General features: G+C 35.8%; 1 protein-coding gene across 1 annotated transcript; it reads left to right on the top strand.

Annotated features, from left to right (window-relative positions):
• Window positions 1–12,246: 12,246 nt before the first annotated feature.
• Window positions 12,247–71,210, top strand: MICU3 (mitochondrial calcium uptake 3). The gene is made up of 15 exons (XM_087814129.1): window positions 12,247–12,642; window positions 26,585–26,738; window positions 29,340–29,371; window positions 35,432–35,510; window positions 37,784–37,831; window positions 40,522–40,604; window positions 43,059–43,130; window positions 46,597–46,635; window positions 54,379–54,474; window positions 58,886–58,986; window positions 59,636–59,807; window positions 63,832–63,940; window positions 65,945–66,102; window positions 67,160–67,228; window positions 68,870–71,210. The coding sequence occupies exons 1-14, from the start codon at window positions 12,247–12,249 to the stop codon at window positions 67,226–67,228; spliced, it is 1,608 nt and encodes a 535-aa protein (XP_087670255.1). The 3' UTR covers window positions 68,870–71,210.
• Window positions 71,211–72,089: the final 879 nt, after the last annotated feature.

Below are 72,089 nucleotides of genomic sequence, written 5' to 3'. Positions count from 1 at the left end.
TGCTGTTCTACAAATATGCGGTACAATTTCTACTTCCACAAATGTAGTTACAGTTTTCCAGACCATAGAATTTCCTCACAGCTTTTCAGCAAGCATATTGTCGTGAATCTTTATTTTACACATAAAAAAAGATGCTTTTTGATACTTCCACGTGTGTTTTAACTTGAGAAAAAGAGCTGACTTAAAAGTCATGACTTATATCCCCTCATAAAATAAAAGCACATTTGCCCACATTATTTTTATTTGTAATTACAAAATATTGGCAAAACATATAGTTCCATACATAGGAAACTGACTGAGTACATTATGATATAGTCACAGAGTGGAGCATTATACAGCTGGAAAAAAATGACAAAGATCTATCAAAATTAATATGGACTATTTCCAGGATATATTAGTAAGTGAAAAGAGCAAAGCTTCAGCATACTTTATGTATAGTGTGTTATCTTTTTTGTAAGAAAGAAAAATAATAAAATTCTACATGTGTGTACTTATTTTTCCCCAAAAAAATAAACATAGGATGGCTAAACCAGAAACTAACTGGTTAATCGACTACCTGGGAGAAGAGAAAGGAGAGTGACAATTCTTTGAGAACAACTTTCTATAGGGTTTTTATGGACTTTTTAAGAAATGTAAATGTTCTAGATTTTTAAAAGTAAAATAAACAAGACTGAGGGGAAATGGAATGAAACCAAAAACAAATGAGCCTAACTGAATTCAAATGTATAACATAACCACACAGAAAGGAATAATATATTTTTTTAAAACTAAGTAAGTTTCAAATACAGTTCTTTGACTATATAATTAAGGTCTAAAGACCAAAACAAACATAAACAAATACTGAACTTCAGTCACAAAGACTGCTTTTCTCAGTGGTAGGGGACAGTCTAGTGTATTGTAAGATTGACCAAGCGAATAGATGTACTGACAGCAATGGGAAGCTAGGAGTTTCACTGTGAGAGAATGGAGGTACAGACTGATGGTCAGAGTGAATCCTGTAGTACTGAGTTGAAACCGCAGTTATCAGTATGAACACGTGTGTGTGTGTGTGTGTGTGTGTATCTTAGCTCTGTCTACTAAAGGGGCCTAGCAGCAGGGATACACCAAAGACAACTGAGCACACCTACTGCCTAGATCTTTAGTTTCTCAATTCAGTCTGCCACTAAAATGGCCCACAATTCCTGGAAAATATCTGGTTTCGGGGCTGGGGCATCTTTTTAACATTATTTTTTAGAGCAGTTTTAGGTTCAAAACAAATAAGAGGATACACACTTGCATAGCCTTCGGCATTATCAACATCCCCTACCAGGGTGATACGTTCATCACAATTCATGAACCTACGTTGATACATCATTACCCGAAGTCCATAGTTTACATTAGGGTTGACTCTTAGTGTTGTACATCCTAGGGGTTGTGACAAATATATAAGGACATGTGTCCATCATTATAGTATCGTACAGAGTATTTTCACTGCCCTAAAAATCCTCTGTGCTCTGCCACTCACCCTTCCCCCCACCCAACTCATGGCACCACTCATCTCTTTACTGTCTCCATAGTTTTGCCTTTTTAGGAATGTCGCATAGTTGAAATAATACAGTACATTTCCTTCTCAGTTTGCCTTCTTTCACTTAGCAATATGCATTTAAGATTTCTCCATGCTTCTTCATGGCTTGGTAGCGTATTACTTTTTAGCACTGAATACTATTCTATGTGTCCGGATGTACCACAGTTTATTTATTCACCTACTGAAGGACATGTTGGTTGCTTCCAAGTTTTAGTGATTATGAATAAAACTGCTATAAATATCCATGTGTAGGTTACTGTATGGGCATAGTTTCCAGCTCCTTTCGATAAATACCAAGCAGTGTGATTGCTGGAATGTATGGTAAGAGTATGTTTAGTTTTGTAAGAAACTAACAATTGTTTTCCAAAGTGGCTGTACCATTTTGCATTCCCACCAGCAATGAATGAGGGTTCCCATAGCTCTACGTCCTCACCGGCGTTCGGTGCTGTGGATTTTGATGGTGTGATGTTTTGGATTTTGATCATGCTAATATGTGTGGAGTAGTATCCAATTGTTTTAATGTGTGATTCCCTAATGACATACAATGTGGAACATCTTTTCATATGCTTATTTGCCATCTAGATATCTTCTTTGGTGAGGTGTCTGTAAAGACATTTGGCACATTTTTTAATCTGGTTGTTCGCTTTCTCTTTGTTGACTTTTGAGTTCTTTGTATATTTTGGATAACAATCCTCTATCAGATGTGTGTTTTGGAAATATATTTTCCCAGTCTGTGGCTTCTCATTCTCCCAACATTGTCTTTCGCAGAGCAGAAGGTTTTAATATTAATGGATTCTAGCTTAGCAAATTGTATACAGGGTAAGGCAAAAGTAGGCTTACACTTGTGAGTATGCAAAACAGAGAGTTTATTCTTGTATTATTTATTATTGTATTATTTTTCCATATGAACTGTAAGCCTACTTTTGCCCCACCCTGTATTTCATGCATCATGTCTTTGGTGCTATATCCGAGAAGTCATCACCATACCCAAATCCATCTCGGTTTTCTCCTATGTTATTTTCTAGGAGTTTTATAGTTTTGCATCTCATTTAGGTGTATGTTCCATTTTAAGCTAATTTTTGTGATGACATAAGATCTGTGTCTAGATTCATTTATTTTGCACATGGATATCCTATTGTTCCAGCACCATTTATTGAAAAGGTATCCTGTTTTTGCTCCATTGACCTGTGATCCTTTGTCAATGATCAGTTGACTATGTGGATCTATGTCTAGGATCTCTGTTCTCTTCCATTAATCTGTTTGTTTATTCTTTCACCAATTCCACAGTGTCTTGATGCTGTAGCTTTACAGTAAGTCTTGTGGTCAAGTACTGTCAGTCCTCCAACTTTGGTCTTCTTCAGTATTGTGTTGGCTAGTCTGGGTCTTTCACCTCTCCATATACGTTTCAGACTCAGTTTCTCCATTGCCATAAGTAACTTTCATCAATATAAATAACAATAGGAGCAAGATATTCATAGATTAAAATAATAATCTATGAGTGCAGCTGTTCAAATAAATAACCAAACAAACAAACAAATTAAAAAAAATGGAGAAGGGAACATTTCCCTTATGGTAGAATACCTACTGAAAAATACCAAAAGAATGCTGGAATTAGAAAATGACAATTTGGCATCCATCATAGGATCATTGCTAACCCAGCAAAGTCATCAATACATGCTAAAACTAAAAGGCCAATATATATATATATATAAAACTAGTGGGTAAAAGTTTGATGAAGAAGACTCTATTTACAATCTTCAATATCCCCTCACAAGTTGTTTCTTAATCACCAAGGGAAAGCTGTAACTTTACAGTAGATTAAATCTAGTAAACACTATCTTAACCAAATCATAAAGTAAACAACCATAATGGGATAGACCATATGCCTCTTGGTGCCCTAGGAAGGATGCAATGTCACTTTTTGGGGGGGTTCCTGTCTAAAATGCATAATCTGAATCTAATCACGAAAAAACATCAGCAAACCCCAATTGAGGGAAATTCTTCAAAACAACTTGCCCATACTCTTCCAAACTGTCAAAAACTAAATGTGATGCATAATCCTGGTAGGAAGCCTAAACCAGAAAAATATAAACCATAAGAGACATTATTGAAACAAGTGGCAAAGTTTTAATATGGACTGTGAATTAAATCACAGTATTGTATCTATGTTAAATTTCCTAATTTTGACCATTTACCATGAATAGATCAGGAAAAGTCTTAAGAAATACAAAATAAAACTTTTTGGATCAAGAGGCATAATGTCTGCAGAATTATTCTCAAATGGTTCAGGAAAAAACGTACACCCAGCTATAAACAGACAAAGAGGATGGATGATAAAGCAGAAAGGGTGAAATGTTAACACTGAAGAATGTGATAGAAGAATATGTGAAGTTCTCTGTACTGTTCTTGTACCTTTTCTATAAGTATAAAATTATATCAAAATAAAAGTTTTTAATGTACAACTTGAAAGATCACAACTTAGATATTAGAAGCACTTTAATTACAGGCGAGAACATCTGAATTCAACAGTTATTATGTAAGGTAATTGAGATAAATCAGAATTCCTGAATTTGAACTATGCATTTGCATGGGACAGTTCTAGTCTGCACAAAACCTCAAAGCTGGACCAGAACAGGCTGCACATTCTCTGTGGATGGTATTGAACATACATGGAAAAATGAGTATTAATTGACCATGAAGACATATAAACTGGGGGACCAAAGTCAAGCAGAATGAAAACTTGACACAAACTGAGCATTGCTGTGATTGCCTCCTTATTTGAGGAATGTCAGCTACTCTAATGCGTCCCTCCTCCTCACTTACCCACCACCAAGAGCAAGGAGAGTAATAACACAGTTTTATTGCCTTGTATTGTTTCCTTTTCTTATGCACCTTACTAGACACAAGCAAGGCATTGCCACACCATAGTTAAGAGGCCTTGGGGAAATTACGTTACCTCCCTGGAGCTCAGTTTTTTCCTGTATAATACTGGGATAATGAATTATGTTGTATACAACCTGCCAAAGTGTTATAGGAATCATATGAATAAATGAATATGGAAATCCATTAGTGCTATACCATCTGAGATATTATTTCAGTGACAATAATTATTACAATTTCCCCTAGGTTTAAGGCCACTTAAAATTCCACTCACTCTGGAGTGAGAAATGTTAGTTCATGGAAGCCACGTAATGCATTTGTGAGTACCAGCTTGGGGCTGGAGCCAGCTATGCAAGGGACTTATTTCCCGTCACCTGCAACCTTCCCCGAAGGCAGCTTAGAGAAGACAAACATCAACCACGTGTTCAGTGGAAGAGTCCCGGGTTTGATTCCAGTCAAGGGCACTTACTTCAGTTGCAGGCTCCATTCCCGGCTGGGCTGTGGTCCAGGAGCATGTGGAAGGCAACCAATCGGTGTGTCTCTCTCACATTGATGTTTCTCTCTCTCTCCCTTCCACTCTCTCTGAAAAGCAATGAAAAAAGTATCCTCAGGTGAGGATTAAAAATAACAATAATAAAGCATATCTTAAAAAAAAGAATGGTGTCAAGAATACAGGTCATAATAGCGTTACTGAAATAACGCACGTACAGTAGCCTGGCGGGAGCATTATCCTAAGGAGAAACAAGCTCATCGGTGTAGTCCTCATACTAGCCTGCATGCTCCACGAGGGCAGGGATCTTTGTCTATTTTGTTCATTAATGTGTATCAAGCACCGACAACAGTGCCTGGCATATTTTTATACTTGATAAATATTGTTGGTTGACTGGCATACACTTAAAAGATGTTTTCAGAAGCCTGAAGTACTTGCTTTGATTTTTGACTTTATTTTTATGTTTCCTCTAAGAATGGTTCTGAGTCATAGAATGTATATTCAAAGACTACAGTTTCATTTGACTGTTAGAAAACACATGCATGCTAGGAAAAATATCCTTCAACTTAAAAAATAAGAACCCCTGGGCATAGAAGCCACTCGCTGAGAGAAGGGACAGTGATGGGGCCAGCCGCTAGAGGACAGTGTGGGCACACATGCTGCCAGACCCCTGAGGAAGCCAAGAGGGACCTTGATAGACAGGGAGGAATGCTGCCAAGTTTCACTTCTCCAGCTTCTAGTCATTGGTAAATTCCTCGTGCAAGTTTCACTTCCAAAACCGAAAACAGAGTAACAGCCCAATGATAATGCGTAGGTCACTGGCAAAGATGAAAGTCAGGAAAGCTGTGAAGATGTCAATAACCTCAGGAGGAACGAAATGCAGCTCAGCAGATTTTGTGCAGCTGTCAGGACACCCTGAAAGTGTTGACGCTGAAAATACTTGACTCCAGCTATTCCTGCGAACTAGGCGATAAGTTTCTAGCTGGCAATGAAGTTGTGAAATGAGTTCAAGGACAAGAAGCTGAGTCAAGTACGTGAAATAGCGAGGAACTGGAGTCGGAGGAGTCTGCTGTCATACAAAACAAATAAAAAGAGCAACTCTTTGAGAACTGCATCACCCATAAAATGGCGTGGACCACCAGATTCTGCAACAAAAAGACACGATCACAACAGCAAATAACCTCTCTGTGGATTTTTTAAAATAAGAGAAGTAAGTTTCAGACAGTAACCTTTTATGAGTGAGTTCAGTAAACTCAGATCCACTATTATTTCCTCAAAGTTATCTATATAATACATTATAAATATTTCTAATGAGCTAAAACTATTGAAAATTATTTTTTCCAGGCAAGCATTTTAACCTAGCAGCTTCTTGGCTTGGGTTTCTGAATTTTGAACAGTAATTCAATTCATATCTTTACTATTCTGAAGAAAGAACATCTACCCATGTTAAATTCGCATGGGTTCTCAGTCATTTTGTAAAAACAAATATTTGTCTTTTGTTCAAAAAACATGCAAGTGCTCACTCTATAACAGGTACTGTACTGTGTTTGTTAAAAGGCAAAACACTGTATCTTCCTGCCGCTTACAGCCTAGTTGGCGGATACAAACGAGTAAAGGAGAACATTACAGGGGTGGTGCTATGATGGGGAAGTTCAGAGTAATTTGTTGAAAGCAGATAGCAGGGTAGACGAAACTAGCCTTGGGATGGTGTGAGCATTTTGGAAGAAGCTCCGTCTAAGCAGAGCCCTGATAGGGACTGCCGGGGAAGGGAGGAAAAGCAGACCATTGCCGGAACGGGAAATGTCTCCTGGGAAGACACCATCCATTCAGTTTGCTCTTCTCCAGGATACAGGCCTTAGACTCCATTATCTCTATGGTCCCATTCAACCTAATATTTTATGATCTTCTATCTAGATTTCAAGGTAAAATTTAATTGGAAAATAGAATTCAGTAGCTTTGTTCCATAGACTAATTTTCACAAACCTCTGTCTTCAAATTATTTAAATTCTACTTCCCTTAAAATCAGAGCTTTAATGAAGATAAGGAAGGTTCTAATTATGACACTCAAATATTGATATTTTATCGAAGCAATTATGTAAATAAAGACGTTTATATATACATGAGCTTCTAATGGCTAATGTTCTCTTAAACATAACACAAGTATTTCTGTGAATGTACCTGCAAGTTCCCATTATTATGTAAATGTATATAATTTATAATTTTTTACTCTAACATAATCTACTTATAGCATATGTAAACTGTCTTTCAAAGTAGGGTGTTTGTTACTAATTTCACCTAAAAGCTCAAATGAATTTCAACATAAAGCCACGTAGTGGTCACTTCCCTACCACCTTTCACCTCTCTCCCAGAGCTCTAGTTTCACATCTCTGCCTAGTGACCTCTTCTAGTTGAATGTCATATCAGTACTTCTTAATTATCAGAGAAAGATTAAAAGGAAATTTAATTTTCATCTACAGACTGGAAATAAGAACAAAGGCACATTCACGCCGTGTTCTGAAATTCATTTCTCATTCGTTTCCACGTTTTAAAGACTTAAAATGATGAATTACTCTATTTAACATTTAGCTCCTCCTCCTTCATTTGGCTTATTTTCAGTTTGAGTGACCACCTGGTTTGGATAATGATCTTGAGTTTCATTTATTAGTTTCATCATTGTTCGATGTTCCTCTTTATTTAAAAAATCACTCTAGGGCTACAAACTCTTCATAGGCACATAGGTGTTTAATAAGTAAGCCCATGTGCTATATTTAGCCATAGCCAGGAGTTCAGTAATTAATTCTAGATATCATAGAACTCAAACCTCCAGTACGTAGATTTTGATCACACGGTCTGAAACAAATACTACACACAATAAAATCCTAATCAGACATGGTTTCCTTGTATAGCACTGTAGGGATGAAGGAACAGACCTCCTTATTTGGGAATAGTTTGTTTGAGGAGACCCATGCACCTGCATGATGATGTTAGAGCAGCTCACTTAGTGGTTTTTTATAAAATCTTATCATCAGTGAAAGGTTCACTTCATTCCCCTTGATGTGGTGAACTGAGGTTTACAGGTTCCTGGACATAAGATTTGAGACAATCCTGAAAGAAGTACAATCACTTCCAAAGTGCAGACGAGTTTTGATATGCTTCAGTTGCCAAGGAATTTATGAAAACCCGTACTTTCAGACTTTTTGTTTTTAGATCAATCTCTAGTGTTTGAGGCAAACTGATTTATTTTAACAGAAAAAGGCATTGCATAGTGATCTAAATTACTTGATTTATTACTTTGCCTTAAGAATGACTACCTTTCTGTGGACAAAATATAAATTTTAAGTGTAATAAATTTAAGTACTGTTTAGATGTATTATATAACTGTATTGTAAATTTGAAATAATATATTCTAATCAAACTTAAAAATCAACACTAGCATAAAGCAACACTTAATTACCTAGCAATATCAAATGAGAGCTGGGCGCTACTGGTTATCAGCTGGTAAACGTACAGCTTTTTAACTGGCTCACTGCAGACTCAGCTCAAGAATCTCCACCTGGATCTGGATAGTTATTTCTGTCCAAGTCTAAGATGATATTTTAAGCTCTAAGTCTTTGGAAAAACAAATATAATTATTTGGAAAGAAGAAAAGTAATTTCATAGTAATATCTGTATATAGGTTGACTGAAACCAATTAACAACCCCAGGAAAGGAAGGGGGGGTGTTAAACTCCTTGACTAAAAGATAGGTATGTTTTTTGCCATTTGTGGCTAAAGATTTCTTTTGACAGTTTCCACTAGGAACTCCCCATCACCCCACCAAAAAAAACCCACAAAAAAACAAACACCTTTAAAAGGTTAAAAAAAAATTCAGCCTAAGCTATCTCTAAATTCTTTTCTATTTTTATAAGGTAAATACAAAATATTCACATGCATATTACAGAAGCATTTGATCTTTTTAAAATGTATCTGTTCCTGCAGTTATTTGCACTGTCTTTCCTAATTGAAGAGTTGCAAATAAAAACACACACAAAACAAACAAACAAAAACTATGGTGGTTCTACAACACAGCGAAGCCCAATCTGAAAGCCTGCTCTCAGCAGACATACCCATCCACCAAGGCACTCTTTCCTATGAATTCTGGACTCTATCTGAAAATTTTGCTCATCACAGTGTTCTGGGTAACCAATACCAATCAATTGGAGTTGACAAGAAGTGAAACTAGTTTGCCGTCCTGCTAAGCTTCTGCATGTCTGTACACTGACTTACCTTATGCTATGCTTGATTTCTCTAATGGCTCCCTCTCGGTGCTGAGCTTCCCATCTGTTCTGAAGGCTGCCCTTCTGTTTGGTTATCTGCCCTTAAAGCAATTTCCCATCCAACACCTGACAATCTGGGGTTAGAGCCAGACACAAGGGTATATACGGGTTGCACTAGGCCTTACTACCAGGTACCTCCTGGGTCTATCCATATGGACAGTTCACAGGAGAAAGTACTACAAGTGAAAGATGGTAAAACACTAGGTGGGTTGCTTAAAATACCAAGTTCCTTTTGGGTTTTCCCTAGTAAGTAAGGAAAATAGCTAATGAGCATCTTCTTAAGGGTTTTCAGGTACCAAAAGACTTTTATTAAGATGCTCCTTTGTTAAATCTCTCAAGGCTATATCAAGAGTATCTACCTTTTCCGTGAGTTTCCAGCTCTTCCATTTTTCGCTCTTATCTAAACTCTTCACAAGTTCTATACATTCCTTCTAAGTTGAACAGTTTGAAACTGACCAAGTCCTCTAGTAATGCTCTTATTTGTATAAGAGCATTAGGAAGAAAATCCATTATTTAATTTTATAAGATTTTTATTGAAGTATTACATACATTAACCCTTTGCGGTGGTTTGTCTACTCTCAGCCACCAAAGCTTTTTTTACCGTTCCGGTCATATGTCTGCTCTCAGCCACTACAGCAAGGAACCGTACAAATCTTAACTCCATTCATGTATCAGTTCATAAATCTTGTTTATCCTTCATAATCTTGCATGTTATGTATCACTGCTCTTTCAATGGAAATTAATTCCGACCAGTACGACACCCATGTCCAAATTTAATACGACCGCAAAGGGTTAAAAGGAACTGTGACTTTTCCCAGAGTGAATACACTTGCCTAATGGGCACCCAGATCAAGAAACAGAACATGCACAGAACTCCAAACCCCGTTTCTCCCTCTCTCAGTCACTGCCCTCTACCCCCAAACCTACATTTATGAACATAAATATATATATATGTGGTTTTGATATTTAAAATATCAATAGTACAGTTGGTTCTTTTGTGTTTGCTTTCTTTGACTGATTTTCTGCTTGTGAAATTTACCCACAACTGCATGTAGTTGCACTTCAGTAATTTTCAGTGCCACATAGCATTCAACCATATGAATGTACCACACTTTAAAAAAAAACAACCCGTACCACTGTTGATGGACACGTGAATACTTTCTAGTTTTGGGCCAATTACAAATGTGTCACAAAGTGATCATTTTTGATGAGTGTTTCACCTAGGAGTGAAATTGATGAGTCACAGGGTATGCTTATGTTCAGCTCCAGCAGTTACATTTTAAGAAAGATTGTTTTGCTACCCTCGTGCCATTCTTGCATAACAGATGATCATTATATTACTCTGAGGCTGCATCCCCTGGAAAACAGCTTTTAATGGGCATAGGCACTTGAGTCGCTATCAGGCATGAAAAAAAAGGGTAGGACAGCTGAGAAAGGGCTCGCTAGTTTGTAGACAGGAAGCGCTGCTAGGAGCAAGTCTGAGCTGCTATTCCCTGTTTCTCAAATATGTAAGATCAGAAGTTCCTGCCACTAAATGCGGGACAGAGACGGCAAGAATTAAACAGGGAGCCACTGTCGGCAAGGGCCCTGGACATTATAGAAAAATAATAATAAAATAATAAAATAAAATAAATTGTCCAAGTCAGACCCAACAGATGTGATGGTCAAAGAAACTGCTACCGGTCTGGAAGTCAGAGAGTTAAATGTGCACAACTGGCAGCTTGGTGGCTGTCAAGGTCAAGCCGGCGAGGGCTGGCGTTTGGCCGGGATCCCGCCGGCCTTCCCGCTGCGTCCAGGCGCTCGGTGCGAGGAGCGCCGCCGCCGGGCACCAGAGGCGAGGCCGGCCCGAGCCACAGGCCCGCAGCGTGCCCCGCTCCCCGGCTCCCGCGCTCTGGCCCGACCTCCCCGCCGGCCCCTGGCTTCCCCGCGCAGGGTGCTGCTGGGCGCGTCCTCCTTCCGCGTCCGACCGGGCGCTTCACACTCGTTTCTCTCCTCACCTGCCGTTGCTATCTTGCCCACCCCACCCCCATAATAAGAAATCCCCTTCTTCACGGACTGCGCCTGTGCTGAGGCCCTACCACGTGCCCGGAGCTGACACTAAAGAGCAATGACTTCTCGGCGCTCACACACAGCTTGGTTTGCCCCGGGCAAGGGGCAGGGTGCAGACCGCTGAGGGTCTTTCTCTGGGAGTGGGAGGCAGAAAAAAAACCCCAAACCCGGACCCTCGGTGCCCTAGTCACTCGGTCCCCGCAGCTCTGGGCCCCGGGAATCCAGTGCCAGGCCCCGCGTCTGTCCACTTTCGTGTCACCAGCCGGCGAGCGCGACAACAGACGACACAACACGCTCATCGGTGGTTTATTTTATATTTCAACCAACAGCGTCCCTCCAGAACGAAGGGTATTTTTCAAGACCGCTCTGATTTGTGAAATATTAACGGCAACTGAAAAACAGCATTAGCGCCCCCCCCCCCGCCCCCATCAAAAGTCCAGGCGCTTTCACCGCGCCGTCCGAACGCCCTTCGACTGCTCTGGCCACTTTTATGACTTGAGCCTAATGTTTGCACCTCGTTTCTGTTGGGACTCGGGCGCCACTGCAAGTTACTCACGGCCGCGCTTCAGAAGAGCAGGAGGCCGTCAGGGGAGGCGGGTTTCCCACAGGGGCGCCGCCGGGACGCGGGGCTCGCGCGGGCTGCGCCGCCCCGGCCGCGGCGCGGGGCCGGCCTCGCGTCAGGTGTCGCCGGGGGCGCGCGCGGCTCTTCACCTCCGCGGAGCCGCGCGGCGAGCGCGGGACCCCGGGCGGCCGCCGGCTCCTCCTCCGGCTTCTCCCTGACGGAGCCGCGGGTCCCCGCGCCTGCCAGCGGCCCAGGGGGTCCCCCGGGCCGCCCGTTCGCAGGGGTCGCTCTCGCAACGCAGCGAACTCGGCGCCCCGACTTCTCGCGAGGTTTCGCCCCCACCCCACCCCCCGCCCCCTCCGAGCTCCGGTGCGGCCGCTCCCGCTATGGCTGCGCTGCGGAGGCTCCTGTGGCCGCCGCCTCGGCTGCCGCCTCCGCCCGCCCCTCACCATCCCTTCCCGGGGCCGTGGGGGCGGCCCGTGGGGACAGCCCCGGGCGCTCCGGGCCGGCCCTTCCCCTGCCGGGAGGAGGAGGACGGCGCGGTGGCTGAGGCGGCGTGGCGGCGGCGGCGGCGCTGGGGGGAGCTGAGCATCGCGGCGGCGGCCGGCGGGGGGCTGGTGGGCCTCGTGTGCTACCAGCTGTACGGCGACCCCAGGCCCGACCCGGCGCGGGCGCCCGCCGCCGGGCGGCCCTCCGAGGGCGCGGACGCGGACGCGGAGCCGGAGGAGCCGCCGCGCGGCCGGGGGCTGCTGCCCATCCCGGTCGCCGCTGCCAAGGAGACGGTAGGTGCGCGGGCGCGTGCGCGCGGGGCGCCCGCGGTGACGTCCGCGGGCCGGGCCGCCAGGTGTCCCACCTGCGTGCGGGAGGGACGGGTGGCCGCCGTGCGCGGGGGCTGGGGCTCAGGGCCGCCGTGACCCGGGCGTGGGAGGCTGTGCGGCGTGAGCGCCGGAGCCCGGACAGGGACCGCCTGCGACCACCCGAGACCTAGGCCCGGCGGCCGGCGTGTGCACCCGGAGGCTGAGAGGGCGTAGAAGATGCTGTCGCGGACGCCCCAGGACCTCCGAGGTGGCCGCAGCTACAGACGGCCCAGCCCGGGACGGAGCCGAGCGGGACGGGAGGGAGGAGTCCGGGCACGGCGGGCAGGGAGCCGAGGGTCGCCAACGCGGGGGAAGGAGCGAGCGAGCCGGGGGGGCCGGGGCAGCGCGGGGCGAGGACCGGCTGCCGAAGCTGCAGCCTCCGTGTTATAGGTCAGGAAGACGGTGTCACCAGGTTGGAAAAGGAAAAAAAAAAAAAAGCTATTCAAAAAGAGTCAATGCCACCCACCCCACGCACCCCCAAAGGTAGAATCTCAAGTAGGGACATAAGGGAGAAGCTGGACGGACAGGACAGCAGAAGCGGGACACCGATGAGGCCACCTCCCAGAGAGGAGCTTCAGAGGAAAGTCTTCACGTGCCCTGATGTACTTGATGTCAGGCGGAGATGAGCAAGGCAGGAGTTAGTACAGGGGCGCGGTGTTTTTGTTACATCAGTGTATTCAACAGTCGTGGAAATGGCCAGGAGCATCTCCTGGAGGGATTTTCCCTGCAAGACTAGGAGGGTGTCAAGGGGGTAGATGACAGTAATTTAGAAAAGAGGCAACTGTTCTGTTTTTAACTTTAATGAGATTTATATACCCTTTATTCTTTGCCCAGATATGCTGTAGGTGTCACTTCTTTTGGTGGGGGTTGTTGATGCATTTAGGTCACAGAATCTACTTTATGGATCTTCTAGCAGCAAATCACAGATACCTAGCATAAAGCGCTTTTTACAATGAATACTTAAAATGCTAGCAAGTACCTTCAACCTTCACCCTCCAACCCCCATGCACATACATATACGTACGTTAAACGTGTGTCCTGATCGACCAAGACAGATCTGGGAACAGAATAGGAATGTAGTATTTCCTTTTCTTCTTTTTTAAAGATTAATTTTACTTTTAAAATTGAGAGACAGTATCATGCAGTGTTTAAAAGACCACACTGACTCTGAGTGATGGAGTTACTTAACCTTTACTTAACCTTTCAGAGCCTGTTTCCTCACCTGTAAAAGGTTGGTAGGGTCATCCTCATACTGTTATGAGAGCTAAATGAGATAATACATTTTTTAAAAGAATAGTATCCCTAGCATATAGTGAACATTCAGTTTGTTTAATTTTTTTGTTTTATTTATTTACTTATAGATCTGTTTATATGCTTATGTTATTATTGCTCATTGTTTATTAAAGTACCTGTACATTGTTTCAGAAGTGAAACAATGCTGAAGTCCTGTGTCTTACTCTTCCCAAGTCGCCAACTGTCCATTCTGATCATTATTGCTTTTTTATTTTACCTTTTTTCCCCTCTGAAAACTTTTATAATCTTCTCTTTATCGCCATTGTTTAAAACTTCACAACAATGAGCATTGGTGTGGACATTTTTTTCATTTATTGTGCTAGGTACTTGAGGGCCCTTTCAATATGGAAATTCACATCTTAAAGTTCTGTATACTTCTCTTGTATTATTTCTTTGACAATTTTCTCTTCTCCATTTGCTTTTTCTTTTTCTGAAACCTCTGTTAGTCTGAAGTCACATCTTCTGACAGATCCTAATCTAGTTCTAATCTTCCTTGTATTCCCACTACTTAATCTTTTTGCTGGTGTATTTCTGTGGGAGATTCATCTTTATCTCCATCTCCAGAGGTGACTTCATCCGCTAGCCTTTCTCTTGCCCAGTTTATCTCTGTTATCCTTATTTTTTAATCCAAAGAAGTACTCTGTGTTCCCTGGTGTTCATGTGTTACAGCATTCTACTTTGTTTTATGGCTGCTACATGTCTCTCTTCACTATAAGGATATGAATTATAGTTTTGTTTTTAAGTTGTCTTCCACTCCATGCATTGTGTTGTCTCTTCCAGGCTCTTTTTTAAGTTTGATTTTCCATGCTTTCACTTTTCATTTTGGAGGTTTCCCCCACATATCTGTGGCTGTTGCCCATCTATATGAGACCACTCAGAGGCTCTTTGTACAGAAGCATGGCTTTTTATTAGGTGATCTGGGCTTTTCATTAGAGTGGCATCCAAATTCCAGTATTTCATAAATCTTTTTCTCTGGTGTCATTCAGCTTCTCTAAAGAATAGAAGAGGTTAGGAGGAGCAGTAACCTGGATGCAAGGCACATGTGTGTGAAAACGTATGTTGGGGGAGCATCCAATGATGTACTTGCATATTGTTATCTGGTCTTCTGTTTTCAGCCTCACAACTTTCTTTGCCATCACAGTTCTTGTGTTCTGAAGGCCTTATCCCTTCTGGGATCTGTACCCCAAATTAGCTTACTTCCATTTGGTACAGACTTAATTGTGCCTCTATTCCTCTGGTCAATTATTACTCTTCCATCTCTTCAAGTTTATAAAAAATTGATGAATTCTCTTGAATGTTTTGGTCTCCCCTTCACTTAGTTCTTGTATGTTTATACCTTTTTTTAAAAAAAAAAACCCTTTATTGTGATTGTAATGTGGTTTTGGGAGGAAGAGGTTGAAAGAAACTCAAGATCAATCTGCCATTTTTCAGAAATATTTTAAACCTGTGTTGCCAGTTAATTTATTATGCTTATTTGATTTTCCTGAAGTGATAGAAATGATTCCTTTTGATGTTTAAAACTATAGCTAAGAACCCTTGATTTATAAAGCCTCTTTTAATTAAGCAGCATATTATATTGAACATAGCCTAGCACATAAATTACCCTCTGTGTGTTATGAGACTAATTTAACTGATGGCAATGTGCAGCAGTAACCTACAGACATGCAGTTCTTTTACCACAGCCTTGAAGATTTTTAAAGACATTGCCTCTGAATTTCCAGAAGGCCTTCCTGGACTCTATCATATACTCCCAGATGATGACTTTTTGCAATTATTTGTCAATTGTCTGTTTTCTCTGCTTGGCTTGGCCCTTTAAAGAAAGGCATTGTGTTGGTCTTGGCCACCTTTATATTATCATTGCCTGGTATGGGGCTTAGCCTTGATAGATATGCAATAAATATTTGTCAAATGAATAAGCTTATACTAAATATTTGCATGGGACATGCACATTCAAAAGGCACAACCACATTCTATGAGAATTAGAATAGTTTAATATTCAGCTAATGTAGTTATTTATAGCATTAGAATTGAGATGACTTCAGTTAAGGTCAAAATTCCAGGCTTTGGGAAACCAAATCACGTGATACTGTATTTATTTTAATTGTGTAAGTTTGGCTTGCCAAAATGTTTTCAGTAAACATGGCCTTGAACTTTATTGATATTACAAAGATATGTTGGCAAGACTCTGTTTAGAACCTGACAGTTTTAGCCTTAAAGTATAATTTTTATTAGTGGAAAAAAATTTTGTTCTGTAGGTTTTTGTTTCAGATCCAGAATTAATCTACTAGATTGCTTAATTCACTTTAATTCAGTATTTTACTTATTATACAGAACACATGATCTATTTTATGATTTGTTCATCTTAAGAAGCTTGAAGCAACTTTAGTTTTACTCTCAAGTGAAAAAGAGAACAATATTTGTATTTCTTTTGTATATTTCTATAATAATTGCCAATAATCACTCATTTTTAATTTTCTTTATATCTTTCCATCATCTTTTTAAGGTGGCACATTTTTGACATGAGGTTATACTTCTTTCCAGAATATTGAAGAATTAGCCAGATGTGTAAATATAGAAAAGTCCTAATTTTTTATAGAATGAGGGTAGTAACATGGATGTGAAATTGAAGATAGGTTAATTCTGTGTAGAATAACATCATTGGATAGGAAGTGATCCCTTCTTTTGGTTTTCTGAATCATTCTGTGACAGATAAATCCACCAGATTCTACCTGTATCACTTCTAGTGGCCCTACCATGTTGTAAATTCATATATAACAATTTGAGTGTAGACCTTTTTTTCTAATTAAATCACAGAATAAAATTTGAGTGAATTTGGAAATAATATTCCTTTTTCTAGTTATACAAAACCAGGAGTTACAGAAATGCATGGACCTTTTGTCTGGGTTGCAATGAAAAATAGTTACAGTATTTTATGGATATCCTTTTATTCAGATTCACATAGGGAATCAGGAAATTAAACTGTCATGACCTTGAACTTAAAAAAAATTCTCATCTGTAATTCTCTTCCAAGAATTAAAAATTGTCAAATAATACATATTAATCAGTTTGAATGAAGGTGTGTAACTGTTTTTTCTTGATCTATGTAATTTCCACAATAAATGTAAGTAAATAAAAACACTGAATTGTATTTTGAATTGGAATTCAGGTAATAGTATTGTGGTTTAATGTGATTTCATAGTTGATTCTCCCATTCTCACATATAATTTTGTTTATATAATTTTGGGCTAGGCTGTTTATGAGTAAAGTGTAGCTGTACTCTTATTGATTGAATATATAATTTAATAATTTTTGGGAAATGGAGGCCATTTTCTCCCTAACAATTAAAGAATACATTTGGGATTATTAAAACATTTACATTAACCCTAAATTTTTGAAGCTTCTTTGAGGGAGGTTTAATTCACGCCCCTTACAAATTCCTATTTAATGACCAAATGAATGAATTCTAAATCCAGAAATAAATTATAATATTCTTCTTACTAGAGTTCTTTAGATCTCTTGCCTTTACAAAATCATCTCAGCCATGCTTTACTAGGGAAATGGCAGGGAAGCAGTGAGAAGTTACTGATTGGAGAGAGATTCAGGAGGTAGGATCAACAGGATTATGTGTTTTTCCCCTGTTTGTTTATGTTTTTAAATTTATCTTTACTGTTGAAAGTATTACAGATGTCCCCGTTTTCCCCCATCGGTCCCCTCCCCCCTGTACTCCTCCTCTAGGCCTTCACCACACTATTGCCTGTGTCGAGGGGTTATGTGTATATGCATATAAGTTCTTAGGCTAATCTCTCCCCACTCACCCACCCATCCCTGCCTTCCCTCTTAGATTTGTCAGTCTGTTCTATGCTTCTATGTCTCTGGATCTATTTTGTTCATTAGATTCCACATATGAGTAAGATCATGTGATAATTGTCTTTCTCTGACTGGCTTATTTCACTTAACGTAATACTCAGGTCCCACCATGCTGTCTGATAGAGTAAGGGATCCTTCTTTTTTAAAGCTGCATAGTATTCCACGGTGTAAATATCTGAGAAGACGCTTGATATGATTTCAGTCTTCTTGAATTTGTAGAGACTTGTTTTGTTTCCTAACATGTGGTCTATCTTTGAGAATGTTCCATGTGCACGTGAGGAGAATGCATATTCTGCAGCTTTGGGGTGAAATGTTCTGTAAATGTCAATTAAATCCATCTGATCTAGTGTGTCATTTAGAGTCACTGTTTCCTTGTTGATTTTTTTGTCTGGAAGATCTATCCAGTAAAGTCAGTGGGGTGTTAAAGTTCCCTACTATGACTATATTGCTGTCGATCTCTCCTTTAAAGTCTCCCAGAAGTTGTTTATTTGTGTGTGTTGGTTTTTTCCCCCAGCCTTTGTGAGTCTCTTGTTCTGAGGTGGGTCTCTTGTAGACAGCATATATTTGGGTCTTATTTTCTTATCCATTCAGCTACCCTATGTCTTTTTTTTTTTTTAATATATCTTTATTGATTTCAGAGAGAGGGAGAGAGAGTGATAGAAACATCAATGATGAGAGAGTCATTGATCGACTGCCTCCTGCATACCCCTGACTGGGGATTGAGCCCACAACCTGGGTACATGCCCTCACCAGGAATCGAACCCTGATCTCCTGGATCCTAGGTCAGTGCTCAACCGCTGAGCCACACCCGGCTGGGCTACCCTATGTCTTTTGATTGGAGCATTTAATCCATTTATATTTAAGGTTATTTATAGGTACATATCTATTGCCTTTTATTTCTTTATGCCTGTGTTTCTCATTCTATTTCATCTTCTTATTACAGCAGTCCCTTTAACATTTTTTGTAATGCTGGTTTGGTGGTGATAAGCTCCTTTAGCCTTTTTTTGCCCTTTCAGTGTCATAGGAGGAAGGATGGGAGGAAACAGACAGAACACATACTTATTGGCAAGTAGTTGAAGGAGTTCTTGCCTGATGGCTTTTATTTTCCCTGTGAACTAGAAGTGATGTCATCTTCTGAGAGCAAGATAACAGAAATTTGTGGAGTAACCATGATAGAGATTTGGAGAAGAGTGGAGCGCTGAAATAGCTATTTTTTTAAAAAGTAAACTAAAAAGAACATGAAATCTTTTAATTTGCTTCTGTTTTGTATTTTCAAGATTAAATATGAGTTTTGAAATGATAAAATGAATTTTTAGCTAGCTCGTGAAATATAGTTTTTCAATGAATATTTTCACATGGCCAAACTTTTGCTTTTCTAATTCTTATGTTATCTCTCCTTTTGAGATATATAAACCTTAGTAATATGATCTGATTAGTACTTTTTTACCTATAATATAATATTTAACTTACATTGGAAACACACCAGACTTACACTATAGATTTCATTCTTTTGTGTAAACTTGATAGGCAAGTTTAAACTGGAGCATATTAGTTCTCACTGAGCTTCTGTAATTGTTGTGCCAAACACTGAGAATTTGAGTAACTTTATTTTGTGTAGTGTAAACTCTCTTGTGCTGGAGAAAAATGTGTTTGAAAAAGTCAAACCAAGTTCTATTTAGGACATTATTTATCTAGCATTAAAGAAAATGCCTAGTCACTTGTGTGCTAAATTGGATTTTCTAAATATATTACCTTTTTTACCGTCTTCTTTCTGTAATCCTTACTCCTTTATTCTCATGTGTTGATAGATCCTATAAGCTAAGTAAAATGTGGAACTTTAATGCTGTATCATTCAATTGACTAAAATAGTGAGCATTTGCTCATTAAAGAATTGTTTTTTTTCCAAATTGGGAAAGTAGAATCCATGTTTTCTGCTTTTTTTCTCCATTCTAAATTGCCTTTTAACCATTTTAATATTCAACTCCATCTCCAGAATTTAGACATAGGAATTATACATAAAAGAATTTCAAATAATTACATTTTTTCTGCTTTCTGATAAGGGTAATATCTATAAGTATTGACTAGGTGAAATATTTGGATTATCCCTTTCCCTGAAGGAATATAATGGATTATTCAAACTGCTTGCAACAATTCAAAGTGAATATTTTCTAACAGGCTTATATCATGTTGGAAAAATTCTCATAGGTTAGATCCACGTTAAACTAGCTCCAGCCTATTAGTTCTGTTCAAATAGGATCACCTAAACTTCTTCCAACCACTTTAAAGTTATTCTTACAAATCTAAAGATGGACTATGATTTATAATTTTCCATATACATACAAGCACATTCATTCATTATCCCCAGGAGACTGGAAAGGTTTTGAGATATTACTACCACAGGAGCAATGATAGAATCCTAAGGACAATAATAGGCAGCATTTGGACTAGGGTTTATGGTGAAAGATCAGTGTTACTCAAACTGTCACACAGCTTTGTTGTCACATGGCTTCCTCCAGACTGTTTCCTATTCCAAGTAAATGGATCACAGCAGGATTTTACATCCTCATGGTAAAAAATACAGTTTAATAACCTTTCAGTACAGCACTGTTCAGATGTGCTAACACACATACCTTTCATGTTCACCTCTGCTCTGTCAGCCCTGGTGAGTACCTAATTATCATAAAAGCAAGAGAAGAATTTTGATTTGAGTCTTTTACAACACAGACTTAGTCAAAGTCAAGACTTCCCATTTAGGGAGTAAGGTGAAAATCTATACTTCATACTTGGATCTAATATTCTAAATATTATTAGTAAAAGTACAAATACTGGGTGCTATTATGAACTAAATATCAAAAATGTTACACATGTATAGCACCAAGTAATAAAATTTAGAACTTATCCTGAATTATTGTAGCAGTTGTTTTCTAATTTTTATAAACCTGTAGGGTGCAGGCCAGCTTCTCAAGGTTCTTGCCACTTGCTGGCAAAGTATAGGTGAGTAGCACATCGTGTCTTTGGTCTTCTACTCACACCCCTTACCCAGCAGAATATGGAACATCGCTAAAGCTATAAATTGTGTTGAACATTGATCTTCAGTAGGATGCTGAAAATTAGAAAATTAGGAGAAGTGAACCAGAGAAGGATTATGTAAATATCATGTAAGAGCAGAAGTGACACAGGTAGTAGTGGTGTATTGAGTACAGGCAGATAAAGAAGTTCTAGAACCATCTCTTCCATTTTTTGGTGGTATGTTTTATTCAGGAATTTTTCGTAAGTGGCATTCTTAAATGTATTGTATAATAAAAGTACCTGCAGTTATGCTTTCTTAATTGTAGGAGAGCAGAGTGGCTCCCTAGGGAGTTTAATACCTTTGGAAAAACAAGGTACTAGGGGACAGAAGGATCAAAAGTACCTAACCTAGAATAATTGGTGAAGGCACTGTGGTATACCTGCTGATTCATTCACAGCACTGCATCGTAGTCCAAAAGCAATTTGATCTTCATGTAAATGTTTAGCTTATGCTTAGGAAAATATAGATCTTCCTTATGTCCTTTCTGTGATGTCCTCTCTCTACAATGATCTCCTTGCCCATATCTACTTATGACTGCCCTCTGCAACAGCTTTAAACTCAGGGATTAAACTGATTATGGAAATAACACAGTGAAATAGTGAAGCAGGGTTCAATAAAGAGCAATAGGCTTGGGGTCAGGAAAAATGAGTCAAAGTAATGACTTTGCCTTTCTTACCTGTTTCCTATATTGCTGAGTCAGCACCTTTTAATTGGTCTTCCAGGAAGTCTCAAAAAAACACTTTAATTTACATTTCACTGGCCAAACCTTAGTCAGTTGGCCCAACTTAACTGCAACAAAGCCTGAGAAATGTAACCTTTATTCTTTGTGCTACTGTGACTAGCTAAAAATTAGAGTTCTCTTTCTAAGAAAAAACTAGAGAACAGGTAATAGGTTATCTATCAGTCTTTGTTAGGTTTACATTTATATTGTGCTGAGAAAATGGCTTTTAAATGAAATGAAAATGCTCATAAATATATTATGGAATGCCCATTTAATAAAATAAATGGTTTAGGTTCCTGGTTCTAGCAATACCATTTCTGGTTCTAGTATACAGTATAATCAGTCATAAAAATATTTTAAACATCCTTTTAAATACCCTACTATACTTATAATAAATTAAGGAAAGTTGCCTGGGGCAGAAATAAAGAGGAAACTAATAATAGAACACTGTGAGCTATAGCTTAATTGGGGGAGTGATGGGTCATTATTCTAGGGACTTGGATTTTAATGCGTATGTGGGGACGCGAGACAAGATCTTGGAAAGTTGGAACTGAGCTCTACTTTCCTAAAGCCAGAGCCCTCATCAAAAGAATGGGCTAGAAAATAATCATCCACCCCATAAAGTTGATTACAAGGAAATCTGAAGATGCCTGCCTGGGCTCTAAGTAGAAAAAAGGACTGTCTTGAGAATGTGTAATTGTTACCCAAGCAAAGAAAAGCTGATTTTGATCGCAAAATGAAATACAGAACTACTTTGGAAGGAAATTCCCTGAACACTGACCATATGTAAATTTTACAAATAAGATCTACAAAAGGATAAGTTCATAGTCCAAAAATATAAAACATAAAGTTCTATGAAAAAGAGTGAGTTAATTGATTAGATTCCTAACAGCTTAATAATAGGATAACTTGGTTGAGTCTATAAATGAAATATATTCAGACGAGATCAGGCGCGTTCGGGGTGGTATGGCCGTAGACTAAATTAAGTATATTCAAAAAGATTAAATACATAATGAAGAAATAGGTAGGTTATAGTCAAGAATCAAACAGAACTTCTAGAAATGTAAAATGTGGTAATTGGAGGTTGGAAAGGTTAGGAAGGATATAAGATGTAACTGAAGAGGCAGTTAGTAATCTGGAAGGTAATTTTGAGGAAACTACAGAAAATATAAGAAATAGCAACTATTAAGGAGAGTTTATAGGACATGGAAAATAGATGGAGAAGGTCTAAATTTTATCTATTATGGGTTACAGACTAGAATAGTAGAGAGAATGAGAGAGGCACAGTATTCTAAGAGATAATGGCTGAAGAGTTCTCAAAAGGAACAAAGACATTGGGAAGTATAAACAGTCCTGAGCAAGATAAATAAAAATACATCTGTATTTAGTCAGATTATAGTGAAACTGTAAAATAAAGACAGGGCAAATTTCCATGAAGGGATAGCTGTTGGCATGATTGAAGACTAATCTGTGGCAATGGATAGAAGCCAGAGAGCAGTAGACTAGATCTTCAAAATGCTGAGAGAAAATAACTGCCAACATAGATTTCCATACCTAGGTAAATTATCATTTAGGAATGAGGACAAAATAAATTTATTTTCATAAGACTGAGAGAGTTTACCAGTCTCAGATCATCATTAAAAGAACTATGAAAGAGTGAATATCAGGAAGAAATGAACATAAAAACAAGGGTGAAATTCAAGAAGCAATAATGAATGAAGAAATTGATAAAAATGGAGTAATTTTTGAACAGTGACTACATATTACAATATTATTATTACTTTGAAAGGAGTTAAACTAAGGTGGTTCTCAAATGTTGAACAACAATAATATACAAGACAATAGGGCTTGATTAGAGTTAAAATACTGTGAGGGAAACAAAAAATTAGTTGCCTACTTCATGATATAATAATCTGAGTAGATTAGAGTTTTAAATGTGATAAGTGAAACTTTAAGATATTTAGAAGAATATATATGAAAATAAAATTTTGAACCTAAGGGGGAGGATTTTCAATACAAGACCAAAGTACAATCTAGTATGATAAATACTGCTACATTTTACTTCATTAAAACAGAAATATCTAATAAAATACAAAGAAGTCTTGGGATGGAAGAACATACATTACATAGCACTTGCAAGGGATAAGTATCCAGAATATATCATGATGATCTTCAAATCAATAAGAAAAAAGACATGATAAAAAAATGGACAAAAGGTCTAAACAGGCAATTCAAGAGAAATATATTCAAAAAGCCAATAAACACATGAAAAGATGTTCCGCATCACTAATTATAGGGAAATACTATGATAACCAGGGTAAAGCACCGTTTCTTACTAATTAGATTGGTAAAATTAAAAATATTGACAATAATGTTGGTGATATGGAACAACAAAAATTCTTATACTCTGGTGGCAGGGGTACAAATCTTTGGTGAATAGATTTGACATTATGTGTTAAATTGAAAGTTCACATGCCTTGTAACTCCGAAATTCTATGTAGGGATATACCCTTGAGAAACTGAACTGTGTGTGCGAGGACACACGTTTAACAATTGTTTTACATGTCCCTGATACCTCCATTTCTCATCCCACAATAGCTGTTCCAAAGTGTTGTGTTCCACTGTACCTGCAGCATATTCCATCTTGCCTTATCTCAAGCAAATGACCTCCATTTTGGACTTGATAGTAAATTTATAATATGTAAAACCTAGATTAGATCATCAAAGAAGTAATTATAGATTAAAATAAGAGAGGAGGTTCATAGGGCACTGTGAGTGGAGCGGCCATAGGGCACTGTGTAGTGAGAAGCACCAGCAAAAGTATCGAGAAGGAACTGCCAGAGGAGTAGGACGACAGTCAGGAAAGTGTGGCCTTGGAAACTGAGAAAAATTATTTCAAGGAAAAGAGTTATCAGCGGTGTCAGACGCTGTAAGATGAAAACTGAAACTTGACCTTTGGACTTATAAACAATGAGGCCATCGATGACCTTCACAAGCAGTGTTAGTGGAGTGGTGGAGGGGAGAATCTGCCGAGGGAGAGGAAATCAGAGACCGGAGATGTGGGCAGCTCTCGCCAGTAGCCTTGCTGCAAAGAGCAGGAGAGAAATGGTGTATGAACAACCCGGTCATGTTAGCTACTACATAGAATTGTTTCAAGTTACCTCTTTCAGGTATTATCAGCTTGTGGACACTTTAACATCATAAATGGTCACTCTTTTTTGTCTATTTTACAGCTGCTTTTTTCTATTTGATCTCAGCCAGGAAAATGGTCTTAAGCTATGTGTATTTCCATATAGATACATTTACTAAGCATCAAAACATTTCATCTAGAGTACTTTGGGATTTTCCCACACTGGGAATTTGATGTTTAACCTTTCGACCACCCAACAAGCAAAAAAAATGTTACTCCTTTTATCTTCTTAGAAGCTTTTAAATAAGCCTGAAGCCATTTGAGAAAGCAAGCATAATACTTCCATGAACATCGTTTTAGCTAGAATAAAAGTAGATGTGAATAGTCTCATGTACATCTTATAAGATTTTTGCCCAGAAAATATAAAATAAAAATCCAAATTTTAAAGATATGTCCTTTTTAATGTTTTATAAAATGTTGGTATAGTTTCCAGTATCAGGGCATAAAATTCTAAACTTTCTACATGTAATCAAGTAAACTTCCTAATCATTCTTTATTTTTAAAAATTAATATTGATTTAAGTTAATATAAAACAAATGTGTGGGGTTTTTTTAAAAGACAGTAATAAAGATAAGTAAACAATTTTGGTTAATACAAATGGTTTTTATTTTTCCTTTTTCCATTCTTCATTTTCATGTCTCTGTTTCTTGGCTGCTAAGAGGTAATGCATTATACAGTGTTTAGATAATTGATATAATTGTTTCAAGTTACCTCTTTCAGGTATTATCAGCTTGTAGGCATCAGTTTCTCTAATTGTCAAGTAGTGAATCCTTTATCTGGCATTTAATCTTGCCTGCTTGGGAAAACCAGACCTTACCACAGAGTAAATTTTCAAATTGCTGACCCGAAGTAACATGACACTGTGCCTGGGCAGTGAACCTTTGCTTTCTGTTGTTCTTAGGAGGGGTAATGATGCACTCTGTTGCCGGAAGGCCCTAGTTTTACTACCTTAAGAAGTAACATCTAAGTACAAGTTACAAAGGTCTGAGTTTGGAAATTCCAGAGAATATAGTTGCATTGACACATATTTTTATTTCCTTTGGCAAGATGAGATAATTTAAAAATGTAAATTTTTATCACTTCTACCACTTAAGCCACCGATCTTATGTCAGCATGACTTAGAGAATCCACAAAGTACCTGAAAATGATAATTTCTTTGGCAACCATCAGCTTGTTCTCTGTTTTTATGAGTCTATTTTTGTTTTGTTTTGTTTGTTCATTTTTTTAGATTATACATATAAGTGAAATTATGCAGTATTTGTCTTTCTCTGACTTACTTCACTTACATAGTACCCTCTAGGTCGATCCATATTGTCACAAATGGCAGGATTTCATTGTTTTTTATTGCTGAATAATATTTCATTACATATCTATATATACATATGTGCCGTGAGATGAAAAAGGTTGAAAAATTGCTGCTCTAGAGAAACTACTAGCTCAGAAATTTAATGTTCTCTAAGACTGAAACTGAAGATATAAATCACAGCTCCTTCAAAGTTCCAGTTTAAAATCTTCAGGTCCTTAATAATACTCATTGTAGGATCTTTGGAGTATTAATTCATTGTACTCATGTGGATAATTTGTGTATAAAATGATTAAGTTCTTTAGAAGACTATTTTCAAATTTTCATTTACTCTATTCATTTTTAACACAATTATATGCATTTATATTCTGAAAGGGAATGTTATTTTACATAGTCAAAATTTATTTGCTTTCTTAACTTTAGGTTGCTATGGGTAGAACAGACATTGAAGACTTAGACCTCTATGCTACATCTCGGGAAAGGAGATTTCGTTTGTTTGCTTCTATAGAATGTGAAGGGCAGTTATTCATGACTCCATATGACTTTATTTTGGCTGTTACAACAGATGAACCCAAACGTAAGTATATATTTTATAGTTCTTATAAACTCCTATTGGTATATCTTCTCTTTTCAGAAACTTTCAGCTGTTCCCTCTTTCTCAGTACATTAAATTTAAACACCACCTTACTCTTGATATTTTTTATAATGTAAAACTTATGTTCTGCCTAGTCAATTCCTATATCCAGCCTAAACAGAGTAATTCAGAGGACTGGCTTTGAAGTTAGGCGTAGGCAAGAATTCTGCCTATATCTCTTATATTTGTCGTGGCTCCTGCAGTGTAAATATAAGCTAATTGTTTTTCACCTTTCCTCGTGTTAGAGCAATGGTTCACAAACTTTTTGGCAATATATACGTTTTTGCAAGTCTCTTTAATGTCTGACTTAATAGAAGACAGTTGGATTCTCATATCTGCTCTTGTATTTAATTGTTGCATTATGTTGTTTTTCATGAAGTATGTGAGCAAAATCTGCCTCACAGATTTAAAAATAGGAAAAGTATATTGAAATTAGACAGACTTTTGTTTAAACCTTGGCATTTATTTAGTAGCTTTAAGAACTTGGTTAAGTTATTTAATATTTTGTTTCCTCACTTATGAAAATAAAAAGAATAACAGCCTCATGAGTTTTTTTGAGGATTGAATATATCAGTTGTGTTTACTGTAGTACCTGACACACAATAATTACCTAATAAAAGTTGGCAGCTATCCTCCTCCTCATTATTATTACTTAAATTCATAACCATAATTTAAAAAATCTTTAATATAATTTTATGGTGACATCAACAGGGAAAAAAGTATTCTGTGTAAACATGTGCTTAATGATTATAGTAGAAATAAATGTTATTGAGATATACATCTGATTGTTGATTGTAACTTTGTGTTTGAAATTGATAAAATTTCTTATTTTACCTACTTAAATAGAACCTAAAAGGTGAATTTCCCTTCTAGAACTAAAATAAGTAATTTTTTATTCTCATAGCTTAAAATATTCTAATTTTTATTTTATAAGATGTATTATTAAAAATTTTTAGATATACATAAAAATATTAAAAATAAAATGAACATCAACCTGTAGCTTTAAGAAATAAAATATATCCAATAGAATTGAAGTCCCTCTTCACCCAAGTTATATTTATATATGCAGTAACTTCACATTAAATAAATAGTTTAGAAAATCAGAAAATCCTTTGAAGAACAATCTTAATGGCTCTTTAGTCTTTATAAGAAAGAGCTAACAGTATTGAACATGGTGACATATCCGGGAGAATGAATATGTCTCTTGTGAATAATTTACCCTGGAGATCTCATAAACCCTACAGAACTCGTGTGTCTAACTGCCTCTTTTGATGAATAGCTTCTGAACATTCATCAGAGCATGTGTATTCACTTTTGTGCCCTTTATTTTTCTTATTGCTATATTTCAAAAGCAACAGAATAATAAATGTTATTTACATTGTTCATTATGAAAAGGAGGATGTCTTTAAAAGTGAATGTATATAGATCATTATTAAGGTTAAATGCTGAATTCTGCTTTATAGACCTATGACTTTAATCACTTGATTACATGTCTGTATAAACTATCTTGGGTAAAGAAAGGGTGTTGTTGCTACATGGAGAAGAAACCTATCTGCGTAGAAGTCAGTATGTTAAATTTTAAAACATACTCCCTTTTGATCTTAAGATGACATATTACTTAAGAAAGAAAAAGTTATAGAGCAAAGAAATGCCTGCCTTATAGTCTTGAATTTGATATGTTGTTTACATTAACTATGGTTAATTATACAGAAATAACCACATTGCCATGTAGGAATATTATTGGTTGTCATTACTGTAATATAGCTAAAATACTTAATATTTGCCAGTTCCTAATTCAGCTTTATGATGGGACTGCATCCCATATAAACCTGCAGATAATTCTTGGGCAATCATTAGATACTCGGTGTTCAAATCTGAGCAAAGGAAACAGCAATATGGCTCACATTTATTCCAGTATTGTAAGGTTTGTGATTTTCAAGATCTTCAGAAATGTGAAGAGGAACCAACGGGAAAGTGCTCGCTGGTGCTTTATTTGGCTGTGACAGTCTTAGGGGAGAAGGTAGGAGAGCAGGATGAGACTCTGTCTCACATTATTTGCCCTCTCATTCATCAATTTCTCTTTGGCCCCATCCTCCCATTCACCCTGCAGAGACCTGACCCTTGAATTGTAATCAGAGATACTAACGCAGCAGAGATCATTGGTAACACCTGAAAATTATAGTTCCTCTATGTTAATATTTTATATTCTAGTATAACTATTTAATAAATATCATTATCTGTGTTTTTAAGACCATAGGATGTTTAACATGAAGTAAATTAACTTTATAAATCCAGAAATCCCCGAAGTAAGATGATGATTATGGAAAATGTGTTTCCTATTGCACTTATATTATATATTATAAATAGTTTATAGTACATGGAATAAATACATACCATAAATAAAATATCTTGGATCCAAATCTTGAGTAACTTTGCCTTTTAGATATAAAAGCTTGGTGGTGTGAGTTATGGTTATTGATAGTTACTGAATTTGGATATATATGACATTAAGTATTATCTAATTATTATGTTTGTTTATTATAGTTGCTAAAACATGGAAGTCACTCTCCAAACCGGTAAGTTAAAGTGCGCGCTCTCTCTCTCTCACTCTCTCTCTGACACACACACACACACACACACACACAGTGTGGTATATATATTTTCTGGAAATTAAATTACAATCAAGAACCATTTGAAGATGTAGATCAGTGGTAACTCTCATGTGTGAATGTAAATTGGTATACCCACTTTGGAAAAGAGTTTGGCAATATCTATTAAAATTAAAGATCTACATATCCTATACCTAGCAGTCCTACTCCCAGGCTTAAGTTCTAGAACAGTGCATGCATATACCTAATAAGTTACCCCTTCCCTCTGGTAACTACCATACTGTTATGTGTGTCTGTGAGTTTCAGTTTTATATCCCACATATGAGTGAAATCAACTGACTTATTTCTCTTAGCATAATATTTTCAAGGTCCATCCATGTTGTTGCAAATAGCAGTATTTCATCCTTTCTTATGGCTGATTAGTATTCCATTACATATATATACCACATCTTCTTTATCCAATCACCTATTGAAGGACACTTGGGTTGTCTCCATGTGTTGGCCACCATAAATAATGCTGCAGTGAACATAGGGCTGCATATATCTGCGAATAAATGTTTTCAAATTTTTCAGGTAGACACCCAGAAGAGGGATTGCTGGGTCCTGTGGTAACTCTATTCTTAGTTTTTTGAGGAACTACCTGACTGTTGTCTGTAGTAGTTGTACCAGTCTACATTCCCACCCGCAGTGAATGAAGGTTCCTCTTTTCTCTACAACCTCTCCAACACTTATTATTTCTTGTCTTGTTGATAATAGCCATTCTAACAGGTGTGAGGTGGTCTCTCATTGTAGTTTTGATTTGCATTTCCCTAATAGCTAGTGAAGTTGAGCATTTTTTCATATATACGTTGGCCATTTGTATGTCTTGGGAGAAGCATCTGTTCAGGTCCTCTGCCCATTTTTTAATTGAATTGTTTGTTATTTTGTTGTTGAGTTGTATGAGTTCTTTATGTATTTGGATATCAACCCCTTGTCAGAGCTGTTTCCAAATATCTTCTCGCATTCAGCTTGTTGCCCTTTGTTTTTTTTGGCAGTTTCTTTTGTTGTACAGAAGCTTTTTAGTTTGATATAGTCCCATTCATTTATTTTAGTCTTTACTTCCCTTGCCATTGTGGTCAAATTCATAAAAATCTTCTCTAAGACCAAAGTCCATAAGTTAATACCTATATTTTCTTCTTTGTAATTTATTGTTTCAGGTCTTATATTTAGGTCTTTGGTCCATTTTTTGTTAATTTTTGTTGTATATGGGGACATACAGCAGTCTAGTTTTATTCTTTTGTATGTGGCTTTCCAGTTTCCCCAGCACCATTTATTGAAGAGGCTTTCTTTTCTCCATTGTATGTTTTTGGCTTCTTCATTGAAAATTATTTGCCCATATATATGTGGGTTTATTTCTGGGCTCTGAATTCTATTCCATTGGCCTGTGCGTCTGTTTTTCTGCCAACAATATGCTGTTTTGATTACCACCACTTCGTAGTATAATTTGAAGTCAGGGAGTGTGATACCTCTAGCTTCATTCTTTTTTCTGAGGACTGCTTTGGCTGTTCGGGGTCTTTTGTGGCTCCATGAAATCTGATGCTTTTTTATTCTATTTCTTTAAAAATGCCATTGGGATTTTGATGGGGTTTACATTAAATCTGTATATTGCTTTGTGTAATATGGACATTTTAGTTAGGTTGATTCTTAGAATCCATGAACAGGAAGTCTTTCCATTTCCTCGTATCTCTCTCATCCTCTTTTAATCATGCTTTGTAGTTTTTTGTAAATAGGCCTTTCACACCCTTTTTAAGTTTATTCCTAGGTATTTTATTCTTTTTGTTGCAATTGCAAAAGGAATTTTTTTTTCATATTATGTTTATGGATGATTTGTTTGGAAGAGTAAGGGGCCCCAAATTTTCAAAACAATTCTGAAAAATTGGGATGAGAACAGTTGGGCCTGTCTCATGTTAAGATTAATAATAGAGGTATAATGATTAATGTGGTATTGTTATTATTACAATAATTTTTTTAAAAAGTAGATCAACATAACAGACTATAGAGTCCAGGCATGTATGGGAACATCTATAAATCACTGGAGAAGGGATTGACGTTTAGGTATTGGAACAATAGTCTTTCTTACATTGGGGCAAATTTCAGGTGGATTAAGGTCTTATTTTTGACAAACAAAAATTCTGATATATTGGAAGCAAAATGAGAGGCCCCGGAGGGTTTATTAGACAAGACAGGTAAAGCAAAACTCAGAGGAAATTATTGGCAAATTTTAGTATGTTAAATATCAAGAACTGTGACATACCAAAAGATAGTGTCAACAGTGTTGAAAGATGTATGACAAATGGGAGAATATGCTTGAAACATTTTAATGGTAAAGTTTAAGTGTCTTGTAGGCATATAGAACTACTATAAATCAGTATAGAAAAGATATATATGTAAAGGAGATCAATGTCACAGTAATCAGGGATGTGCATATTAAACCAGATGTGATACTATTTCACAACCATCAGATTGTCAGCTTCCAGAAATCTAACAATACCAATAATTAGCATGGATAAGAAGAGAAGGACCAGGTGAGAATGTAAATTGGTATATTCACTTTTGAGGGAAATTTGACAGTATCTAATAAAGTTGAAAATGTACATGAAAAATTCTACTTCTAGGTATGTATACTAGAGAAACATTTGCGTGTTTATACCAGGAGTCCTGTACGTATTTCCTGCAGCATTGATTGTAATAGCAGAAAAAAATTGGAAACAATATAAATGTAGAGAAATGAATAGAACTGTAAAATAGGCATATCAGGACAAATACAGTAATACAGAGCTAAAATGAATAAATACATTAGAGCTATGTATGTCAACATGAATAGACTGAGCAAACATAAGGTTAAATAAAACAGCCAGTTCAGAATAATATAGACCAGCCATTCTTAAAATGCAGAGACCTTTTTAGGGCTCCATAAGGTCAAAACGATTTTCATAAAACACTGAGAAGGTACTTGTTTTAGTTCTCTCATCCTGTCACGCGGCCGCCTGGTGCGTGATGGCGCCATCACTCTGACAGTTAATAGAATATGTACTTGTGTATTTTTGTTTTAAAACTTTATTGTTTCTATTTCCACATGCATTAAATATTTATAGATATATCCCACATGAATAATATCTCTTTTGGGTCCATAATAATTTTTAGGAGTATAAAGAGTTATGTTTCTGAACTGCTACTATAGACAACTGCTATGTAGCTATTAAAATGAAAATGAAAAATGTTTGGCAGGAAAATATGCCCATATATTAAATGCAAAGAGTAAGTTACTAAACAATATATAGAAAATGACTTAATTATTACCACAACAATAACAAAATACTATATAAATACACCTTTAAAAGGCAACTATAATTCTAGGTAACTGAATTCAATCCAGCAAGTATTTATTTGCTACCTGTTTGCAATGCTGCAATATAATTCTGACACTAACCACCCAGAGTTATCATCAGACTCCACAGGTTTAAGGACCCAGCCCCCAACAAGACTGCCTTCATTTCAGGAGCCAGCTGCAAGTTCAAGGGTCCCCAAACCACCCATACTTCTGACAGACTGGCTGCAAATCCAGGCAGTTCCCACAGCTCACCTCAAGTTTAATAATTTGCTAGACTGACTCATAGAACTCAAGAACCTTCTACACTTAAAACTATAGTTTATAATTATTATAAGGGACACAAATAAGGACCAGCCAAATGATAACATACATAGGGCAAGGTATAGGAGGGCCACAAACACAGAGCTGCTCTGCCTTCCCCCCATGGAATCAGGTGTGTCACTCTTATGGCACATCAGCCTATTCACAAACCTGAAAGTTCCACTGAGCTTGGTGTCAAGAGTTTTTATTGGGGGTTTCATTGCACAAGTACGATTGATTGGATCATTGGCCACATGATTGAACTCAATCTCTAGTCCCTCTTCTCTCCCCTCCCCAGAGTTTTCTCTAGCTGAAAGCCCCAACACTCTAATCACATGGTGGTTCTTTCTGGTGACCAGCCCCCTTCCTGAGCCCTCTCTCCTTAGCCTAAACTCAGATGTGATCGATGATATAGAGTCTCTTCCCAGGAACCTGGGACAAAGGCTAATCAACTTCTTTATTATACAACACTACTACATATGAGAGACTAAGGTAGGTACTGGAGTGGGGAGAGAGATTCCCAGCTTGAATGGAAATACCGAGTTTAATAAAATTTAACTGTCCTTAAAGTTAACAAAAGATGAAAATGACTGTGTCAGTTGGATGATCTAGATCAGAGGAAACTAAATTATTACTGAAGTAAGCTGCTTAGAGTCAGTCAGGATCTGGCCAGCCACTTACTAGTTATGTGACCTCAGGTGAGTTACTTATGTTTTTTAAGACGCAGTAAAGTATACAAATGAGGATTGTCTTTTAGAATTAAATGAGATTTTGTAATAGCCCATCGCCAGCCACATTGAGGGCACTCAATGAAAGGTAGTTTTTTTGGTCTTAAACACTGGCTAAGTTTAAGCTGAATACATGGAAACAGTGAAAATAAAAGAGAAGTTTATATAATTGAATGGTAAAAATTAAATATATAAAACGCATTCAAAGTGTTTTTTAGTTTCTTGCTCTAACAAAAATATTTGAGTTTAGTGTTGTTTAAACAGTAAGTATCCCAGCTTCTCATCATCATTCATACCTGAATTTTTATGTCTCTGCCATTGCTACCCATTACCTGGTGGCATCTGTTACGTGCAGTGCAGAGATAACACTGTGAAGGAAATGAAAGCCAGGATTCACAGATGGGCTTCAAGGAGTCCATAAATCCCCTAAAAATACCTCTCTCGTCCTTGGCACCCAGGGAGTCCCTATTTGCATGCAAACTCCACTTTGTAATGAAAAAGACAATTTATAAATGTCACAGAACATTTTTAGGTACAACTACATCAGGAACGGTTCATCTAAAGTGTTTCTAAACTTGAATGTACGTAAGTCACCTGGACATCTTGTTAAAAATACAGATTCTGGTTCAGGAGGTCTGGGACGGGAACTGAGAGTCTGCCTTTCTAACAACCTCCCAGGTAATGATGCTGGGGCTATTGGGTAACCAGACTTTGAGTAGCAAGAATCAGGTCTGGAAATAGAAGTGGTGGTTTCTAGTGTTTTCTTCAGTATGTTACTTAGCAGACTATTTTTAAATTTCAAATTATTTAAGTTATCTCACCAAATCCTCTAATAATTTTTCTTCACATTTAACCGAACCATAATTTTCACTTATTTTCAACACAGTACATACAATAAATTCAAAATTGTTTTAGTATCTAAAGAGTAATTCAGATGTTTAAATTTTCCAAAATAGCCCCCCCCAGCTGTGATAGTTTGATTAAAAAACAACCATCACAGACTATCATAATTGAAACCTGTGTTCTTCAATGAATATTTAAGTTAAAATTAGAAAAAAAATTGAAAGTATACACAATAACTTAATGTCCTTGTCCTCCCACTTCATCTAATGTCATAATTCTTTGTGTCACTATGAAAATACTCTTCATTCCTTCCTGGTATAATCCTTTGTCTATTTACTTCTGCCATAAAGCCCCCTAAATCCAAAAGGACTACAGAGAACAGTATGTGAAGCCAGGGGATTGTCTCTGACCTTAATTAGGAAGTCAACCTTTTCCAGTGACTTCCATGAAATTGTCCTTTTCTAACTGGCTCCACTACTTAAACTCACTGTTTTATCTTAATTTGATTATCATGTATATGTTATTCTAATTATTAAATTTATTTGAAATTTTTAGTAGCTCTAATTGAGCTACCAGTTGTAACATCTTTATCATTTATTTTATGTTTGGACTATGGAAAATATTGGATTTTGTGGTTGAATGAACTATGGGTAGAGAATAGGATAAATACAGCTGTGTCTCAGGTCTTCTAAGTGAAGAATTTTTTTACATAGGCATTTAAATACTTTTTATCTTATTTATAATTAATTTACCTATTAATCAGCATTATGATACCTTATGTCATAGGAATTAAATCAGATGCTCTCAGAAACACCACCAGTTTGGAAAGGATCATCAAAGCTATTTCGAAATCTTAAAGAAAGAGGTAAGTTAACTTTAGTACTTAGGCATTTTAATATTGACACAATATCACTTATACTGTTTATATATACAGACTTCCTCATACTTAAAATAATTTTACAGCTATGTGTGTGTATATGCGTATAGAGAAAAAACTGTTGAAGAGAAAAACACAAAAATATAAATAATAGTTGTTTCTAGGTTGTGGAATTAAAGGTGGTTTTTATTTTACTTTTTATATAATTTATATCGTCGGAATTTTTTACAACAAAATTAACTATTACAGGTTAAAAAAACATTTTAAGCATATTGAGAAGTGTAGGCTATATTTATCCACAGAAAGCATTTTTTAAAAATACTGATCTCTGTATGTTTTACTTCCAGGGAATTATAGATTTTCCTAAATTTAATCAGTTTGAAAAAGTTATTGGATTTGTCATTGACCACCCAATTTGAACATGTCTTTTAAAACAACATTTACTGCAAAATTCACTTATTTCAACCTACTCTATTATCAGTATCTGTGTGTCTCATTTAACTCACTAATTCATACATACAGTCAAATTATATAGCTTTTACTGCAATTTTCTTTTGCAGTGTAATTTTTGTACACATTTATGCAAAAACTAATAAAATCTTTAAGATTAATTTAATCTTAAAAAGGAATGTTTCTTTGAAATGTAATTTTTATATTCTCAAGTATAAGAATATGTGAAATAAAAATATTAAAGAAATTATATAAAGCTACCTTTTTCTTTTTCATCAGTTTTAACCAGTACTGGTTTGAAAATGTATTTACTGTAGCATGAAGACAAATAGTTTAAAGTAGTTATAATCCATATATTTTATCTAAGTAAAATTAGAAATTAAAATTGCTTCCACCTGGTTCTTATGGAATCTGAAAGGAGGAGACACTTTTTATCTCTTATTTTAGGCTTTTCATAACATAGGGTTTTTAAATCTTTGCAAAATCTGGGCCAAGGTATCTTTAAAACTCTTAGAATTTTCTTCCTGGAAGTTGTCTTAAATATTGCCATTCAACTCTTGGGGTGGGATGGTAAGATCAGGATATATACTCCCCCAAATCATTTTGGCTGGCAGTTAGTAGAGGGGACTGTGGAGACAGAGCACCCACTCCCCCATCTCCTCCTTCCCCTGTATTGGTGCTTCCTTCTCCTTTGTTGTCTTCCTTTTGAGGGATCCCTGTGGAATCTAGGTATTGTATCTTTATACACATTGACCATTCCACAATCTTTCTCCCGTAACAGTCATGGCAGTCAACCAGAACTATGTCTATAGGTCACAATATTCTAGTATAAACAAAAGAGGGGAATGCTTTCAGGGCTCCTGCTCTTTCCCTTCATGTCTCCTGACAGACTGCCTGACAGACCCCTCTTCTCTTTGTTCTGTCACAAAGAGGTAGCCTCAGAGGACACCAGATAAAATGGAGGTTTAAAGTTCACAATCTGATTGTGTAAGGATTTTTTATACCCTTTCACCAAACATCAGGACTATCTGATATCTGGGTAAGTGTTATTGGCTTACTCCAGATTTTAATTTTCTCAGGATCCACTTGGAAAGTCAGTAAATGCATTAATTCTAGTTTTGAGTATTATAGTCCAAAAGCAAGAATTTGAGTAACAGGATGTATATTTTTATTTACGCCGAACTAACTCCTTTTAAAGTTTGTAATTCTGGGATTACAGAGAACTCAGGCTGCAATATACAAAAAGTATAAGCCATGTAATTAAAATAAAAATTTCTTAGATTACATTTAATAGAAGCATTAAGTTGATCGATGATGATGATAATTTGATGGCAGAAAAAGGATAACTATAGAGTTTTGCTCTTTGGATGCAATTCAGAAATCAAAATTCTAAGCAAGAATGTCTGAATGTTTTATTCAACTGTTACTAACACTTTAAAATGTTAACCATTTCCAAACTTTTTATTTTATGTTTGATTCATACACTGAAAACTAGCCATAAGTTTAAAAGTTATAGCTATAAGTAAACATTATAATTTTGATTTTTATTGCCAATATATCTGGAAGCATTAATGGGAATTTTATATGGGTTTCTACAGACATATGAAACAATGAAAGTAAAATTAATTTTGTTGCTTTTTTTGCTATGATTTTATAATAACAGTTTAGCCTCATTTAAAACAATACTTAGCATCTTCTTTAAAACTGTAAATTCTTTATTAATATTACTTATTGCTATTACATTTTACTTGATAAATATGTAGAAAAAGTAATTTTTTTACATAGCATAACTGGTATTCTTTTTCTTCTAGGTGTGATTTCTTACACAGAATATCTTTTTCTTTTGTGTATTTTAACAAGTAAGTGTATTCATTAAATATATTTCTGGATGCAATTTTTTTTAAATCAGAATTTTAGAAAGCAAATCTTTCTTAGATTCTCTTACTATTGAAAATCACTGTAGGCCCTGGTTAGTGTGGCTCAGTTGGTTGGGCCATGGAAGATGCTAAGCATGGCATGTCCCAAGTCAAAATATTATCATGGCTTACAGTATAGTAGTAAAATGTTCATAAATTATAAATTTGCTATCGTATATCAATCCCTGCGGTTTAATCTGCATGAAAGCCTAAAGGTCAGGTTTAATCTACATGGGAGCCTGAACGTCAGGGCTTGTAGTGATTCGTAAATTTCCTGCTACACTCATTTGAATCACATGTTCTGCAAGACTAGTGTGGAAGAATGAATCTTTTAACTAGTAGCCCTATCAGAATGCCCATCATACATCCTCAGACAGCCTCACTTTTATCTTCCTCTTATATGCAGCAATTCTTATAAACTATATGAATGGTTTACTAAGGCTTTCAGTTAAATTTCAGTGCGTTTAATGGTGGAACTGTTCTCCAGCCGCCTGACCTTTCTATTCCTTTATTCCCACCTCAGAAGTGTGCACTTTCTCCTCCCTCTGCCTTTAGTGCTTTTGCTCAAGATCCTTATGATCCTTTCTAAACTAGCTCCCTGCCCCATCTCTCCCTTTTATCCCTTTACAGGGTTTTCTTTTCTGCGTAGCACTTGGGGTGTCTGAAAGTATTTGTTTATAGGTTTACATGTTCTTGTCTATCTCACCACCTTGAGTGGAAGGTCCATAAAGGTAAAGTTTTTTCCCTTTTTTGTCCATTTTTGTATCACGAACAGTGTTTGACACATGGTAGCCTTTAAAACATAGTTGGTGACTGAGTAAAGAAAGACATGAATGAAAGAATATCGTGCCCTGGCCGGTGTGGTTGTTCAGTGGTTAGAGCGTTGGCCCGTTGACTGACGGGTCCCAGGTTCAGTTCCAGCCAAGGGCACGTACCTCGGTTGCAGGCTCGATCCCCCGCCCTAGTCAAGGCAAGTGCGGGAGGCAACCAATCGATGTGTCTCTCTCACATCGATGTTTCTCTCAATCTCTCTCTCTCTCTCTCTCTCTTCCTTCCACTCTCGCTGAAAAGCAATGGAAAAAATACCATCTGGTAAGGATTAAAAAAAGAAAAAGAATGAAAGAATATCTGCAGCAGAATTTCCCTTTGTGGGGATTTGTGGAGATACATGGAAACAAGATGATGATGACTTGAGTTCAGTTGATGATGAATGCTGCCATGAAAATTAGAGGAGCGGGTGCCAAAAAGTATCCCAAAGACTCAGTAAAAAGTTACCTTGTTAGCTAGAGTGACTGTGGATACTAAATTCGAAGTTAGTAGAGCGATAGGTAAGACTAAAACAGAACTAGTTAAGAAAGCCAAGATGGGACGAGGTATGGTTTAAGGGTGTTGGAAAAACACATATGGTGGTTTTTGCTTACTATGGAAAGGTAAAGACTTTGGGATGCTATAAATCTTCTTTTGGAGTTCAGGACCCCTCTTAGAAACTTCTAGAAGTTTGAATTTTAAAATTATGGATATTGTTTAGATTAGAATCAAGAAAAATGTGAAAAGAGGGCTGGCAGGAGGTGGGTTAGATATTCTGTTACCTGTCTATAGTTTCTTCTCTTTACTTTTTATTATTTTGACTTTATTTTCCCTTCCAAACAATGGTTGTTAGGGCATCCTTTCTCTCTCTGTATTTTCATGGTCTTTTTAAAGCTTAAAACTTGGTCATTAGAGATAGTGTAGCTTTTTCTTTCTTTCTCAAGTGAATAATAATGAAAGTAAATTTAGAATCCTAAAATACATGCAATAAATGAACTTGCATAAAAGATTGGCTTCTATTTCCTTTATTTTCAGAGACAGTTATTACTGGTTAAGAAAGTAGGTCTATGTGCTTCTCTTTTGCTATATTCAAGATTTCACAACAGGTAGTGGCAAGTGTAGCTGTGGGAGGTCCCTTTTTAAACTTTTTGCCAGTCATCTCAAAAGAGTAGGTCAAGTGTTTTGTAAAAGGCATGTACACTGAGCTCTTTTAACATGTTCAGGTTTTCTTGTGTCCAAGTTTTCTTTTTTATATTTTAGAAGTGAAGAGAGAGAGAGGATTGAACCTCTTTCTAGATTCACGAAATTAAAGCCTTTCATAGGGTGTGAAAGCCTGTCTCTTTCAGAAAAGTAATTATTCCTTGTATTTTGGGGGTAACTGGTAATTAATTATTTAAGCCTTTTATTTCATTTTTCTGGTTTTGAAGCCTCTAAAAGTTTAAACCCAAATATGTAACCTCTCATGCTTGACATTTATTTTCATAGGTCATTTCCATTATAATTTTCCCCAGAATTTGGACTAGTTTACTGTGTCATATTTATTTTTAGAAGGGAGGTAGCCAAATGTTACTGTCAGTGCAATGCAACAAGTATCACACAATATTTTTAAAGTATATTATCAATTCTGTTACTAAATGTGCTAATATATGAAGCAGACCTGTGTATACTTATATACAACTTTAATTATATTTACCTGATAGTAACATGTTGGTTTCAGTTTCTTGGTTGAAGAAAATATTTCTGTACCAAATATAAATAACTGCTTACAACTAATATGGATTTTGTAATTTAAAGCCATTTGCCCAAATACTCTTCTGTCTTTTCAGAGCCACATGCAGGTTTTAGAATAGCTTTCAACATGTTTGACACTGATGGCAATGAGATGGTGGACAAAAAGGAGTTTTTGGTGGTATGTATATTATATGCTGAATTTTATCAGTAGTTAAATATTGTTTCCTTATATTTTGTTTTTGCATTATCTGAAATAGTGTTGTAGAAAAAAGAGTGAAAATTTGATGTCTTCACCTTAATTTAATAAAGAAGTATATTCACATGTACTTTGAATGATTTTTACATTGTAAAAATATAAATTATATTCCATGTATAAAGATGATCATAGTTGTTTACACATTTTTCTGGAAGTTTGAAATGTGTCGAACATTTTCTGTTGCGTGGACAACAGGCAATCCTGTGGTGTTACATATGCCGTTAGTGCTCCTCCCCTCTCATCACAGGGTTGAGGATAGTTTCTCTTCCTTTTCTCTCTCATCTGTTTCTGCTATATTCCAGTCTTGCTCCCATTTTCCTATTCTCTTCTCCTGCCTCTGACGGAAGGCTGGCCTAAAGAGAGAGGAGTGAGACTGCCTCTCGGTGTTTGTCCTTTGATCTTGCTCACCTGACTGGTGCAGCCTTGGTGCTGGTCTGGCAACGTCATTCATCTTATCCTTCATCTTATCACCCCCACCCTGCCTTCCAGAATTTTTCTAGTTTCTTTTTACCCATGTATTACTGCACCTTCTTCTGTGGCAAAATACCTATTTCATTTTTTTCTCTCCAAAATAGAGATTAATATTAATTTATTCCTTACATTAACACAATCTACCCTTAGCATTTATGTTCAACTCTATGTTTACCTATACTCTCCTAGTAAAAACTAACATATATATAGCCATTTTATTTCCTATTTTTCCTTTGTAACAAGCTACTAAAAAATCCCTCAGAAAACCTCATTACTATTTTATTCAGAGACTGGAACATGGAAGAAAAACTATGAAATAATTTTTTTCCATGGTAGGAAAGAGAAGAGATAAAAATCCTCAACAAAAGCTAATTAGTAACCATTCAAAAGGAGGCAAGTTGAGTACTTACTGGTATCTATCAAAAGGTTCAATCTAATGCCCACGTAGCCCTTGTCCCGTGGTACAGTCCCTGAGCCAAGCCATTGAAGCTGGAGCCATGGAGCACCCCTCACTCTAGTCATTTTCAGGATGGCCAGGAGGTGAGAGTGTTCAGTTTCATTACAAAGACAGAGATATGTTCTTAACATATTTTAGGATTTTCAAAATAGGCCTAGTAATCTAAATAATTATCAGTAGTCTTTCTGTGGCAACACTGCCAAGTTACACCCCACTGACTTAAAGATTGACCTTTGGAACTCAGTCCATTGGAAGTTGCCTGTGTCTTTTGGAATACTGTCCCTTTGTGAAGATGGGAGGTAAAAATGATTATGTAGAACTTTTGTTTCCACTCCAACTCATTAAAGCTGCCCTCTCTTTAAAGCTGTGGCTGTACTGCTGCCCCATGTGTGATGTTGGTTGTTTGTAAACAGCAAAGAGTTCTGAAAGCAGAAGGTGGAGTTTGGCTAAGTTATTTGTAGAGGCTTAAAATCTGTGATTCTCGTGCCTATTTACAAAGTGGTTATTAATTACCTTTGCTGAAAAACTTTCCACTAAGAAAAAGCATGGAAATAAATTATGTTAATAAATTGTATTTTGTAATGTATTTTTGTTATTTCATATTTTGGGAGGTAATACATTTTATTTCACTTTCAACTATTGCCATACAAAATGAAATGAAGAATTAAGATAGCTGTTTACATCACACAGACAAGAACAACAGCCTCACCAGAAAACTTAATAGAGATAGGATTAGGCTTCCATTTGTAAAATAGGATTTTAGAGAGGAAATAATGCCATTTATAATAATGGCTACAGTCTATTGAGAAGTTACTATGTAACAGGCAGTGTGCTAATTACTTACTTGTGGTATTTACTCTGCACAGCATTCAAATAAGACCTGTTAGTTATACCTCCATAAAGCCAGAGGGGGGGAAATGTCCTCTAAGGTAAGGCATTATCACTATCTTCGTGATGCCGAAAACAAGCCTTGAATAATTAGAGTAACTTGCTCAAGGGTTATATATGCAGATCCCATGCTCCCACCACAATGCTCAGTTACTGAAAAGACCTTAGAGGTCATCTAGTCCATCTTAATTTAATATATAAGCAAATTGGAGCCTAGCAAGAGTTAAGTGACCTGTCCACCACCATAAAATTAGTGTGTAACAGAAGATGGACGCAAACCAAAGGCCCTGAGTTCTATTCCAGTGTTCTTTATACCCCAGTGGGCTTCATCTCTTTTTATGTGTGTGCTACAAACTCCATGTCTTTGTGTCTTAGAGATAAAATTCTTTGTCTCAGGAAAAAAAATTGGTATCAGAAAATATATCTATAGTACTTTTAATGTTATTTGTGGATGAAGCTAGCTGTTTTCTTTGTTTTTAGAATGTCCCTAGTATTGGATGGTAGGTAGGTACCCAGAAACTCTTGTTTGATATTTGATTCTTGATTGATTTCCTTTTCAGCTTCAAGAGATATTCAGGAAAAAAAATGAAAAGAGAGAAACTAAAGGAGATGAAGAAAAGCGTGCACTGCTGGTAAGAATAATTTATAGTAGTTAGAGGTGGGCTTTCTACATAAGAATTACTTATGTTGAAAACAATAACTAAAGTCTGTAACTTTGTTGCTGTACCTTTCTTGAAACCTTTCTGAAGTTCTTATGTAGAAAAATTGCTTCAGTATTGATATGCATCGATATCAATATTTATATCAAATATTGATATTACACATCTGTATCCATAATTACATTCATGAAATCATTTTTATTCATATTGTTGTTATCCATGAGATTTGATTAATCCAGATTAATACAGATCATTATGCATATAAAATTTAAAGGTGAATTGCAAAGATTTAATTATACATGTGAGTGAATTTAGTGGTACTATAACAATATGAATGTTGAAGCAAAAACAGGGAAATAATGTTATTTTGCATTCTTAGAAGTATGTATTATAGATTCTTCTTCTGGGGTGTTGATTTCTTCTTACAGTGAAGGTAGAGTTAAGCAACATTTCACTCCATTTTCCTACTTTTGCTTGCCCCAAATTTTTCAACCTGACAACATCCCAGGTTCACATAAAAAAAAAAAATAACAGGTACAGGTACTGAGACCTTACTACCAGGCACTATACTAGATGCTTCACATGCAATTTCTCATTTAATCTACCCAGCAGTTCTCTTATTATCTGTAATTATAGATACAGAAACAGATAGTTGGAAAGGTTAAATATCTTGTTCAAAATTGCATAGCTATTAAATGGCAAAGCCAAAATTTGAACCCATGACTGGCCAACTCCAAAATCTACACTTTTACTCACTATAGCATATTTCTTCATCTAGTACTTAGATAGCAGAAACATGGTGAATTTTGTTGGCATGTAAATAATTTTTTCATTTGCAAATTAGTGACTTGCGTTGGTCTACCAGGAATTCAAATAATTAACTTCAGAGAGTTACAAGATTTTTATTCTCATTGTTATAAGTATATGTGTCAGATTTTGGTTTTGTTTTTTAAATCCTCACTGGAAGATATGTTTACTGATCTGAGAGAGAGGAAGGAGACAGAGAGTGAGAGAAACACCGATTGGTTCCCTCTCGCATGTACCTGACCGGCGATCAAACATGCAACCTAGGTATGTGCCCTGACTAGGAATCAAACCTGCAACCTTTGTGGTGTCCAGGGACAGTGCTCCAACCACCAAGCCACCCGGCTGGGGCTATGTATTAGTTTTTTTTAAAAACATATATTATTTGTAGAGGATGGGTGCCATATTCAATCCCAGTAGATTTATAAAGTGTGTATTTATATTTATATTAATAAAAGCAAATTATTGGGATTATGCAATACATATTATTTCATGGGATGTTTGACTGCTATGTCAGTATCTATCGACCCACCCCCAATATACTAACTGACAAAACTTATGGAAGGCCCTCTTTAAAAAATCAAAGCATTGATTACAATGTCAGCCAGGTATTAAAGGGGTAGTAAGAGTTCTCTAATTCAGGTCTCATGGTTTTCAAATTGTGATCAATAAATCCTATATGAATTAGCCCCATAAACGCAATTTTTTAGAGTCTTAGCAAATAACACTAGAGAATTAAATACCTTCATAAATTTTATTTCCTGTAGATAATATAATATATTGAAAGAGTAAACAATTATTTTAATTTTGATATATTAGTAGCTATAATTGACTGGATAGACAAGTTAAAATATCATTTAGGAGATTGAATTATGCTAATTAATCATGATACACCTTATTGATAAAGTAAATCATATTTTAGTGGATAGCAATTTAAATGTATTATTTATTTGTTTATTTATACTACTTCCAGAAAGGACTTATGGATCTTCCAGTCAAAGTACAATAGGTACTATTGTAATCATTAACATTTACTAAAATATATAAGCCTAGTAACAGGGGGATAGAGGAAAGAGAAATAATAGCAGACAACTCAAATTGGGAAAACCTAGGGTCAGCACAAAACTTGGCTCTGAACTTCATTGTATCCCAGGTAAGGTAAATTTAATAGTGACTTAATGTAATTAGTCTGTAATAGTGACATAGTAAAACATCATTAACTTGGATTAGTTAGGGAAAGTGTATCTGAATTATGAAATCTAAATTATATCAGCATACCCAAAATTGTATTATTTTATATGCCTATTGATCGGTGAAGCATTCCCTAACAGCTATATGGGGAAGGAGACTTATTTTAAAGAACAAGTAAAAATTAGTTAGAAGTAGTATATAACTTATTTCTATGTAAAGGAATGCATGCTAAAATCATTGATCTCTATGGAGACCTCACATGTATTTATCTTTCATAGTTTAATTAGTGCTCGTGAAATCTCATTTACCTAATTTAGCTATGAGACTATTTCTTAAAACAGCCTTAGCCCTCTATGACAATACAGCTCTCTACAAATGTTTGTTACAGTGTTTAATGACAGTTAGTGGTAACTTATTAATATTTGTCACATTTTAAATAATGCAAATATGAACTAATGAGATTTTTTAGTTTTGAAGCAATTAAATTTTAGTTTATAGTGAAAATATATGGATTATATCAGAGAGACAGCATAGCACAGGCTCAGGAGCCAGATTTTCAGGGTTTGAATATTAGCGCTGCCCTTCATTACCTGGGTAACCTTGAAAAAGGTTTTTAACATCTCTGTGGCTCAGTTTTTTCATTTTTACAAAGGGGATCAGAGGAGTAATGATCACATGTGATTGTTGTGGGGTATTTGTAAATGAGCTAAAACATGTATCCACTTAGCAGTATGTGAGATAAACACTCAAAAAGGAATTAGTAGAACCACGTAGCTACTTGAACTGAATATTTACATACCCAAATCAAAATTAAAACCAAATTTAAAAATATTTACATGCCAAATAAAATTAACTATGCTTCAGAGGGAGAACAGAAATGAACACAACATTTCTTGGGACACTCATGTGCTAAGTTCTGTGCTATAACTATTATAAATTTTACTTCCATTTGGTCCTCATTATGTTTCTCTCAGGTTAGTACCATACCTGTTTTACAGATGAGAAAACAATCAGATTTATTAACTTGCCTAAGGTCATGGCACTAATAAGGGCAGGACAAGATTCCATCACAGGTCTCATACCATTTCCACTGCCATGATGCTACATTTAGATTTCCCCCCTGTGGCATATAGAATTGCTGAAGTATATCTAAATAAAATTGCATGCTTTGGAGGAATGTTACAACTTTCTCTATCAGAAAGTTACAATGAAAATGGTTGGAATGGGCACAGATTCATTTAATGTTTAATTATATGAGATTTTTTAAACTTTGCTACTCATCTTTAACATTTATCCCACTTGTGTGTGTGCTCTATATAGAATGTAGCATAATGATTTGCCCTTCTAATTGATTATTTTGTTGTCTTTTTCTTTTTTTCTTTTGCAATACTTGGGTTCATTCTGAAATTTGACACCTCATTTGGCCCTCTGTGCTCTATGTCAGCGTCTTCAACTGTATGGATACCATTCACCTACTAATAGTGTATGTACAATACTTTCAATGTTCTTTATGTGAATAGCCCTCACCTGATATACTTGATAATGTTATTTCATTCTATAAAGCTGTATCTGCTACTGAAAATGTTTAGCAATTTATTGAATATAATAAGATGCAACCAAGTCAAAATGTTTTATTTCCTTCCTAGATTTATGAGAATAAAATTTACAGAGTAATTGTATATCTTTAACTTTAGATTAAAATAAAGAAAAGTGAGTGAACAACAACTCTGGTAAACAATTGAAATTTTATAATTTTCAGCAGTATTTAAAGAATAAAATACAAATTATGGAACAGATTTTCAAACTGTGCTCCTGCAAACACAGGTATTTTAAGAACTAGATCTACATATCTGATATACATTATTTTCTCAATTCTAATACAGAGGTATGTTAATGGATAGACTTTTCTTAGTTTTCAGTATTTCTTCCAAATTTTTTTCTAAAACCTTTGATGCCTGCCTGTTGCCAATGATATATACAAAAGTCTGGTATAAGATGACATTAGATATGTTTAATATATGAATGTATCATGATGTTTCTCAAAGAGGGTTATGAGTTTCAGACTCCTCCTCACAAAGTTGGGAGTTCTGTAAATGATATTCCACATGTACTCTTTTTTTTTTAATATAATTTTATTGATTTCAGAGAGAGGAAGGGAAGAGGGAAAGAGAGAGATAGAAACATCAATGATGAGTCATTGATTGGCTGCCTCCTGCACGCCCCCTGCTGGAGATGGAGCCTACAACCCGAGCATGTGCCCTGACTGGAAATCGAACCACTATCTCCTAGGTCATAGGTCGATGCTCAACCGCTGAGCCACATCGGCCGGGCTGTACTCTTCTTATGCTAAGCTTTCTTCTTTGCTTTCTCCTGGAACGTTGAGCTTGTTGGTTAGCCCAACTACTAAACAACTAAAAATAGGCCATGCCCCTTTTGAATGTAAACATGAATGATTCATTTAATTTCCAAGGTTAGAAGGATCCCTCAAATTATGTAAATTACACCAGAGCCTTGAATTTAGGGTAAATGACTGGATATTATCAAAGTGTTCAGTTATAGTATGCAACTCTGTAAGCAGCTATATGCTGCCTGCTATGTTGGATAATCAAAATTCCAAGATACAAAACCTAACTCTGTTCTAGATGTGAACATATACTGGAGGCTGATTCCATATAACATTAACCTAAGGTATCTTGCCAAAGTCACAAGGAATGGACCTAGAATTGGCTGGAGAACAAGCCAAGTCCATGGGACCCATATGATAGACTAGGTCTTTTGATTCCTTATAAGATACTTATATATATTATAAGATACAAAATTCACTACTGTTTGTCATTAAATAAGGTCTACCATTTTCTTAAAATTTTAAAAAGATTTCTCTGTTTATTATTTCAAAGTGTCTAAGAATATGAAAGATAAAAATCTTATAGATTATGCTGCCATATGCCTGTGAAACTTAATAAATGTTAATACTTATGACTTCATTATTTATTTTTCTAATCTAATATGTCATTGCATGAGCCATTTTCCAACTGTGGCAATTTATAGTTTCCTTTAAATTCATAAATAATTTTCAAAAAATGCAAGCAAACACGGAAAATTCATTTAAAATTAGAACAATTTCAGGTAGCCTAAAAATTTATATGAAATACCATTGGTGTATGTATTGCACAAATATATTAGTATAATACTGTGAATTAACTGGTAATTACCTGCTAGTTTCCAGAGCTGTAGATCAACTGGAGTGAGAAAGTGTCTAATTTGAGTGCAATTCTTGGAGCTGAATATAACCTAAGAGTCTACCTTTAGGGAGAAGTTCCTCCGTCAAGGCAGAGGCCCTCTTGACTTTTACTGCGTAGGCAGAGATTCCGTGTCCTCTGCAGCAGCCTGTTCCAAGGTGTAATCACCCCTACAGTAGATTGCCACCTGTGCTCTGCAGATTACTTTTCACTGCAGGTCTTGCTTCAGTGTTCATGAGGATCTTCACCTTAGAACCTCTTCTGTTCCAAACAACCCCAATTCTTCTCACCTTTCTCATATAGCCAACTCTTCAGGATCTTACTGCTGTAATAAAAAGATATACAAGGAATTCAAAAGAATAAATAATGCAGAAGTCAAGTATATATGATACAAGCATGCCTTGTGTGACTTTTTAAAGTATTTAAAGATTGTCTTAATTACTCTTTCATTGTAGTCAAAATCAAAATATGTACTAATTTTTATACAGTTTTTTGACGTGTTGAGACTTGTTTTATGGACTAAAACAATGTCAATATTCATAAGTTATCTGTGTTTGAAAAAAATGTGTATATTCCAGTTTGGGGTACAGGGTTATATTTTTAAGATAGGTAATATATCAAAATACATATATATTAGAGCAAACATATTAATTCTTTTAAATCTCTGTCATTACTAATGTTTTTGTCTGCTTGATCTGTCAGTTAGTATGTAAAATTATACATTACATTGATAAACTTGTCAATTTCTACTTATAATTCTGTTATTTTTTATTTTATATATTTTAAAACATTGTTATTACCTATTTAAGAATATAAATTACTTATATCTTTTTAGGGAGTTGACTCTTCTATTATATACTATCCCTAGGTCCCTAGAAATGTTTTTGTCTTAAATTCGATTTTGTTGTTAAAATAAATATATCACTTTTATTTTTATTAATATTTTGTTATTTTTCTATTTTGTGTTTTTTTATTTTCTATTTTTTCTCCTAGTGATGATGAAGCTTTTCCTGATTTTTAAAATATATTTTTAGTTCAGAAATTTACTGCAAATAAATAAAATAAATAATAACAAAAGTTTAATGACCATATAGATAAAAAATAAACATTGCCATGCTCCAAAAAGCTCCTTCATATTACCTCTTCAATCGTAATCCTTTCCTCTTCTCCGAAAGATAACTACAATCATGACTTTTATGTAAATCACATATTTATTTTGAAGTTTTACCACCTATTTGTATATGCATCATAAATATAATTTCGTTTTACCCATTTTGGATCTCATATAAATGGGATCGTATAGAGTTTTTCATGTCTGTCGTCTTTTACTCAACATCACGATTGTCAGTTTCATTCTCATATCTAGTATTAGTTCATTCACTTTTATTGCTGTAAGTAGCAGTTCCCAAACATTTTGGTCTCAGGACCCCTTTACATTGTTGAAAATTACTGAGAACCCCAAAGAGCTTTGGATTATGTTGGTTATATCTATCTATATTTATATTAGAAGTTAAAGCTGAGAAATTTAAAAGTATTTATTATCCATTGTAAAATAAAAAACTCACATGATAACAAACATTTTTATGAAAAAATAACTCCAAAAACTTAGTGAGGACAGTGGTATTTTACATTCTTTGCAAATCTCTGTAATGTCTGGCTTCATGGAAGACAGCTGGTTTCTCCTAGATGCTTCTGCAGTCAGTCTGCTGCAGTATGTTATTTTGGCAACAGATACTATCGATTGCTTCCCTTGGAGTGACAGGCTCACTTGGTTCACTTTAAAAAAAAAAAAAGTCTGCCAGATACCAAAGTCTGAACAACCATAGTTTGTCTATCAGTTGTTCTTTCAAGTAAAAATGATTGTTCATGAAAAAAGTGGCCACTTCTCTTTTGAATACAAACTACCTCTCAAATGTTTTTCCTGAAGACAACCATATTAATTGCTTTAGTAGGCAGAGGTGCTGTGCATGCCTCCAGTCTTTCCACACCAAACATTGCAGATACGTGTGCTCAGAGGTCACTTCACAGAACTGTAAGTTTATTCTTCAGCAAGCACATTTGTAAGTAAAACTCTTTTTTAATGTGAGTGTATGGAACTGAAGAATGTAATGGCTCCGGTCTTTGGTGCCACCGCTGTCCTTATACTAAGATGTCAGCGGTTTTACCCACTGTTGCTTTTGCAACATCAGTGTGACTGTCAACACAGTACCAGAGACAAAACAATGTCTTCAAGAGACTTTGCAGAAGACACCTGTTTTATATCTTGTCCAGCTTTTTTAGTTTTTCTCTAGCCTGTCATTAATAAAAGTCTGGTATATCTTTTTTAACTTTTCTCTTTCCTTATATTTTAGGTGTCTCTTTACTAAAAGTATATTTTGTGTATTTTATTGGTTCCTTTTTATCTGGATTGATATCTGTGGTTTCTAATTGTATTTACTAATAGTAAAGACAGTTTACTGTTTGATTCTGTGGGCTGCTATTTTGGTGGTTATTTTTTCATGGTGTGCCTAATCTCTGAGTACAGTATAACCGTTCGCAGACCCTAACTGTACATAGGGTATTTTCCTGTTTGGACGTGGACAACTCTAGGAAGCCATTATTCTGCTCACACAGTGATGTGTTCCCATCTCTAAATCAGTCTTCCTTTTTTCTAACTTTTCCTTCCTTTCATCTTGACTGTCTCTCTTCCTTTTTTCCTTCCTTCTTTCCTCCTATCTTAGTCCATTTGGGCTGCTGTAACAAACTACCATAAACTAGGTGGCTTATAAAGAATGAACCTTTTTCACTGTTATGGAAGCTGGGAAGGCCAAGATCCTGGGGCCAAGAGATTCGGTGTGGGGGCTGATGAGGACCTACTTCCTGGCCCATAGGCGGCACCTTCTTGCTATGTCCTCTGCTGGTGGAAGGGGCAGGGAGCTCTCTCTGACCTCTTTCATAAGAGCACTAATCCCATTCATGAAGGCGCTGGCCTCAGGACATAATCACTTTGCAGAGGCCCCCCACCTCTTCCTAATACCATCATCTCGGCAGTTAGGATTTCAGCAAATGAAATTTTCAGACCATAGCTTGACCTTTCCTTCCTCCTTCCCCACCTCCCTCCTATCCTTCCTTCCTTTGCCTTTTCCTTGCATCATAAATGTCATGGAATGCCTGGCATAGGATCATGCTTTGGCTCAGCCAAAAAGGTATAAGGAATTCTTGACCAAAACTGCAAAGTTTAAGGAAGTTCTACTAATAACAAACCCTAAACTGAGGCTAAAAATGTATCTGACTTAAGAGATACAGTATATTCAGGACATCATCTTGCCTGTACCATTCATTTTTAAGTCCTTCAGAACTATCTTTCTCTTTTACATCTCTTAATGAAGGCCTACACCTACCTTACACTCTGGTAAGGAAGCCTAAAGCTCATAGAGTCATCAAAGACACCAAGAAGACTGAAGGAAGTCTTTGCCAATTTTTCTAATATTTACATATCAAAAGATTATAATATCTGTTGTATAATCATCATAGTACTCAGTTATATTTGGACATGTTCCCCTATCAATCTTTCCTTCACCTACATGCCCATGTTCTGATTTTGTATTTGCTTTGCACTTTTTGCTATTAAAATCTATTTTGATTTTTGTGGCTACCTTATGTTTATTTTAAATATCCTATTATATTTTTCTGGTATTAAAGATTTCTACTAGTTTTGCATGTTCTCAAAAATTTACTCTTAATTACATCATCTAAGTCATTATGTAATTAAATACTGGCTCCTGAACAGACACACATAAAGGACTCAGTGCCAGGAAAATCAATATATTAGCTATATTTCCTATTAATTATATTCCATATATTTATTTAACAATAGGCATGACAGTAGTTGCTGTGAGAATATTGTCCCTTCCCTCAGAAACTTTATAAATTAAAAGACACTTTAAGATAATTGCAGCCAGTCAGTTATATTCTAGCATGATTTAACCTTTGGAGCTAAATAAAAGATGGGAAAGCTTTCTGCAGCAGGGGACTATTAAGCTGTTATGCCCTAAATAAGACTTTTTTTTGTGTTAAAAAGTTATATATTATCCTGACAGATAAATATACATTCTTATTTTAAAATATAGAAATGCGAAAAAGAGAAAATAAAAAATATTCTAATGCCACCATTCAGAGATAATCAGTATACTGGAGCATATTTACTTCTTTTTATATGTGCAGAAAATATATTTTTTCTGTAGAGATCCATGCCATTAAACTTTATAAAACTAACTTTATCCCTTAGTAGGCTGTAAATGTTTTTCTAATGTCATCGGTGTTTGCTCGTGCGTGTGTATGTGCGATAGGACAAGTGTTGGGAAGTAGGGAAGAGGTGTGGCTTTACAAAGCAAATCATTTCTGTCACCCTCCTAAGAATAGTATAGTCAGGCTTATTTTCTACCTAGACAGCTTTAATAACCCTTTTCTTTAACACATACTAACCTATGTTACAATTTAAAAATATATCCATGGTCAAAGTATTTAGATAATGTTTGCAGAGTATTTAATCAGCCACCATTTACTGTGGTTCTGCTGTATCTACATAAAAGAAAATGAACTGTGTTAGTTCTGTATTCAGCTCATTTTACACAGCCATTAGTTAAAGCTCTTATAGTTACTAACGGGGGCAATGAGCAGATCTGTCATAGTGGTAAAGCTGCACCTATGGTAATAAATAGTCTGCATTATAGAAGAGATTCTTGCTAAATACTGTTTTATTAATGTATTTAAAGATTTTATTAAAACATGGGCAATAGGCAGTGCTTTTTTATTAATAATGCATTGAAACTTAGATCTTTGAAATAATTCTCAGTGGGTTATAATTTTTTTTTTAATATATCTTTATTGATTTCAGAGAGAGGAAGGGAGGGGGAGAGAGAGAGAGAGAAACATCATTGATGAGAGAGTCATTGATCGGCTGCCTCCTGCACGCCCCTGCTGCGGATCGAGCCTGCAACCCGGGCCTGTGCCCTGACCCGGAATCAAACCACGATCTCCTGGATCCTAGGTTGATGCTCAACCACTGAGCCGCGCCCGGCTGGGCTGGGTTATAATTTTATTAGTGGCGTTGGACTTTTAAAAATTAACACACACGAATAGAAGTTCTCTCATCATCAGCCTCTCACTTCTAAGTGTACCATGCAGCGTCATCTTCTCACGATAACCAGAAAAACACCAAGCCCGAAAACCTGCGAGGCCTTCCCTCTTAAATCAGGACAGAAATGTGCATTTAACTGTCTTTGAGCCTATAAACTCGTGAGCTTGTAGTTCTGCGTTTTCATGTGGAGATTAGACTATACTTCTTAGTTGATATGGCCTTCTTCAGACCCGCCAATGCCGAGGTAGGAGCCTGCCTTCTGTCCTAGCAGAGCAGAAAGTACCTTGTCTATTCACAACAGACACACCTATCAGATCCCTGCATAGCTTTGAGTAGTTTGACTTAAACTGGCTTATTTCTTTTTGACAAGTTTTGAATGAGTTTAAATTTTGTTTCTCTAAAGTGTGGATATGGTCATTTTGATTCTTTGATGCATTAACACAATGTATGCTAGCCAACAATAATTCATTTTTAAATTAATCGTGATTTTAATTAGTTGCTACAAAATTCCCCAGCTCTTCTACAAGTGAATTTACTTCACATCAGGTGTGAATGAAATTTTTTTTTCACACTTTCTTAGAAGTTATGCATGTTTCAGTAGAGAAGGGCGTGGGGGAGGGGGTGAAGACTATGATTCTTTTTGACAAAGCCACATTGTACTTAGAAAGAGTGGTTATATACCATTACACCTTTGAAAATGCCCTGGGTTTACCAGCAATGTAATAGAATACTGTTGTATGCAGCAGAAAACAAAAAAGGGAAGCTAATGTGTTTTCCTTTCTTGGATAGGAGAGATTTAAAGTGTATAAATTATCATTCTTTATGACTGTTCTTTAGATTTCAGTTGTGCTTCTTAAAACTCCTACAGGTACTTAAAACAGATGCCGAGGAACTTGTCTCCAGAAGCTATTGGGATACACTGAGACGGAACACAAGCCAAGCACTCTTCTCAGACCTCGCAGAGGTATAATTAAACCCCAACCAGGTCGTCGTACTGCTTCCCATTTTGTTAATCTCATCCTCATTTCATTTTAGTTGTAATAATGGAACCAAAAATATATTTTACATTTTTCCTTCTTCCAGTAAAACTATAGTTTCTGTATACAAGTGGTGTGTTTGAATATGTCAGCTGTGCGGCAGAGGCTGCAAGGTCACCTGTAATAGCCTCTGTTAAATTAACTTGCTTGTTGTAGAAAACACAACTTTCCAACTTAATTAAGACGAAACTGTTATTTTTAACTTAAGGATCACTTTCAGAAAATTTGAAAATACTATTTTAGAGTTTCACAGATTCTAACCTTATAACTTGAAATGTTACATGAAACGATGAAACTTTTAACTTCGGTAAAAGATCTCTAATGCTTTAGAGTTAACAGTAGATTTAAAAAATTAAATTTTCTAATAGTAATAGAGAGTAGCTTAGTGTGGAGCAGGTGTGGTAGGAGCAGTCAGTCAAGGAAAGGAAGGACATTCACCTTGACATTGTTTAGGATTGCCAGTGCACGGAAAATAAAAAGTAGACTGACCGTTATTCATGCTATTTTGGAATTTTATAGAGACACACCTTATTGCTGCACTCAGATTGCCCCCACCACCCACTCTGATTATGCTGCTGTTAATAGGGATTTGTCATTTTAAACAATGGGCTATGTCTTGTAGATTAAACACTGTTTTATGGGGGTTTTATAAGAATCTTTTTTTTATCGATTTGAGAAAGAGAGAATCATCAATTTGTTGTTTCACTTATCTATGCATTCATTGGTTGATTCTTGTTTGTGACCTGACCAGGGATCTAACCTGCAACGCTGGCATATCGGGACAATACTCTAACCCACTGAGCTACTCAGCCAGGGCTTATTTTATGTTTTCTATTAAGAATTTTTAAGAACTTTTTTAGAGATGATTATCAGTCTTACCACAAAGGACTTTTCAGTAAATAGTAAGAGATATATTTTTCATTAGCTTTTTCTTTGTAAAGTTGGTTTCTCATTTCTTTTTCTAAAGTTTGACTTTTAAAAGTTATACCTAAAAATATCTAGAGAAGTAAACTGAATCAGGTGTAATTTCTGTTATTTATATATACAGTGTTACTCAGTTGCAACCTCTGGACTAAGGGAAACACTTAGAAATGCTCAGTTTTTGTCAATTGTACTCAGTTTTAAAGTCCCAAAACAAATAAAGCATTTTCCCTATCTCTAATCTGTGTTTGATATATCAATATGATATAATTATGATGAGCAATTAATCTTTTAAAATTACCTTTAAATTTGAGCTGTTTTTAGGCATGAAGTGGTAATAAATGCTCCATGTACAGATAATTTAGAGGTGCTTAATTCTGTGATCGTCTGTGCAGGCACACATTGGAAGTGCTTAGTTCTGTGATCATGTGTGCAGGCACAAAGTAACGACACTATGGTGAGCCTTTATTTGTCACTGCCTAAAAGTAAGAGCAACTTGGGACACTGCCCTTCATGTCCCTACAAGCCACTGTGGCCTCTCTTCCAGTTAAGTCCTGTCACTGTTGTCTCTGTCCGTACTAGACTGTCCACCTCACAACCTCAAAACTATTTTTAATATCTCATTCTGCTAGAAATTCTCACAGTTAGAAACAATCTGTTAATTAGATGTTGAATTTAATTATATCCTGGGAGGTTTAATATCAGAAGACCAGTCAGCTCTTATATACACTCAAAGATTATAAATGATGATAGGATCTTTTGACGATATTTATCACTCTCAGAGGTGTGCTGGAGCTCGCTTTTTGGGGCTTCCCACAGTTAATTCTGTACATCTCTTCCCAGCTCATCATTCTGTTAAGTTCCACTGGCACTTTGAGAGTGCCCCTGATAGGAGTATTAATACCATAGAAATGGCAAAACTCTACAAATCAGGCTTTTTCCCCATGAGAGCCAGCGCACGAGCACACTATTGGCTGCAGCCAATGACACTCTGATTATAAAATGCTAAATTAATTAATGAATTGATTCAAACATCATGAAAGTAAATCTGATGGAGAAGAGAAAGTAGAAAAGAAAAAGAAGAAAACAAAACCTACTGTATTCCAAAGGAAAATGATCATTTGGGAATTATCTCTGTTACCACCCTCCACATTAGAGATGATAACTGAGAATTAACTATGGTTAAGTTACAAGGCATTCTGATTCCTTCTTATAGGTTACTGCTGACACCAGTGTGACATTGAATTGTTTACAGTGTCAGTATTTCAGGATTCAAATTGGTTCAGAAAGAAGGCTTAGAAATCTATTTGTATTTCTTTGTTTCTTATATATTTAAAATGTAAATATTGAGGTAAGCATTTTTCTTCAAATATTGTAGGTAAATTTGAGACTAGCCTTTCATATTCTTCTGCCAGAGCTGTTTCTAACAATAGATGTTTTTCAGTTATAGTAAAACCACATTATAATGAAAATTTAATATGCCACAGCAGACACCACTTTCTAAACAAAATGTTGATAATAAATTTATAGTATAGTATAAGCTTCTCTAAAACAACTGTTGAATACAGTCTGAGTACCAGAAGTATAAAAACTATTTTGAGTTTTATAGATGAAATTAAAAGCTTTTTTGTTTGCTTTAAACTTTACTTGTCATTAATAAATTTCAATAGTTTATTCAGAACCTTTGCCAACAGGCCCTTGGATAGAGCTTGATAAGATTATCACATTGTAATCAATAAAAATATGTTGAAAGAATATCCTTAAAACCCTTTAATACTTTGACATATTTTTATTTTACACAGATTTACTAATTAGTTTATTTCCTTTTCGATGAAATCATTTAAAGTAAATTTTAATCAAAACAAAGTTAGATAATGGCTGTCATGTAAATGACCTGTGGGGTTCTTTTGGGTCAGTTTCTTGCTGTTATGAAAACACCTGAATTCATTTTATTTTAACAATGAGCACAAGAATCAAAGGGATGGAGGCTCTATTTTTGTCCCAGCCGTCCTGTGATGTAAGTTATATAACACTGTCAGGACACCAAGGACTCAGGTGTAGTTTTCTGTTTCAGTGCAGGGGGGAGTTTTCACCATGCCCATTTTCTAATTTTTTTCTCTAATGTCAAACTTTTACTTATGCCTCTGTGGGTCTGGATTATCTGGATAAGTGCAACCTAAGTCTAATAAGATTTTCACGATGAAAGACTGTAAATGAAGATCTGCTCTGCTCCATAGGCATGAGAAAAACTGGCTGAATGAGGTCATTATTTAGAACCTGTGTAAAACAAAGCCATCTTATTCCAGTGTATTAGGTCTTGAGGTAAAGCACATCACAGCACTGGAGAAAGCATTCCATAATTCTGTGCTCTGACTTCATTTTTGGTGTTCCTATAACTTCTCATTTTAAAGCATTTTTTTTTTCAGATCTATATAATATACATATGTAGTTTCAGTAACGAAGTAAAAGTGTACCACGTAAAAATCTTTTTTAATTTTGCATTAAGCTTCAACATTATCTTTTCTATCTTATCTAGGTCCTGAATTTCTAAGATAGGTATGAGTTAATGGCCAACTGAAGAAGGAAGGGAAGGGAATGGAAGGGGAGGGAGGGAGGGAAAAGAAAGGAAAAATCTACAAAGCTACATAAAAGTAAAGCATGAAGATTTTCCATAGGCCATTGAACTTTATAAGGACTGTAGCTAAGCTATTTTAAGAATACATTGTTGGAACTTGGTTTATCAAGTTGAATGAAAGGAAAACCCTCTGGAATTTTTCAAAAAATGATGTAAGACTTTTCTTTGAAAAAAAATTATAGATGATGTAAATTCCAAAGTAATGCTACTGTAGTTTCTCTTTCAAATTATAGTATCTTCTACCTAAAATACCATAAATAAGGAATACAATAGAAAGGTATCATGGTTAAAGGAAGTTATTTAGTAAAGCTTGAGACCATTCCTTTGTCAGCCCCATATGTTGAATACATCTGAAGAATTTACCTCTTTTGAACATCCTAAAAAAAAAAATGATTTTTCAGGTTAAGAAAATTCATACTATAAATTACTTGAGTAAAACTACAATTTTTAGATGATTACTAAAAGAGTTAAACTATTTTAGATAATTTAAAATATAGATACCCTATATGCATAATTTAAGGTAGAAAACTTCCTAAAATATATAATCATATCTTTAAAAATTTCTGAGGATGAAGATAGGTTTTATTCATATTTCTATTTTCTAATGTTGAACTTCATTTTAACTGTAATGGCATTTATTAATACAGCCTTATGCTTTTCATTCTAATGTTACTATATTTGTGTTCAGATATTTATGTGTTGATAAATTCTTTGAGGGATATTGGGCATCTTTATTCTGTTTGCTTATTGCAGCTAACCTTTAAATTGTGATTTTTTTAAAGCGTGTTGATGACATTACGAGCTTAGTAACAGATACTACACTTCTTGTACACTTTTTTGGAAAGAAAGGCAAAGCTGAGCTCAACTTTGAAGATTTTTACAGGTGAGCCTAATTTTTATATTTGTATTGAAGAAAATGTTAACATGCTAAAGCCAGAAAGGTCTTTAGAATTACCTAGTTCAGTGATGCCTTTTTGCTGCTTTCATCTTAACTAAAGGTACTATGTTTAACAAATACCCACTTCTGTCAGTACCTGTATAGCAGTGGTTTTATCAAGTATAATAGGAAATTACTGAAAAATAAAAAATCTCTGGATATCTGGATTGTTTTTTTAAAGAAAATTTATCTTCATTGATTTCAGAGAGAGGAAGGGAGAGGGAGAGAGAGACAGAAACATCATGGATGAGAGTCATTGACCGGCTGTCTCCTGCATGCCCCCCACTGGGGATTGAGCCCGCAACCCAGGCATGTGCCCTGACCGGGAATCAAACCTTGATCTCCTGGATCCTAGGTCAGTGCCCAGTCGCTGAGCCACATCTACTGGGCTGGATTGTTATTTCCTACACATTCATAAGCATTGCAGTCAACCCTAGACACCACACGTTAAGTCCTTTAGGCTCATCGCTACCCTGCAGGGATTGTGGTTAGCCCCATTTTACAGATGAGGCAGCCAAAGCCCTGTGAGGCTGAGTGCCACCTCTTATCTCACTCTTCATTTATCTTACTCATTCTTTGTCTATTTTTGTCACAGATTCATGGATAACCTACAAACAGAAGTTCTGGAAATAGAATTCCTTTCCTATTCTAACGGGATGAATACCATCAGCGAAGAAGATTTTGCTCATATTCTCCTACGATATACGAATGTGGAAAATACGTCGGTATTTTTGGAAAATGTGCGTTACAGTATAGCTGAAGAAAAGGTACTAATCCCCCATCTTTATTTTGTTATGTGTGTTACTGTGATTACATAGGCTTGTAAAACATGTTGTCCTTTGTTAGTACTTTGCTCCTTTGTGGATTAGTAGATACTTTGGATATATTTTATTTTTTTCCTATGTGTCCTAATTGTTGTGGCTAAATTTAAAAAATTGATTAATTTAAAATTCTGGGTAGATATTCATATTTTTCTTAGATGTGCTAAAAACCCTTAAGGTTGTTAACAGTTGTTTTACTCTGATTATGAATACCATTTTTCAAGAGAATTCTGCTGAGCTTTATGCTTTGGCTAATACATAAACATCACCTCATATAGAGCAGTTTATACAGTTTATATTGACATCGTTTCAGTCACACTTTGCTCATTTCTATAACATCCTTAGTAAAAGATCATTCAGAGATGGCCATTGATGAGTGAGTGATCTTATCAGCAGTTGAAGTGAGGTTTTTCAAAGAGTTTGGATGCATCAGTGGTTAAGAACCTGGAACAACTGATTGTCTATTTGTTTAGTAGCAAGTGTTTTGTCAGCAATTCTTCGAAGTTGTGCATTATCTAGTGGTATTTGAATGCATCATTGCAACCAAATAGAACTGGTGCTACAAGTACCCCTTCAAGCATGGGATGTTTTAGATATATTGCCTTCTATTTGTGTTTGTGGAGGGATCAAGTTAATCTATCAAAAAAAACTTTGCAAATAGTTTGACTTTGTTTAAAATAGGAACTCGGTGACAGTGCTAACAATTCTCCATATCCCCTAAGGAATGAGAAAAAAAGACGATGCATTTGGCCATTAGTTTTACATAATCTCTTAATTAGGAGTCTTTTATCAGTTTTACATGTTAAACTGAATTTTTCCAATTCATAGACACTTCTGTAAAAAGAAATATTGGAAATTGTACTATGTCAAACCACTAGGGTATTTTTAAGGCCTTAAAGAATCTGCTTTTTCAAAATTCTTCTATATTATGGAAACTTACAGAAATCTGAAACTCAGAAAATTTAATTCCCCGGTGAAAGGTGGATGGAAGTTAGTATTGTTTTTGGAACTATTTTTCCCATCTACAGTTATTTCAAAATAAAAAGTATTCTTTTAAGTTAAATTCAGCTTCTGGAAACTTCTAATTGATAGAGGCATCATAAACACTACAAATCGTTAAAGTAAGAAGGGGAAATTTTGGCGAATGAACCAGCATTGATTCTAATTGATTTTTTGGTACTATCTCATCAATCCTTAAAACATCTTCCCGATACTGACATCTTTCTTTTAGAAAAGGGGAAGCTGAGGCTCTTGGGTACTTAGACACTTGCTCAAGGATTCAAACCCAGGACCCTAAGCCAGTGATACTGCTATCACACCCCACTTATGTCTTTCCCTTTCTTTCACTCTCATCCCTTCTCTCCAAAAGAATGATAACTAAGTACTGCTTGAATAGCACGTTGCATTTCTAAAATCCTCAAGTTCCATTCGTTTATGTAGCAGGCACGAAATCACCTATATCAAGTGACTAGATAAGCAGTATCCTTCTCTCATGGAAGTACTTAGTGGAGAGAGACAGTAAACAAGTAGGCAAAAAAAACTAAACGACGTATTTTCAGATACTGATAAATATTATGAAGAGGACCCAAAGTCCTAGAGAGTAGAAAAGATGTACTGTTATGGAAAGCTGTTCTAAACACGTAGCTTTGCCGAAAGACTATGAGAAAAGAGCTGTGCAAAGATCTGGATGAGCAGCATTGTGGGCAGAGGAAACAGCAAATACCAAAGTTTGCCAACCTCACCTTAGAGCATAGGCGTCATGTTCGTTCATTCAGCAAGTATTTATTCAGCAAGCATTTGCTGTCTACTGAGACACTCAAATGTGATCTGACTCATGTGCCAGACAGACGTGACCCGATATTTCAAAAGACCATCTTGGCTAGTACAGAATAGACTTTAGTTGGCCCAGCTTTGAAAGAAAGAGACAAATTAGGATGTTATAGGAGTGCAGAAAAGAGATGCATGGATTGGACCAGAGTCAAAGTAGGGAAAAGTTGTCAGACATTGGGTCATATAAAAAGTGGAGTTGATAGAACTTGTTGCTAGGTTCGTCTTCAATATGAAGGAAAAAGGAATCAGGAATTCCTCCTAGGTCTTGGCCTGAACCACCAGGTGAAACTGGTGCCACTTACTGAGCTAATAAGACTATAAGTTCAGGGTTAGGAAAGAATCAGTTGTTTTATTTTAGATAAGTTAAGTCTGAGATTCCAATGAGATGTCTAAGTGAAGGAATTCTGCAGGCAGCTGGATATTTGACTCTAGCATTCAGAGGCCCAATCAGGACTACTCTTTAGTGTGCAGACCTCCAAACTGTGTCTCCAGCTGAACCTTCCTCCCTGAACTTCAGATTTTCGCATCATACTGCCCAGTCCACATCTCCGCTTGGGTGTCCCATGGACAGCTCAGGCTCAGTAGCTGCAAAACAAAACTGATCGTCCCAAGAAATCTGGCTGCACACGTCACCTTCCCCGCTTCAATGAGTGGAACCCCATCTTCTTGGCTGTTGCAGCCAAAGTCCCTGACTCCTCCCCTGCACATTCTACACAAATCCTCAAATCCTCTTGACGCCACCTCTGTCAGAATTTGACCACTTGTCATCTCCACTGCTGACACCCTGTTTTTCACTTCAACCAGCATTAACCTGTCACCCTGAGACAGAGGCTGTTGCTGTGGCAGCTGGTCACAGCGTTCACTGATTCAGAACCAGAGCAGTGACCAGTTTCCCTGGCAACAAGCTCTCCACAGCAGGACAAACCCTTTCTGGCTCAGTGTCCCTAATTGATTCAAATGGTCCTCTTTGGAAAACATGACAAGTGGGATTGGGTCACAAAGCAGAGTTCAGGTTTGGAGTTAGCCAACCCTGAATATAAGGAAAGAGAAAGAAAAATGTGAAGAGAAAAGACAGTGAGGGTTCTCCTTGAAAAAAGATAGATATTATAATTGAAGTGGAAATAACATATACCAAAATTTGTTCTTATTATTTCAATAAAAAATTGATAATAAATATTATTTTGATAATAAACCACTTAATCAGAAGTTCGCTTATATGAAATAGACTCTCTGGTTCTTTCCCTTAGCTTTCCAGAGCTGCCTTGTTAGTTTCCCTTCCCCTACATTCAGGTCTGAATCTGGTAAGCCTAGGCTCTTGGCCTTCTGCTGTTTTTGGTTTACCTTTCCTTTCAATTACTTTAATTTTATGGAGGAGAACACATTAATTAAATGCAGCTCTGCGTGTCCAAATTTGTATTATCTGAGATATGTGGTGTTTATTTTAAATAACTTTCCTGTTTCATTCAAGTAATCGTAGGGTGGCAATAATTTCAGTTTGTGTAAATGACACTCTAGAGTCCTGTCTGTGATCCCACCCCAAGCCCTGTGTGGGGCCTTCCAGAGCTGTATGTACAGTCACTGTGCTTCCTCCTACTGTGCTGGCCGCACTGTCATGGCAGGATCAAGTATAAGTACACTACTGTTGGCTTATTTTGATTTTGCATTGTCGTTATAAAGACATTAATGACAGTAATACAATGCTGAATTACATTTAAGGAGTACATGTACAGCGGAAACTTTTTTTAGGAGTTTTTGTGGGTTTTTTTAACTCTTCTTTTTATCTTCATCATCCCATTTACATTCAGGGTTTAAAAATTTAGGCCTGAAATACAGAATTTTCAGAATTGAAGCTTTTCTGTCCATTTTTTATTGCAGCAATTTTTTGTAGCTTTGTGCTGATATGACAGTATTTTGAAGATATTTTAACCTAACATTGCTAGTGGTAGCAACACTGCCCAGTAGGGAAAAATCTGAGTCAATTTTACATTCCATTTGGAGAAAGGTTTCAGGATGTGCCCAGGAAATGTTTACTTGCAAGATATATTGCACATGCTTAATCTATTTATTTCTAGTAAGTGTAGATACTTTTTAAAATAAATCTGGCCATACTAAAATGTATACATATATTCTCCCAATATAGGGCATCACATTTGATGAATTCAGGTCATTTTTCCAGTTTTTGAACAACCTAGAAGATTTTGCAATAGCCTTGAATATGTATAACTTTGCAAGTCGTTCTATAGGGCAAGGTAAGTAATAATCTTTCAAAAATTAAAAGCAAAACATAATCCTACATTGTTTCTAGGGATTTGCCAGCAAATTAATTAGATATAATAGCATATTAGCCATCATTGCCTGAAAATTTGTTGTGTACTTCCGTGGGAAATCTGTTTTCCCTAAGCGAAGTTTAGGAATAATAATATGATGAATTTTTATATTAGCAATACAGTGTACAGATGATGTATTATAGAATTGTACACCTGAAACCTATATTATTTTATTAACCAATGTCACCCCATTAAATTTTTAAAAATTATTATTGTTCTTCATTTTGTATTATGGGGTAAAGCTAATGATATTTGTAAAACTTCAGAGAGAAAGAACCCTCATGACCTCTGGTAACTATGAAGGATGTGTGTCTACTTACAGAAGAACCAGCTGGTCATGCCTCAGCCATCATTATGGGATGATACATATTACCCACAATCCCTGGTGGCTGAGAAACCTGAATTTTGTCAACAGAGTCCCTTCTTAGCTATGGACTCATTAACCATGTTTTAAGAATGATAAATGAAATTGAATGTTGATTTTGCTTAATTTACGAAGAAATATGACTGTCATAGATCTCAGTGTTCTTCACCCTAGGACCAGCTCTTTCTTTCCCTGTAGGTAGACCAACAAGTCACATCCTTTCTCTAGGATTCTGTGGCTATGACCACTTTACCTTCTTCCCTCATGGCAGTACCCTTTTAAAATATTCTTGCCATACAAGGACTTTCTGTTCATGTCTTTAATGTGATTTGACCTATGTCTGCCATAATATAATAAATGCCATTTCCCAAATGTAATCCAAGGGGACAGTCTTGTTATTTTATTGCCAAGTTCTAGGGAGAAACCGAACTGTAGCCCGTAAGTGCTGATAATAATTCTCTCTCTCCCAAAAACAGAGAGATTGAGTCCCTCATATGGCTTCATTCATTTATTCATTGAGGAAAAGATACCTGAAAATTTGTCATTTTACCATTGGTATAGTCTTGATGTTCAAATAGAACATATTCTCAACTCCACCCATTTTAGTGTTTTAAAACCAAAACCCTTGGGAACCCTGCCTTTCCAGACCACTGTTTACTTCCATGACAAACCTACTAGTCAGCCACAAAAGGAAAAAAAGTCTGGTTCAGAATGCACAGTTGTTCTTTTACTTTGTGGAACTGGGAAACAGAAAAAATCATTTGTGTCAAAATCTTGCAGGTGCTAGAAATGTATCTGTCTCTTTTCTGTTGCCACTGCTAGCTCTTTCATTCAGGTTATTACCTCTCGAAAGGATCTGGTATTCCTGCCAATACCCACTTCCCTCTCTGATGTTTCCTGGACAGCTCACAGGATAATCTTTCAAAAACACAGGTTAACCTTTCTGTGACACACCCGCTGTGAAAAACTCTTCAGTCCCCAATTGCCTGTTGACGAATGTACAGGTTCCTCACCTCCAAGTCCCTGCACAGAGCTTCTTCACCTCTTTCATGCCCAGACTGCTCACTGTTTTCTGAATGTGCTTTATCCCCTCCTGTTCCCTCCGTGCCTTTGTTCATGTCGTCTCATCTGCCGTTTCCCTCATCTCTACAAACTGAAATCCATCCTTCAGGGCGCGGCTCAAATACATGACTGTAGCCTTTCCTAATCTCTGCTCTCCTCTCCCGTCCCTACTCCACACTACTCCCAGAAGGAATCACTCATTCCCAAACTCTCGTAGCGCTTTGGTGGCGCTTCTGTGCGGCCCTGTGTAATGTTATATGGGCAGGGCTCTCATCTCCCAGTGGAACTGAGTTTTCGGAGAACTTACTCATTGTAATAACCCCTGAAGTGTCTGTCGCTTATAGTAAGTGCTCATTAAACATTCATTGAATATGAATACATTATTAAACTAAAACACAGCTATTCTTGGCCCTTTCGATTGAAACTACAAAAATTTTTAGTAATCAATATGTATTATAAAAATAATAATGGCTTACTCCTTTTCTGTAACATTTATCTAGATGAATTTAAGCGTGCCGTCTATGTGGCTACTGGCCTCAAACTTTCACCACATTTAGTGAACACAGTCTTCAAGATTTTTGACGTTGACAAAGATGATCAATTAAGTTATAAAGAATTTATTGGAATTATGAAAGACAGACTCCATAGAGGATTCCGGGTAAACCTATAAATTTCAAGCCTATTGATATTATTTTGTAAACTGAAAGAAAAAAAATCCATCTAAGTTTCTGAAACAATTTATATAAATTTTAAGTATATAAACATGAAATATTATATTTGAAAAGAAAAATATAAGGTCCTACCTATTTTCAAAAACAGTTTGAAGTGATAAAAAATGATTCTTTTTAAAATATAAAATCAGTTTGAATTTTAATAACTTATTTTCATATTCAAGTAGTTCAGTGTTTTTATCCCAATTTATTGGGAGAAATGTTGCCAAATATTTTTGATTAACTCAGTCTACACACTTGCTATGAAACTTGTTAGTATACAAAGAAATATCACTGTTTCTCATCTTACATGATGCAGATTTCCACTAGGCAACTTGAGATGCTTACGTCACTGCATATACAGTACTTTTTATATAAAAAATAAAAACATTTTTTGTCTGTTGAACCATTCTTCCTGTTACCATTTTACACTGCAAAGTAATTATGAAAAATTCAATGATTTTTTATTCTCAAATATGGTTTAAAGGATGAAATATAGCATGAATCAATAAAAGTTTACACATCTAATGTATTTGTGGATGGTGCCAAAAATGGAAAAAGAAAAATATATATATTTCTATTAACAGCTATAATATGCAATCTTCCCTCTTTGGTAAGAATATCCCTAAGCATTATATATTTAAAAAGAGAAAAAGTTATATATACAAAAAATCAAGATTCATCTTTGACAGTGTTTTTAAAGATTTTTAAAAATCCGACCTGTCTTGGTAATGATACTGTGTACTTCACTGCCACCTAGTGGTTAGTTGTTGACATTTGAGTTGATGGCACAAATACCTGAAAGAGCATGTATTGAAAATCATTTGTTCTTCCTCAAAAATTTTAGAGTAGCAAGATTAAATTAAAATATAAACTAGACTATAAACTTCTGACATGGTATTTCTCTCTCAGGTGTTGTGTTTTTTTGTGTTTTTATTTTTTGTTTGTCTGTGGCCCCATAACACTTGATTTACATTTGCATTTTTTTAATCCTCTGTTCCACAGGGTTATAAAACAGTTCAGAAGTATCCCACTTTCAAATCCTGCCTGAAGAAGGAACTTCATAGCAGATAAGTATGTTGGTTTCTCTGTCTAAAATTGTTCAGTAACAATAAAGCAAGGGTCATAATTTATTTTTCTGCTATGACATTTAGGAAATAGCTGAAATACAATTTATTTTTAAGTTTTAGGTCACTAATTCAATTTAATAATTTCTCTGTTAATGATTTTTAGTAATTTTATTTTATTTAGTAATTCAGTTGAAGAATTAGTCATTATAACAAAGCACTACTTTACCACTATTAAGTTGTGATCTAAAAATAAACTGGATAAATCCTCATCTGACTGGGATTCTCTTGGAATGTTTTGATTAAAAATTATTTTGTTTTACCTGCAGCTTTGTATCTGAGTAGATAGAAAATAATAACTCCAGATTGGACTTTTATAATCTAGGATCATTGTGATCTAAGGAACATTTTTTACTATTTTTTAGGATCATGATTCCCAACATCTGCTACAATGATAGCAGCTAATTTTTGTAGTTGTTTTAGGTGTTTGGCTCTGTATTAGGTGTTCTACATGTAGACTCATTTAATCCTCACAGATATCTCATTTAACAGCCAAGGAAATAGAGGCTTAATGAGTCATTTGCCCAAGATAACATGCTCTAGCAAGTCACAAAGTAGGGTTTGAGCCTCATGCTGTGATGGCAAAGCCATCTTTATTATTTTCTAAAGTGTCACTGTAGAATGCCATAGTTGAGGAAGATATAGGATGTTTGTTCAGTTTGTATCAACCCAAAGAAATGTCTCAGATTTACTGCTGATCTCCAAAATGAGGGATTTGTTTTTCCCTTTCTCTTTTAAAAGTCAGCTGTACCTATAAAATTTTGGTTGATTGTGGATTCCAATTAGTAAGGTCTCTACTTGCAAATATATATTTCTTGCTTGAAATATTTTTTTTTTCTCTAGCTTGAAACATTTACATTTGTCTATAGCAGTATTACCAAAGTGGTTCCAAGCAATATCAATGCATATTATTCTTTAAAAAAAGTTGAGTTAAGTAAGTTAGAGAAATATAATAAACATAGTTAAGTAGGTTCCTTCCCCCTTAGAACTCATGGGATCTTAAGCCACCATTTGTCTCTCTCAAAGAAGGCGGCAGTATTCCGTATTTTGCAGAGTAGCTTTGAGGCTTAATGTTTTATGGAACCCATCTTGAGAAACACTCATCTAAACTGTTTAGTGGCAAGTAGGTTATTTATCTGACGTGGTAACTGTCATTGAGCTAACAAAACATCTTCCTAACCTCTGTTTTAGAGAACTTGATCCTGCCCTGTAAGAACTTAAACTAAACATTAAAAAAAGTAGGACCATGCCATATATATGTTCACATAGGTAATGTTCCCAACTAACTTGTCATAGTGTCCCTCTGACACTGTTGATTCTATACAGTAGTACACAGGACCATAGATAAAGATGACTACGTTTACTCTAGACCTTTATACGACTGAGTATTAGGTTACTAAACAAAACACTGAACTTTTAAATTAAAGGAAATGTTTTATGATTAAGTCTTTTGATCCTTATATTTTCTGTTGGTTGTTTATATTATGTACCTTACTGCTTCGTATTATTATAATAATATTTGTCTAATGCCATCACCTCTGAATTTCATCCTAAATAAATATTGCTTACATATATATTTTTTAATTAGGTACACGAAAAACAAAGTTTAAAGGATTATCTACATGACAAATGTAAGAAGCAATAATTTCAGAGAACAGAAGCAGATCTGAGGTCAGAACTTGCAGAAATGAAGGAAAAGGTGAAATGCAAATTCAGTTTTTTTCTTGAACTGAGTTCTTCAGCATAAGACGGATAAAATGCGTCTTTTTACTAAGGACAGATGCCATGTGCTAGCAGGCAGGGCTTTTGCCTCGGTGCCCTGACCTCTGCACTCCCTCATTCCTTTCAGAAGGAGAGAGATGCTTCCCATGACCGTATAAGAATGTATTTTAAATATTTAAAAACTTATTAGAAATCTACCTAACTTCAAATATTGTACATCTCTTGGAATCTAGATCACTTAAAAATGAACAATGACATTTTCTTTGGTTTTAGACTGTGAACTTACTTTAAGAAAATGAATATTCCTTAAGATTGTCTTAGGGCCTTAGAATCGTTGATAAGCACCTATTATTTATCTAGTTTTTAGTAATATTGAAAGTGTTTTGAAAAACAAATAGAAAGTAACATACTGTACAATATGATGGTTTACATTGTACTTTTAACTTTTAAAAGTACTAAATTAACATGCATTGTTTTAGTCATATAAAGTTTTTTTTTAAGTTTTTGTTCATTTACCAAGTCAACAGAATGTCTGGTGTTCTTTTATGTGTACAGTAAAGAAATCGAAGATACAGATTTTTTTTTCTCAAAAAGTCATATATTGATGGTAGAATAGTGGTAGTTGTAGCATTAGTCACCGTCCCTGTCAATATTGTTTTAACATGATGCTGCTTCTGATTGTAGAAGGTATATGTTAATAACACTAGTAAAAATAATATCTTACAACTCTATAACTTATTGTGCATTGTTAGTAAATGTCTATAGCATCAAAATGAATATGTAAAAGACTAATATAAAGTGGCTTAAAGATTTATGTAAATATTAGGTAGAAGTTAATACATTGTTTCTTGGAAAAGGACCACTTGGAAAAGTGATACCAAATAGTCAATGAATAATTTAATATAATTCATTATTTCAGAATATGTCTTAAAAGAGAAAATAAATACTTTCTATTAAAAAACAACAAAATTAGATTTTCACATGGAGAAAATTTGGTAGTACTTTAATGGAAATCTGTTCAATTGAAAAGTTTAGTTTATAAAAGGATACTATACAAGTGTAGAACAGTGAATTTAAATTAATATGTTAATGTATTATATGTAGAAATGTTCATTTATCTTTTTTTCAAGATGTATTTAATGTAAATTGCACACACTCCAGCTTTTACCTTGCTTTTGCTTATGAAAATAGGGAATACTGACTTTGTTTTTATAAGTTATTAAATGTGAAATTGATAGCTGTCCATAAGCCTGTTTATGAAAGTAGTGTTATTTCCAAGAAAATGTTATTAGCGTTGAGTATTTGACTTTTTACATTCTTTATCTGATATTATTTATTACATTGATATAGAAATGTGATTCATAAATGTGAGGATTCTATGTAGTATAGTAATTTAATTTCACCTGCTTTCAAGGTTGATTCAATTGATTGACTAAATGAAAATGCCTGTCCACTCATTTGACATAGCCAGGCCTATGTTACCTTACCTGAATCTTCTCAACATTATTTGCTATCTAAAATAATTGAAAAAGTGCAACTTTTATCTTTGACTATAAGTTATATTATCCTGCATACATGCAAAAATTGCTATTTAGAACAGTCCTATAAATGTACATTAAAAACTAAATTATCTCATTAAAGTTATTTATAATTCTGCCATTCCCCCAAGGAATACTACATATGCAGTCTTTATTCTTTATTGCTTATCAGAGTGAATGGATATTCGTCTGTTTATAAGACTGTAGCATAATATTAAAATGGGAATAAATGAAATATTCTGGTCAATTAAAATGGAAAAGTAGTAAATTACAATGATTCCTTATGTATTATCACTCGTGAACTTTACCCCTCTAATTAAAATGATAAAAAGAACTCATTGGATTGTTGTTTACATCAATTGAAAAATGTTAAATACTTTGAGAATAGTAATGTACTAAATACATGTATGCTATTTTTCTCAATATTTCCTTCTAACTATTCTTTGAAAAGATAAAACTATACGTAAAATTTTAGTATTATATTCTTTACAGAGTGTCTATATGATGAAAGGCTTGTGGTACTTCTCAGAATTGTTTAATGTTAAGAAATTCATTTAACTTAAGTTCCAGTGTATTGTTCTTATTGTTCTTATTATAAAACATAGTTGTAAAGCAACTTACATTCTTATACTGTCTTAAAATAAATATACCTGCTCTTGAATCAAGAAACTTAGTACTTTGCTTTTCTTAAATTCTGTGAAATATTTTAAGATGAAAATGTTTTTCTGTGGGCTAATGTCTTTCTAAAACATGTCACCTCCAAGCTTCAGAACTGTTTATTGGCTACCAAACCTCAATTGATCTTATACCTTCTGCTCTAATAATACATGGCAATGAAATTAATCTCAACACTTCTGTAGGTAAATAAATTGCAGAGCCATAAAGCTTCTCAATGTGTGTAAGAGGAATCGATACTTTATAGAACGTGGTCATTGATACTGGGAAGCTTTCAGAAAGTTTACATGTGACTTAATGGAGCATCAGTTTTGCTTTACAAAACTGATGGCCTAAATGGCTTAAAATAACAAGCCAACACCACAGCAGCCCCTTTGTACTAATGTTGGTTATTTTGTAGGCGGCATCTTATCAAGATGACTCCTAGAAATTTACCAATTTCCAAAATACACTAATTATCCCACTTTTTATAGCCATACAGTAAATTAACACTTTTACATACTGCTTTTACTTCCAAATGATGTAAAAATATGAATTCTGTAATATTCAGTAAGTATAAAACAAAATTTTAAGTGATAAGAAAGCATAGTGATTTTTTCTTTTAATTGGCAGCACTTTTACTTTATTAGTAGCTCATAAAATAATGGTATGTCATGCAATCAGTCACATCTTAAATTCTGTGAAATATTTTAAGATGAAAATCACTGCAAAGATATAATTCTCTTTACATTTTTATATCTTCATAATTTTCTTTATATGACAATCAGTAATTCTGGCACTGAGGCATATATCTATAATCCTGACTGTGTGCATATTGGTACACAATGCTCAGAGAAAGTACAAACATTATTATAAAAGTTTTCTGGAAGGACA

This window comes from Miniopterus natalensis, chromosome 2 (assembly GCF_054644295.1).
Source record: "Miniopterus natalensis isolate mMinNat1 chromosome 2, mMinNat1.hap1, whole genome shotgun sequence".
Taxonomy (NCBI): Eukaryota; Metazoa; Chordata; class Mammalia; order Chiroptera; family Miniopteridae; genus Miniopterus; species Miniopterus natalensis.
The sequence above is the reverse complement of the archived record's forward strand: the minus strand, read 5'-3'. Positions and strand labels throughout refer to the sequence as shown.

Bases quoted from the DNA above. Each gene is read 5' to 3' on its own strand.
- MICU3 (XM_087814129.1), top strand. From the start codon at position 12,247: ATGGCTGCGCTGCGGAGGCTCCTGTGGCCGCCGCCTCGGCTGCCGCCT. The intron at 40,605-43,058 runs GTATGTATATTA...TTTCCTTTTCAG, and splicing joins ACAAAAAGGAGTTTTTGGTG to CTTCAAGAGATATTCAGGAA. The intron at 54,475-58,885 runs GTATAATTAAAC...ATTTTTTTAAAG, and splicing joins TCTTCTCAGACCTCGCAGAG to CGTGTTGATGACATTACGAG.